General features: G+C 32.7%; 6 protein-coding genes across 7 annotated transcripts; 5 read left to right on the top strand and 1 right to left on the bottom strand.

The window, feature by feature from the left end:
- Positions 1 to 3,087: 3,087 nt before the first annotated feature.
- On the top strand, positions 3,088 to 5,082 carry LOC111910137 (EPIDERMAL PATTERNING FACTOR-like protein 1). Its single transcript, XM_023905919.3, has 3 exons — positions 3,088 to 4,503; positions 4,583 to 4,629; positions 4,713 to 5,082. The coding sequence occupies exons 1-3, from the start codon at positions 4,404 to 4,406 to the stop codon at positions 4,902 to 4,904; spliced, it is 339 nt and encodes a 112-aa protein (XP_023761687.1). The 5' UTR covers positions 3,088 to 4,403; the 3' UTR covers positions 4,905 to 5,082.
- An 8,941-nt stretch (positions 5,083 to 14,023) lies between these two features.
- LOC111910138 (coatomer subunit zeta-1) lies at positions 14,024 to 15,699 on the top strand. The gene is made up of 6 exons (XM_023905920.3): positions 14,024 to 14,137; positions 14,671 to 14,830; positions 14,934 to 15,081; positions 15,175 to 15,252; positions 15,343 to 15,427; positions 15,525 to 15,699. Exons 1-6 carry the CDS (start codon positions 14,060 to 14,062, stop codon positions 15,582 to 15,584), a joined length of 609 nt encoding a protein of 202 aa, XP_023761688.1. The 5' UTR covers positions 14,024 to 14,059; the 3' UTR covers positions 15,585 to 15,699.
- Positions 15,700 to 17,239: 1,540 nt separating this feature from the next.
- Positions 17,240 to 20,449, top strand: LOC111910328 (casein kinase 1-like protein 2). The gene is made up of 14 exons (XM_023906156.3): positions 17,240 to 17,657; positions 17,741 to 17,781; positions 18,004 to 18,073; positions 18,172 to 18,320; positions 18,425 to 18,520; positions 18,619 to 18,689; positions 18,793 to 18,854; positions 18,931 to 18,994; positions 19,198 to 19,282; positions 19,358 to 19,484; positions 19,563 to 19,645; positions 19,742 to 19,799; positions 19,861 to 19,970; positions 20,047 to 20,449. The coding sequence occupies exons 1-14, from the start codon at positions 17,579 to 17,581 to the stop codon at positions 20,245 to 20,247; spliced, it is 1,296 nt and encodes a 431-aa protein (XP_023761924.1). The 5' UTR covers positions 17,240 to 17,578; the 3' UTR covers positions 20,248 to 20,449.
- An 8,349-nt stretch (positions 20,450 to 28,798) lies between these two features.
- On the top strand, positions 28,799 to 33,682 carry LOC111910329 (dihydrolipoyllysine-residue acetyltransferase component 2 of pyruvate dehydrogenase complex, mitochondrial). Its single transcript, XM_023906157.1, has 18 exons — positions 28,799 to 28,988; positions 29,487 to 29,580; positions 29,846 to 29,970; positions 30,053 to 30,126; positions 30,211 to 30,251; positions 30,355 to 30,410; positions 30,500 to 30,574; positions 30,647 to 30,739; positions 30,825 to 31,061; positions 31,144 to 31,216; positions 31,895 to 31,998; positions 32,170 to 32,255; positions 32,330 to 32,405; positions 32,519 to 32,586; positions 32,661 to 32,727; positions 32,841 to 32,936; positions 33,024 to 33,222; positions 33,313 to 33,682. Exons 1-18 carry the CDS (start codon positions 28,950 to 28,952, stop codon positions 33,381 to 33,383), a joined length of 1,674 nt encoding a protein of 557 aa, XP_023761925.1. The 5' UTR covers positions 28,799 to 28,949; the 3' UTR covers positions 33,384 to 33,682.
- Positions 33,683 to 43,274: 9,592 nt separating this feature from the next.
- Positions 43,275 to 44,817, bottom strand: LOC111910330 (mitochondrial import inner membrane translocase subunit TIM23-1). 2 transcript variants are annotated; one of them, XM_023906159.3, is made up of 3 exons: positions 44,041 to 44,817; positions 43,796 to 43,833; positions 43,275 to 43,486 (listed from the first exon to the last, which is right to left on the bottom strand). In XM_023906159.3, the coding sequence occupies exon 1, from the start codon at positions 44,670 to 44,672 to the stop codon at positions 44,100 to 44,102; it is 573 nt and encodes a 190-aa protein (XP_023761927.1). In that variant the 5' UTR covers positions 44,673 to 44,817; the 3' UTR covers positions 43,275 to 43,486; positions 43,796 to 43,833; positions 44,041 to 44,099. The 2 variants fall into 2 exon arrangements, with proteins under 2 accessions (XP_023761927.1, XP_023761926.1); XM_023906158.3 differs by lacking the exon at positions 43,796 to 43,833.
- A 10,690-nt stretch (positions 44,818 to 55,507) lies between these two features.
- On the top strand, positions 55,508 to 58,707 carry LOC111910332 (protein phosphatase 2C 50). Its single transcript, XM_023906161.3, has 4 exons — positions 55,508 to 56,826; positions 57,558 to 57,890; positions 57,992 to 58,097; positions 58,183 to 58,707. The coding sequence occupies exons 1-4, from the start codon at positions 56,215 to 56,217 to the stop codon at positions 58,515 to 58,517; spliced, it is 1,386 nt and encodes a 461-aa protein (XP_023761929.1). The 5' UTR covers positions 55,508 to 56,214; the 3' UTR covers positions 58,518 to 58,707.
- Positions 58,708 to 72,089: the final 13,382 nt, after the last annotated feature.

A 72,089-nucleotide genomic window follows, 5' to 3' on the forward strand; every position in this document is an offset into this window, starting at 1 on the left:
TTAAATATTAAACAGATAGGAAAATCGTAAATTTAACTAATTTAACATACGAATTAAACGAATTTCAGTTGAAAACCACTTTGAAAAAAAAAAACTAGTTTCATTTTTTTACAACGGCAACAATTAAATTAAAGGGCTAGCGGGGAGCTAGGAAAAATACAATAAAACAATACAACAAATTGGAAGCTAGGGAAAGTACAACAAAACAATACAAAGGAGAAGTATAGAAGAAAACAATACAAAGGAAAACATTAGCTAAGTAGAGAACTAATAAGCTACAACCCAGGTGAAAAAGCTAGAGCAATGCATATTTTTTTTATAACAAAAATAACACCAACAATAGCAAAACACTTTAAAAAAGGGGTGTAGAAATAACATTGCACTTACATGAGCCACCAAAGCCTCCAGGTGAGAACTGTCTCATTTGAACTAGTTTTATTCTAATTTGCAAAGCTATATTCACAAATTAAATAGTATTATAGTAAAACCCATTTATATATTAACGGTTCTTTCTATCAAGTAACCCTTAGGAAACATGGGCATGCACCTATTATGTCATACTGACATAGTTACTAACACGACATATAAGTATAACAACATTAAAATAATTATTACAAAATGGTTCTAATGTTACATATTAGTGAGATATTCCCATAGTCCACCCAAATGATTTGTCTACCACCACCAACACATATATTCACTTTTTGGTAGTAAAGATGCATCATAAAGATCATTATTCTTTAACTTCTTCAACATGTGCTTTGTGGATTGAAATGTGCCATGTCAGCATCCAAGGTGAATGATATGTCATATGTGCAGCACACTTTTCCTGCAGCAACACACACATTCCCACGAGATTCACTTGCACAAACACAAATTTGCCATTCACAATCTGTTACGGCATTGGTCCCACAAGACTTCTACTCACCCTTTTGCTTTGAGACTGCAAATGAAAGGGATTTGTACCAATTCCTTCTTATTATATTGATATTTTTAGGTTTATAAAAATGAAAATTGGCAGGTATAATCTACAATTTTGATCTTAAATCTTGTTTTTTAATAATCAATGAGTTTGGAAGAGATATGTCGATTGGTTAATCACAAAATTTTAAATCTATATTTTTATAGAAGTACTGAATAATTCTTATATAACTTATCTATACCTAGCTAATAAGAACGATGCCATTCTACAAAACATGTAGGAAGGAATGATGGAAGAAACAAAAATGCTTAGATTTTTCAAAGCATTATAAAGTTCTTATAATTAGGTGGTTAAAGTAGGAGAACATAACATGATTAAGAAACCTAAGGATGATGACACCAAAACTAAGTTTCTTCAAGTGGCTGAAAATTGTTTGGAGAAGTCCCAAATTTAATTATACTCTACGGTATTTACACATTTAATTACTATAATTGTATGCTAAAGAATCCATTACAGTATATATCTCGAATTGGTTGTCTCAAAATAATCAAAGTGGTTTTCTAAACACTTAATGACTAAATGAGAATACGCCGATCTTAATTTCAGATGAATGTATGACATGTTTATTGAGAAAATACTAATTATACGTACTCATTTTGTAATGCAACTCTACCAAGATAACATGATATAGTTTTTAATCATATACCATGATAAATCTATTTAATTAGCATTTAACATGATAATATTTGATCTTATTTCCTATATGAGAATTCAAATATCCTTCTAATTTTATTTCTTACCCACATTCCTACATATTTAAAATTATAACAAGTGTTAAGTTTTATTTTTCCAATAATATTTTAAGACATTTGTTATAATTTTAAATGGACAGAAACAAAAAGTATAAGGAGATTTTTTTTTTCATATATATATATATGAAAAGCATTAGAAGTTATGAGTGTAACTAGTTTTTAAACATTTATAATTAAAACCCTCATAGAACGAGATGATGATTTACCTATTTAATTAGACCATAAGTTTAACCTAACCTACCCTCGAGATCTTAACTCAAATAGTTGCTAACTAAGAAAAGAATCGAGATGAATTAAGAGATCATGGATATAGTAAAGTTAATGTTACGGTTTAAACCTATATAAGAAATGTAAGTACATCTTTTTAACGGCTAAAACACACCCTCTAACTTATTCCAAAAGTACACATCATCGTCCCAAATAAGACTTAAGCCTTCAACCAACAGGGTGCAGGGAGACCTTTCATATAACTCCTTATATTTAGAACTATACATTCCCAAGTTATTAGTAGCTCTTACATTGGTCATTATCTTCTGTTGGTGCTTGTTCAAGCTCGTGTTAGTGTACGACATGGTTAAAGCCTCTTTCCTTTTAATTTAGGTCAAATAAACTGGGACCATAGATTTAAAACATCATAATAACCATATTTTTGTTGGATACCCTCTTAAAGGTGAATGGAGCTGTGAAAGATGGGGTACAGGATAGAAATGTAAACACCAAAAAAGTTGAAGGTTGAGCAGGTTGATGGACCCGACGATTAGGGGTGGCAAATCGGACGATCGTGTTGTGTTTTTGTCTAACACGACACGATCTCGTGTTTTTTTAACTAACACGAAAACGAACCGATTAAAAAACGACAAACACGACGCGACAAAGATAACTTGAAATAAAAATTAATGTATTTAAATATTTAATTAATATTTATTCATACATAACACGAAAAACACAACAAAAAATGTTAAATCATGTCAATTTCATATCAAATTTGAACACGAACACGACACGACACGACGTCGTGTTTTTTACACCGGACACGAACACGACACGAACACGAATTCGAATTTCAATTTCGTCTCAATTTCGTTTCGTGTATTTTTGTCGTGTCGTGTCATCAATTGCCACCCCTACCGACGATCCATCTCTCCTTTCTCTTCTCTCAATTTGTACAATATGCGTCATAACTTGTACCAAAAATGTGGGTTGGGAGGGTTCCATTTTCAAGTGTTGAGGGTTGAGAGGGTTGGAAGTAATAGGTGAACTGATATGACACCTATATAGCATGTGGCTTAGGAGAGGTTGGAGGGATGGATTCTCTCCGCACTTACCTTTTATTCCCAAATTAACTCTATTTATATGTTACTTCTCAACTATCTTTCCTAACCATTTCAACTTGAAAGTGAAGAGCTAGCAACTAGCATTATCTTGGCTCTTGTTCTACTTTTGTCTACTCTTCAAGAAAATGTTTCATGGTGTAAAGATGATATGGAAGATGCTTGATGATGAAAATGACTATCAAGGCCATGACCATCAACCCATTTCTAAAGATTATGCATGTGATGATGTCATAGATGGCGATGAAAACTGGGGTTATTACCATTGTGTTGATGCATCCATGGATGGTGATGGCGACGACGACGACGATGATGACGATGATAGTGGTATTGCGCCTGCGGCTTGAGTCATTCAGGATTCTTGAATAACCAGGTTTCTTATTATGAAACCCTAGTTTTTAGATATACTAAAGAAGACATACAATCACCAATTTATACATATAGATTTAAACAGTTGTAACATAGTTACAAGGCAGAAAAATATAAGGTATTATTCCAATAAAGCTGCTACCAATGGACTTTTTTGGTTATATATGTTTGCTTTAAAGAAGGGCACCTGTTATTGTATGTTTTTGCGTTACAACTATTGCATGATTTATAATATCATTCATGGATCTTCATGAAGTCATCATAAACTAATTTTAATTCTATGCAAACACTAACACACACGATAATATAATAAAAGAAAAGTATAGTATATATTGATTCTTTCAAAGAGATTTAATTTGAACTCTCATATGGTTTAAAGTGATCATCCGCTTACACGGTTTTTTATTTGCACGCATCAAACATGAAAATTTATAAATAGCCTTCATAGATTTTCACAATTGAGCAATAATATCATTCTTGTTTTGATTATATATAGTCCGCACTCCACACTAACAAACTAAATGTTAAAAATAAAATTAAATAATTTTTTGTTAGACGGGAGAAAAAATAACCGTGCTAGCCCAAAAAGATGATCCTTTTAGCAAAAGGTTTGATCAATCCCTTATTGCAGTAGTAATATATGAAATGGATAGTTATTCAATGATATATGTCTTTCACCTGTCTCATTTTACTGAACAGTTCTTAATATTGTGCCTGATACATAATCTCACTTGTACGAGAAGCAACATATCCAGCTGCATACACTTGATCACTCGCTATCACTAAGCAAATCAAACAATTACTGTCAGATGCAATCCCGATGAAATCTTTGGACTTTTCTAACTTCTTCTCTACGAGTCCTTCTATATATCTCTATATACTAATACAGATCCATCATATATATTTCCAAACTCCATATATATCATCAAGAAACATTCTGCCACCATAATCAATTACCCCCCAAAAGGAATGAAATCAATAATCTTGAGTTTTCTTATGATAATGGTGCATATTCTGAGTGTACTTTGCAGGCCCTTGCCACCAAATGAAGCAATCCCTCCTCACCAAGGTCAGTACCCCACCCCACAACCAAGAAGAATTACCTTTCTTTTACTTTCTTATCATGTTTTATCGTCTTTTTTAACCAGCAAAAGGTCCTCCGTTGGATCAATTGACCATGGATTATGTGAAACAGGTATGTCTTTCTCGCTCCTTTGACCAGTTTGACTAACGGGCACCGTGTTCCAGAAGTTTAATTAATCTTGGTGTGTTGTGAAGGGTGATGATACGAAAAGAATAGGGTCGAATCCACCGAGCTGTGAGCACAAGTGTTATGGGTGCAGTCCTTGTGATGCGACACAGGTGCCAAGCATTAGTGGATATGTGGGTGTAGCCATACATGAACAGGACTCGAACTATAAGCCAGAAAGCTGGAAATGCAAGTGTGGAAGGACTTTATATAGCCCATGATATATGGGTTGGTCGACTGAATCTTGTCTTTCAGCTCTAATTTTGTGTAAAAATGGTACATTTGTTTACTTAATGTAGTAGGAGTTTTGTTTTTTCTTGGGATGATTTATGGTTGTGTAGCTAGTTTGATTAGTAAATTGTTAAAAAAAGTTGTTGAATGTTTTTCTCATTTCAAAAATCCATTCACGCATTCATATTAGACCCAAGTGATAGTGGTGCCAAGGGCCACCTCAACCATCACTTTCTCCAAGTCTTTGCCGAGGAGAGAGAAGTGGCAAGAAAGTGCTCACGAATCACGATAGCACAAAGCCTCGGTATGTCATGCACATCAGCCTCCAATTATCCACATCAGGAGGTGTCTTTAATACATAACCTCTTTGATTATTTAGTTTCTTAACTTCGAAGGTTGTGCGTCTGAGATTTGGTTTGGCCAAAGTTAAATTTTAAAAAACAAAATGATAAGGGGCCTATGTTAATCTGTTCTAAATAACAATATTTCAAACACATGAAATTTTGATCTCAACCACTAAGTTCTTATGATTAGGATAAATTTTTTAGTTATTAAAATAGAAATATTTATGTACATATAGAAAAACTTTTTGCATTTTTGGCATTTTAACTAAAAATCAAGAAATGTTTTTTATTCTAGATAAACTATTGATAACTTGATTGTTTTTTTTATTTATTTAACGTTTATCTACCTATTAAAATCGGTTAGGTGTCTGATGGGTCAAATCCTGTCGAAATTTTTTTTGTACAAAAAAGTACACTCCAAAACATCCCAAAACAATCAAATATTCAAATGTCATATTGGAAATTAATGTAAACATTAGTAAGATGTTAACCGACTTTAGAAAGTAATAATGACAAAAGTAAAAAAATTCATTTAAAAACCTAAATCACCATACCGTATGCGTCATATCACTCTCTTTTTCTGACCACACTTTTTATCAAATAAAAAAATAAAAATTGTCTATATCTTTCGCTAATTTTTTTATTTATATCATTTTAAATTTTAATTTTAAATTAGAAATAAAAACAGTTTTTATTTGCTAAATGAAAATAAAGGACCCATTATGTAATATGGATCCACCTTTGGATTCATCTTCACCATAATTTTAGTTAATTCATCTTGACTTAGTACTTAATATGGATCCATCTTGGGTTCAATTAAAATGGATTCACATATGAATTAGAGACATGTGTTAGATGGATTCATATGACCCATGGATTAGGTTAATGGATTTTTATTTCACCCATGGATTCAATTAAAACTGATTCACCATATAATTGGTTTCTACCAGAGTTGTGCATGGGTCGGTTTTGGTTGGTTTTGGACCCCAACCCAACCCAACCCGTAAATGATCAGTTTTTGGTTTTCGAAACCCAATAGGATCGGTTTCTGGTCGGTTCGATTTTCCAGTTCTGATATCGGTTTAACCGGTTTCTCGGTTTCTTGGGTTCAACCCATTCACTTACACTTTCTGGGTTTAAACGCATGGGTTTGGGGTTTAAACTCATTTTCCATAAATGGAGCAATAAGTTAAATAATTCAAAAAACACCTAATTGAAGTTAAATACTTCAAAAAACATGAGTTTAGATATGTGTCGTTGTAGAGCACTCGGCAGTTTCCTGCCATTCCAAAATCGTGTACTAATTTCATAAATTGAACAAATATTTCAGCAAAGCAACATCAACACTTGGCTGTTTGGGGATGAACATGTAATCTAATAGCAGCAAAGCAACACACAAATTGGCAATTGCAACCAAGAAGTGAGAAACTAAAAAGCTAGAAGGGAGAAATTTGAAAACGAACCTGAGAAGCGAGAAGGAATCGTCGGAGGCGTAGCGGGCTAGCAGCTTTGGAACTCAGAAGGGTGGCATCGGCGGTTCGGGAACGGGGTTGAGCTCGTCAGAGCTCCTGCTACTGGAGTGTACTTGCGTCGCCGGCTTCGATCGGGGGAAGGAAGATGAGCAACGACGCTAAGTGAGAAAATGAGAATTGAATTCGATTTACAGATTACGTGACATTTAGGGTTGTAATATTAAATATTGTTTTTTTAATATTGTGACATCCCCATTTTCACGGCCAGAAAAGACCAATTTTGTTTATGCTTTATAAAATCAGAGTACCTCTTTTAATAAAAATGTTGCGGAATTTATTCCCAGTAAAACATGATAAATACGCTATCAAAGCATTTCCGAAAAAAAATATTTTTATTCAATTGAAAACATTTGGGATGTCATCGTCAATACAGAAACATAAGCATAAACAGAACTTACATTCATCATCACTAGTGATCTATATCTCCTTAATCTCTCAGTATAATGTCACTTCATATCGACACCTGTGATATAAATAAACTGAGTGGGTCAGGTTGGGAAACCTGGTGAGTACATAGGGTTTTCAACCCACAATAATATAATTATTATGTTAAAACAATCAAACAATCAACCCAATTACCCATCTTTATTATCTTCTTTAGTCTTAAGGATCTACCCTAAGAATCAGTTATTCCTCGTTCATTCATTCCTAAAGATCATCCTAAGGAATCGGCACGAAGTCCATCGTTGCCACGGTTTACACAACGGGCACTAAGTCTGCATAGTCGCCAGGGCTTAGGCACTAAGTCTGCATAGTCGCCAGGGTTTAGGCACTAAGTCTGCATAGTCATCAGGGTTTAGGCATCAAGTCTGCATGATCACCAAGGTTTAGGTATCAAGTCTGCATGATCACCAAAGTTTAGGCATCAAGTCTGCATGATCACCAAGGTTTAGGCACCAAGTCTGCATGGACGCCAGGGTTTATAGTACACCGGCTGAACACATCGTTCACAACACCTATAGGTTACGAGCCTGCTAGTGTTCCACTGAACTGTCTAGAATAGTCCGTGGTTGTCATCCATACTCTGCTGAATGACGGGGCCATCATTTGGGAAAGGCTTCTCACATCTTCCACCTCTTACCCTCACCTCGTGGTCTATAACACCTCTCAACTCATCATCCAACTCATATTTCATCTATTACATCTACCCATGTTTTACCCCAACATTATCGTAGATATAAAATACATATACAATTTAAATCATTTAAAACATGTATAAGATCGTTCATCTAGCATAGACAGCAAGTACTCAGATAATATGCACACATAGCACGTAATTTATATAAAATACTTCATATCTATGTGTAAGATGAAAGTAACTATGCACTCACTTGATTAGGTGGTGATTCCGAACTCAGACAACACTTCGTTATCTCAAAACAATTTTCCTCGACAAAACCTACTATCAATACCACTAGGGTTTAGTTTTTAACGTTCACTGCGACTAATTAATAGTCTAACTATTATTACTATTATATAAGCGTTAAATAACACTTAATATAACTCATAATAATAGCCAAAATAATTATTTTAAGGTCCTAATAATGTTACTATAATTAAATAAAAGCTATATTAAATATATTATATGCGTAGCTCACTTACAACGAGTTTTTATTAAAAAACAGGCTTCGCTGGAGCAGCGTTTCTGAGCCGAAAGCTTTTCTTCTCGGAGCCGTCGGGCGCTCCGGGGCTTTCTTCTCGTGCTAGGGAGGTTCCCTAGACTTGGGAGGGGTTTAGGGAGGCTAGAGAGAAGTTAGAGAGAGAAAGAAATGCTTATGGTGTGAAGAAGTAATGAAGGGTTCACCCTTTATTTATAGGGATTTTATAGTAAAGTAGCCGCTAAGTTTCGTCCGTATCTTCCGTATACAAGCTCCGTTTTCTACGTTCTTTATATCCATGCGTTGGTATTTACGAGTACTACAACTTTCTTTTAGACCCCGTCATCTAATTCTCCTTCTATCTCATATTTACAAAAACTGTATCGTATTTATCGCGCACGAAGAGTAGAGACTAAGCTTCATCCATATCTTTCGCATACGAGCCCCGTTTCCGACGTTATTTATATCCATGCGTTGGTATTTACGAGTACTACAACTTTCATTTAGACCTCGTTGGCTAATTCTCAATGTATCTCAGATTTACAAAACTGTATCGAATTTATCGCGCTCGAAGAGTAGAGACTAAGCTTCGTCCATAACTTTCGCATACGAGCTCCGTTTTTTTACTGTCTTTTTATCGTTTAACTCCTATTAACGATATCTTCATTTCTCGTTTAGATTATTTTGGCTGAAAATCGACCGATCTAAAATTCGAATTTTCGGGTTGTGCACTGCTATGCTAAATCTTAGAAAAATCATAACTTTCTCATACGAAGTCAAATTTGGGCATTCTTTTTATGGACACTCTCGGTTTAATGTTTTCTATGACTTTTGTTTAGATCGCTAAGGCTAAATCTCGCTCTATCGTAAATTCACTATTTACGCTTCCCGGTATCGTGTCGGTTCCGTCGCGAAACTTCGACGGGTCATAAGTTCTTCGTTATAACTCGGATTTTGGCGGTCTTTATATGTATGGAAACCTTGTAACATATACTACAATTTGGATAAGATTATTTATTCTAAATAATCTTTTGTCGAAAAGTCATTTTCGACACTTATTGCCTCTATTTTGACTAGCCCGGATCTACGGGCGTTACAAATATGTACATGGTTTGGTTTTATGGGTTTAGTGGGTCGGTTTTATGGGTTTAGATATGGGTCGGTTTTACGGGTTTAGTGGGTCGGTTTCTATGTAAAAACCGAAACCGAACCCGATTTTTTGGTTTTTAAAAAATTTAAACCCTAACCGTTGCTTTTGCTTCGATTTCGGTTTTTTCGGTTTTGGTTTTGTCGGTTTCTCGTTTTCTTGGTTTGATTTTGCTCACCCCTAGTTACTCCTAGAAAATACGGACAAGGTATCGGGGAAGAAAGGAAGGGGGACTGAGACTGGGACTGGGACAGGGACTGAGTGTTCCTCATCTCCATTGCATTTCTTGGTGACCTCCGTGTACCCCTTTTCCTCTTTATACCCATAAACATTTAAACTTTATAAATAAGGCCCACACCTTACTTATTTATATATATATATATATATATATATATATATATATATATATATATAATGGTAAAGGTGAAAACAAAATATATTTATAAAACTAAAAATATAATAATCTTAGTTTTTTTCAGTGTTGTAAAAATCTCGATTAGGTCCCGATTAATCTTCGATTAATCCCTAAGCGCTATCCGACCGATTAGAGGGCGCCTAACGATTAATCTTTGCCTACAATGTGTCTAAAATAGTAGAAAACGGTAAAATTTTAACACTTTTAATAAGTTCTATCTCAATAGAAACCATTTGAAGAATGATTATGTTGTATTAATCATATTAACCTGTTTTAATAAGATATTAATGGTATTTAGGAGCTTTGTTATGATATTAGTCATATTTAATTTTTGAAAATTTAACGAGTCACCAATTAATGGTCCCGATTAATCATTGCCTAAACGATTAATCCCTTAACCACAGTCCACCAACTAGCTAACGTCGAACGTTTTTTACAACTCTGGTTTTTTCTATAAAATAAAGTTAAAGTTTTTTATAAAGAAAAAAGTTTGACAAAAACATATTCAATGTTGGTCTCATTTTGAAAGTAACAATTATCTCTTTTAATATTTTAATTCGTTAAAATTATTTAGTTTTTAGTATGTATTCCTAATAACCTAAGAGGTAAAAAGATAAAAGTTTAATATAAAAATATGACAAAACTGTGAATTTGGTCCTTATGGTTTGCAAAATTTTTTGGATGGGTCTAAAAAGTTTCCAGCTTGCACCAAAGGTCCAAAATCAAGGTTTTCATGGGTTTTTAGTCCATTCCGTCATAGTCCGTTTGTTTGGAGCCATTAGGGCCATCACGTGACCTCCATGTGAGGGCATTTTGTTCATTTTGCTTCCCAACCTCCGTTGTCGCCACTTCAATTAATAAGATTGCAAATTGTACTTCACTCCTTCGTCTTCTCTCATACCTCATTTATCATTCAAGACGCAAAAACCCTAATGATTGTGTGAGAATCGATTTTCGTTCATGCTTTTGAAAATGTGGGGACTTAGAAATGTTGGAGAGAATGTCAACGTTCAAGAAGTTTATGGTAAGATTCAGACTTTGTCAAAACTTTGAAAAACTTTGTATTTGATGATCAAGTTTCAAACTTTGAAAAACTCTAACAATCGTCTCTTTCTGTTTTGAGGATGGTTACCCTAACATATTCTCTTTTAACTTCATCACGGAGGGAGTTTCACAAAGTTTCCAAATATCAGGTATATTAATGGGCAAGTAAGGTACTTTGATGTTGTCGACATTGATGAATTTTTTGTGCATGAACTAGACTTGATGATGAGAGAATTAGGGTATGATGGTACTGAAATCATGTATTACCATTTCCGTTTGCCTAATGAAGGATTTGACTTTGGACTACGAGCATTAAGTAATGATGATGATGTGCGTAATCTCTCACAGTATGTTACCCATAACAAAATGATTAAAGTGTACACATAGCATGGTCAAACGAACTTGCTTACATATTTTATGTCCCCAAATGGTCCAAGAAGGGTTATAATAAAAGACATGGACAATCAGGATCCTCCTAGACCCTCATCACCTGTAGTTGCTCATAAAGTGGTAAATCTAATCCAAATTGATGTTGGTGAGGGTGATTTAGGGTTAGCATTAACCTTATACAAATCAGTAACACCTGAATTTAGTAGGTCTAAAGGTTGGAAACATAGTAAAGGGGCATCGTCTTGTAGTAGAAAACTTAAATTGGATTGGGAAGGTGGTGAAAAAACACTAGCAAATGGTGAAGTTGATAAAGGTAAGGTTGTTGAGCCAATACATCCTGAATTTGTTGTAGTTGGTGCAGAAAAAGAGTTAAACAAAAAGCTTGATGTGAATGAAGAACTTGACATGAACAAATCCAATGGTGAGGATGTAGAAGGATTTATAGATGAGGGGTATAGAGTTGTCATGGATAATGATCCTCAGGGAGTCAATGAATTTTCAACTAACATCAACATAAATGATGAGTTAATGACAAACTTTCAACCTTTTGAAGGGTTTGAAGACCGAGATAGCATCCCATTTAATGGGTATGAAGACCAAGATAATATTCCTTTTAATGATAAGTGGAGACAAGAGGAGCCTGATGACATTGAGTTTGAGAATCAAAATAGTGAAGATGAAGATAGTGACTTTGTCACGCCCCAAAACCGATAACGGCGGAATACGTTCTGGGGTGGAGGACGTCATGTACAGTATCATCACAATTGTATAATAGTAAAAGCAAGAGACAACAACCATTTCATTTACATAGTGAGTTTAATTACAAGCGTGTTCTATAAAGTTTCAAGAGACACCAATAATATATCAAAAAAATAAGAGATGGGTCTTGTGTGCTCCATCTTTGACCTGATGATACAAGTTATTTTGAAAACGAGTATCAGCATAAAGCTGGTGAGTTCATAAGAATTTAGTGTCGTGGTTGTATAAAAGTGTTTACAAACTCATAGTATAAAACTGAAACTTATGTTTATAAGTAGTAGAAGTCCCTAGAAAATCCTATATTTTCCAGAAAAGTACAAGGTAAGATAAATCCTTTGTGTTGTGTGTAAGTATTATCATTGAAAACCTTCCATTTGCAAAAGTAATGTAATAAATCTCATGTGAGTAACATAGATGAAGAAAAGTTATGCCTGTTGACAGTAGTAGTGGTGCCAACTTCCATTAGTAGTAGATACGTACTTACTTCGAGATGTTAACTTAGACTTTAGTCTTAGTGTATTAATTTGAATATGGTGTAACCCTTCATGTGACCAATTGTATAGTAGTAGAGAACCCGATGACCTTCCCGGTCATACGTAGTGTAGTGAAGTAGTGCCACCCTTGGATCGGGTCGGCTCAGACTGTAGTTAACAGTCGGGATGTAGTAGGGTCTGTCCCGTATAGATCTATACGTGTAGTGTTGCCTTCCTTCTGGAAAGCCCTGGTCACATGGTATAAGCGCAGTAGGGTGTCTTATAGAGAGATAGTGTGTTATACTCTGGATTAGCGTATTCTCTTGTATTATAGTGTAGTAATCTTTTGTATAGTTCATAGAGTGTTCTCTTATACGAGTATTAACTTGTAATAATAGCTGTTACAGTGAGTATAGTAGTAGTGGAGATAACGAGTAGTGGTCTTAGCTATACTATTATAGCTAACTAGAGTGTATGATTTCTTGCCTTTGAATAACAAAGGTATTGAGTATGATGAAGACTTTCATATCTAACACAAATATATACGATATATAACTAAGAAATCAATGACAGTCGGACGGATAACTGATACCCTAAGACCACATCAAACAAAAACAAGAAATAAGGCGAGCTATCGGTCCTAAGTCCTTCAAGCCTTACTTATATAAATATATTAGTGTAGATATATTTTTAAAAAAGAAAAGTAAATTTAAACACAGTTTTAAAAGCAATTTAATAACAATTTTTATTTTAAAATGCATTTGACAATCAACATCGAGGAATCATTATCGAGTCAACCTTAATTTCATTTTATAATATTTTCGCCTCCCCCCCCCCCCCCCCCCCCCCCCCCCTAGTTAATTGTTCAAGCTCCGACACTGCTTCATTGAGGAAGAAAATTGACAGCATACACGTAAACAATTCGATGCAAGGTAGAGTAACCCAGTATCAAACTATACCTTTAAAAGTTATTTGTTTCATTTGGAGAGTCGTTCTTGGGCATGCACCATCTGCAATCACACTTCAACATCGAGGAATCATTATCGAGTCAACCTTATGTGGGTCCTGTATCGGCGAGCAAGAATGTGTTGATCAAATTCTTGTGAGATGTCCTTATGCTTCCAAGGTACTAGAACAAATCTTCCTTCATGTGGCTTAAATGGAGGGGCAAAAGAAATAGTTGTAGTTGCGTTTGAATGAAATCACTTCCCCCTTTTTTTTTTGTAATTGACTATGTTGTTCTGTTTTCTTCTTTCGTCTTGGTCCAGTTTAGAAACAAAGTTACAAACCCATTAACCCATACTAAAACCGGTCGGGGTAACTCCGGTTTTCGGTTATACTGTTTTCTATTGGTATCTGCATTCCGACCCGGTTTTAAGCTTATGAAGGCCTCGTTTCGACTTTCGACTATAAAAGCAAACCATACCCTCCCAACGGAAGGAAATGCCTTTTGGTTTCTGCAATCCACTCACTACTCAGTTAACCGATTTCTCTCAATCAATGGGGCATTCTGCTCGTCGAGTATGTCCGCTTTCCATCTCTCTAGATTGTACGCGATTTCTATTAATGATTCATGCCTCCATGTTCTTCTATCTCTAACAATAAGTTGTTAATGTCTTACCGTCATTTCGAATCATTATATATTTATGTTAGCTCTGTAATTTTTTATTGTAATCAGATCATTACTTGTTATTTTCACGTAAATCAAATGTTTGCGATGGATATAATATATATGCATGATATCATGTAGTGATTAAGCATCGAATTGTGTTTTGCTATTACGTTGATCGATCGCTTAAATTTTCTACTGAGTATTGATTTCATGATTGGAGGCCTCGAATGCTGCAATGTAACATTTTACTCGTATCGGTTTGAATAAGCCCTAGGGGATCTTTTTATGTAGAAAACATTGTCGTAGAATCTCATCATTTACCAGATGTAACACTAAATTTGGATGAAAATCGGATCCACATTTCAAACTGAATCATCTCCACAGCTTTTCAGATAGCAGTAAATCGGTAACATATAAAATTTTCCTGACCTGGTTTTTACAGGACGCCAGTCCTATCATAAAAAACGTTCTCCTTCTGGATTCGGAAGGAAAACGGGTAGCAGTCAAATATTTTTCAGATGAATGGCCTGCTAATAGTACAAAATTGGCTTTTGAAAAGCTTGTATTTACTAAAACTCAGAAGACCAATGCTAGGACTGAAGGTTTGGTTTCTAATTTGTATCAATGGCAATTGGCAACTGAAGATATGAACATAATGTTTTTTTTTTTTTTTTTTTTTTTTGTTCTTGATATGTGTATCTGCAGCTGAGATAGCAATGTTTGAGAACAATGTTGTGGTGTATAGATTTATACAAGATTTACACTTCTTTGTAACTGGAGGTGATGATGAAAATGAACTAGCTCTAGCTACAGTCCTGCAGGGTTTCTGTGATTCAGTTACACTTCTCCTCAGGTTGCTACAGATCTCTTTAATCCTTGTCACAAATGTTCAATTTTTTTTTCTTTTTCCATTTCATTGTGTAACCTCCTTGAATTCTTAATGCAGGGGTAATGTTGATCAAAGGGAGGCACTTGAAAACTTGGATTTGATCTATTTGTGCCTTGATGAGATTGTTGATGGAGGGTAGGCACATACATTATTATTGATTCTAATTTCAGCTTGTAGCTTTCTTGCTCTTAGTTTTCATTTCTCAATAAATTGTCACTGTGGCAGGATGATTCTTGAAACAGATGGGAATATGATTGCTGGAAAAGTAGCTACACACAGCATAGATGAAGGGTCTCCCTTGTCAGAACAGGTAAATTCAACTCTAATTTCTTTTTAACTTGCAACAAAAGGGTAAAATGGTCATTTACCTACATTAGAAACATGTTTTTTTTCTTCATATTCCACAGACTATCACTCAAGCTTTGGCTGCAGCTCGTGAACATCTGACAAGATCGCTTCTCAGATAATTGATTTACACTTATATTTAATTTACTTTGGGTGATTTGCTTTCAAATTCTTGTGTACACTCTCATTTTTGTCCTAAACTAAGTCATAATTTAATGACTATGGTTATTTCTTTGATTTCGAATGTGTTTTGTCAGCCTTGAGTTGAGGGTCGCCTGATTATTGTGTTAGAAATTGGGCATACATAGTTTATTTTGATTGATCATGTATATAGTTTCATCTTTTGTAATTGATATTTTGATTGTGTAGAACATCTAATCGCGATCAACATAATCAAATTCCCTGATGCATAACACGTGTGGATCCACTGATACAGGGACGACTTTTAAACTCACAGCTCGATGTAGTTTCTTACTTTGCTCCCAAGTCTGGTTACTGAGAATTGCTTCAAACTTACCATGAAGAGATCATCAATCTTGGGTAGGGATACCGGTTGATGGTGGTCTCTTCTTACCCTGATCGTAGAGAATTGTCATTATCTGAGTCACAATCTTCTTAGGCACACACAAATTACTCCCTTGAATATAACCTTATTTCTTTGGAGCTCCCGATTCCATGGGTGGTAATCCACCCCTTAAAGGGCTTCCTTGTAAAACTTGATTCACAGAAAGTTGTATGATTTCATCAAGTCGCAGTGCATACCATGCATTAGAAATGTTACACGCATCATAACATTGAATACACACTATACGCACGCCGATAAAAGAACTAGAGGCACAAGGTTGACTAGAAGGTTGGTATTTCCATCTCAAGGGAGTTCGCCATTATCTGTCCAAAAATAAATCATGCACAAAAAGACTTAATATAATACTTAAAGAGAGGAATTCAAGGAATTACCCGAATCAGCGTCCAACTCCTTCAACACCATCGACTCGATCTCTTGCTCGCCTTTTGACATTACTACCTTTTTCTTGCCATTCCTCAGCCCTTCATTTCTTTCCTCACATTCGTTCACCAAAATGTTATCTCCAATTCTTGAGGAGCTGCTTTTCTGAATTCCACGATTGATACCTTCTCGAACGATGAATTGAGGTTGATTTGGTATTGATGTTGATTTCGGGGTTGAAATGGATAGTAAACACCACCCTAATGTAGATTTGGTGGGGAATAAATAGGCGATCACGTTGATTTTGAATGAAAGTTGGTGAAGAAGGTGAGATGTTTGGATTTTGAGTGTTTCGTTTGGTATTTTTTGAGTTTTTGGGTTGGAAGAAGAAGTCATTTTTTCAAAAAAACTTGAATTATTTGAGTTATAATACGAAGATTGTGAATTGAGATAAAATATGAGAAACAGTGATATTTATATAAGGTAAAAAGGAGAACTTTTTGAATTTTTATTTAAAGAAAATGGTGAAATACTCCTCCCAACGTTCACATTTTCATAACCCAATACAACCTCTTTCTTCGGTGAAAGCTAGCCAAGCTCGACAAGCCAAGGGGTCGGCACGGTCTTTGCTGAGTTCGCCGAGGTAATTGCCAAGCTATCCGAGATCCGCACCATCTAGGCTTAGAAAGTAGGAAAAAATAAAAAATGTTAGCATGGTTTATTGGTTCACGTTTATATTTTCTTTGTTTTAGCCACGGAGTTGGGCAGCGATCCACACCAATGGGCAATGGGATTGGGTCAAAAAGGCTGTTTCGCGTTAATCAAAGCCCGAAGATCTCTCTCCCCGAAATCCCATTATTATTTCAACCTAAACCTCCATTGAGATTTTGCATAAATTAAGCTCTATTACTTACTTTTTCTTTCTTCTTCTTTATCCTTTTCCTAAATGACAATCAACGCAATTCAAGTTCCAGCTTCCAGTTGATCTATTCCTTTGACCCATTTCTTTCTCCAAGTTAAGTCCACAGACAGTTCCTGCCCGTCGGTGCTGACTCACGTCCACTTCCGTTTCATCTCAATTATCCGATTCGCCGTTTCTCCAATGAGGCGATAATCGGACCTCTACTGTTTTGTCACTAGTTTTTGTGAATTAGGGTTTTAATTTAGGCGATGGAGCAGCCTCGTGTGGGGAATAAATATCGGTTAGGGCGTAAGATCGGTAGCGGTTCATTTGGAGAGATCTACCATGGTTCGTATGTTAATCGTCATTATGATGTTGATCCCTTCAGTTTTATAAGTTTGTATTGCTAATTATTGGAAACTGGTTTACAGGTACTAATATTCAGACGAATGAAGAAGTTGCTATCAAGCTTGTGAGTAAAAGAATAGCAGTTTTTTCATCTATCTATACTGAATTGCTACATAATTGATGCTTTAACTTTCAAATAATATCTACTTCATTTCGATTTTGACATTTAGGAACTGTAAATGGTTAACCTGTGAACTTTCGAATCACATTATGCTATGCGTTTTTTTTTTTTTTTTTTTGAGGCCTTCTATTTTCAATAACCCGGCTATCTTTTTTTCTCGTTCAGGAAAATATCAAAACAAAGCATCCTCAGTTGCTATACGAATCAAAGTTATATAAGATCCTGCAGGGAGGAAGTAATGAACAGTGCCATTCTACTGTTTCGCTTTTCTTTATCTTTTTTTAGAGGTAAATACTGACTATTTTGACTTTCACTTATGTCTTCCGATTATAGCTGGAATCCCAAATGTGAGATGGTTTGGCGTTGAAGCAGACTACAACGTTCTGGTGCTGGATTTATTGGGACCGAGTCTTGAAGATTTGTTTAACTTCTGTAGTAGGAAGATGTCTTTGAAAACTGTTCTTATGCTTGCTGATCAAATGGTATGCCTTTCTTTCCTAATTGACTTATTTTCGCACAAATAGATTCAAAATATCCTTTCATTTTTTATATATTCACTTTTTTTATGTGACTATATATGTTGCAGATCAACCGAGTTGAATTTATTCACTGTAAATCATTTCTGCATAGGGATATAAAGCCAGACAACTTCCTTATGGGTTTAGGGAGGCGTGCTAATCAGGTTCCATAATTTGTTCCATTTTTCCATTATACATTTCTGTTTTTTTTTAATAGTTTTATACATATTTTTTAAAATATATATGAACGTACATGTTACAGGTCTATGCTATTGATTTCGGGTTAGCCAAGAAATATAGAGACTCTTCAACTCATCGGCACATTCCATATAGGTGAGTGATTTTTTTTTTTTTTTTAAACTTTCAGCAGCAATCTTTTTTTTCATAAAAAAAGTGACCCCTAATCAATCCGTACTTTATATCTTATAAAATGCAGAGAGAACAAGAATTTGACAGGGACAGCTAGATATGCAAGCATGAATACTCACCTTGGAATTGGTAAGCTTTTTAATGGTGCCCAAAATTCAAAAATATGAACAAAAATTTATCATTCTTACATGTTTGTGTTGCTTAGAACAAAGCCGAAGAGACGATTTGGAATCACTTGGATATGTACTTATGTACTTCTTAAGAGGAAGGTATAACACCCTTTGTCAGTTTCATCTTATTTGCAATTAATAGCAACGTACTTCCCCTTCAATTCTACCGAATTTTAAAACCATTCAACTTATAAAAAACCATCTTCACAAAAATCATTATGTAAAGTATGTTGTTATTTATTTCAATCTCCTGTTAAATTTTTTGATGCATAAACTGATTAACATGTTTTGGACATTGTTAGTCTCCCATGGCAGGGACTGAAAGCTGGGAACAAGAAACAAAAGTATGAAAAGATTTGTGAGAAGAAAGTTTCCACTTCTATTGAGGTAAGCAGTAAAAGCTAATATTCATTGTATACCATAAAATTCACAAAGTTTATTTATTTATTCATTTTTTTGCAGTCTTTATGTCAGGGATACCCTTCAGAGTTTGCATCTTACTTCCATTATTGTCGATCTTTAAGATTTGATGACAGGCCCGATTATCCATACTTGAAGAGACTCTTCCGTGAGCTTTTCATTCGCGAAGGTCAACTTACCTTTACCTTATCTTATTAGGACATTGAAAAAAAACAAGCAAAAAGAAATTGTTGCATTTATTTTTCAGGTTTTCAGTTTGATTACATCTTTGATTGGACTATTTTGAAGTATCAGCAATCACAGCTTTCGAATCCTCCATCCCGTGCTCTTGTAAGCTGTGTATACTTGAACAACATGATGCTTTTTATTATTTTTTTTTATTTTTTTTATATCCATAATAATATCAATCTACTTTTTGTGAATCAGGGTGCAGGAACAAGTTCTGGTATCCCTCCCATGGCTGCCAACCCGAGTAGGCTAACAGGTCATTATTTTCAGGAAATAGCAACATAATTTATTCTTTTTACCAATATTTATTTTTTTAGGTGGTGAAGAAGGTAGTGGTAGTAGGGGTTGGTCCTCTTCCCGGCCTAGAAATATGTTGAATTCCAGACAAAAAAATCCAGCTTCCACTGATCAATCCACCAGTAGAGAGGTACCTAACTACACACAATCACACAACATATTACATTATTTTCTTACTTTAAATTTTTTTTTTTTTTTTTTTACAGTTAACAAGTAGTAATATTTTGCAAACGAGTGGATCTTCAAGGCGGCCTACTGATGCGGTGCTTGGTAGGGTGGCAAGTAGCAGCGGTCGAAGGAGCTCCCCGGTTGTTTCATCCGATCAAAGACGCACGACTCCCAGTAGAAATGCAAATGCAAACAACTTTGACTCAACTCTCAAAGGTATTGAGGGTTTGCATTTTTAGCATCATATATAAGCCCATTCAAACTACAAACTTGGTTTTTATGTAAGTAAGTAAATTTCACTTTTTTTTTCAAATGTGTAGTTTACTATTACGGTATTACGTCTTTCATTAGAGTGAGTGAGTGTCTGCCTAATAATTATAATTAATTAAATAATCAAAGACTAGAAATAATCGAGATTATAGAGCAAACTGTTCATGAAAACCCGGATGGATATGTTTTTGTTTCTGGAAATACCTACAGTTAACTTTCTTATTTTATTCCTCATTCGACTCTTGTGCTGCTTTCCCTTTTTTTTTAACGATTTGATGTTGAATCATTAAGAGGCATCAACCATTTAATGCTGTTGAATGAAAGAAATTACAATTTTTACCCTTCTAATAAAAACAACTTCAAATGTGCATATATAAAATTTCACAAGTGCTATATTCAAATATTCATCAAATACATTTTTTTTGGGAAAGATGGTACAACCTCTTGACAGTTAATTTTTCATAAAAACCATTTACAAGGAAAGGAAAGAACAATTACAACTTAGAACCAATAAATAAACACACATCTAGAATTCCAATCCAAATATCAAACAAATACCACACAAATATAGTGTGGTGGGGGAGATGGAAGTCGTTGGAATTTAATGATAGTGTGGTGGTGGTGGATGTCGGTGGTGATGTCCTTTGAATGTTCGTTGTCATATGGACATGAAATATTTCATATAGACGACACATTGGCAACAATAGCATGTGGAGAACTTGGTAACCTGTTAAGAAGGTTATCTTCCCTTTCTATCTGGTCATTGTTTAATTTTTAGTTTATATTCTCATAATGCACAAAAACTAGTTCACGGATCTTTTTTTTTTTTACAAAATCTTATTAGATTCTAATGAAATTAACCACGTTGGTTTATTCAAAAATATATAAATTGTTTTTTTACAGTTGTCAATCTATAATAGTTTTTTTTCTAACATCTGTTGTTATTTTTCATTATCACTTTTGTGTTGGTTGTTGGATGCGACACTTCATGTTTATTTGATGTATATGACATATATAACTATTAGAATAGCTATAGGATCGACCATAAAAACGTGATTCATAGAATTGGTTTAAACGGTTGAATTTGTTTATCTGATTATCAAGAAAAGTCAAATAATCGATTTGTGTCATGTCACATTGATAGCAAGAAAAATGAATGTAAAAATCTGAATTAATATCCTTTCATTTACAGTATGCTTATCGTTTTTTATTAAGAATCTCATTTTTAAATAATTTTGTTAAATAATTATAAGTTTATTGACTACTTGTCTTATTATTACATTTACAAATAACAAACTATATTCAAATATAAGGTTTCTTAACTCTTAACTCATTTCATAACTGATTATTTGATTATTATTATTGACATCATATAATTATTTTCAAAACTTAAACGTTTTCATGTTTGTTATATTGAGATCCAAATCTTTTTGGTAAATTATCGTCAATCGTTTAAAGAATCCTCTCAACTACCATGTACCAAACATACACAAATACAACGATTACATGATGAAAAAGAAAATCAAAATCATCAAAGATCAACAGAGATATACATACTTATTGATATTACATCATAAATCTTTGTGAATTAAACCAAGTTATCAGTATTGTATACAATTATACGCTCAAATATTTTCTTTGCTTTTCCAATAATTTTGGAGCAAAATGACGAAAATGCCCAAAGAAATCGATAGATTCATCTATAGCCATAGACAAGTTGGGTGTAAGTCTGTCTGATCCACCCAAAACTTTTCTTGAAAGACCCTTTTACCTTACTCTCTATAGAGTAAACATTATAGGCAGCAACCCTCTTCTTCCGTTGCAACTCTGGATCATCAATGCTCAATTTCTTTAAATTTGAAACATGTTTCTTAATGTTTCGGTTTGAAGTTGAGTAACTCCTCATATTCTTCATATTGCTGGGAAACTCTTCATTGTTGCTCTTAATCTCCATCATGCCACCATCTCGACACGATTGAGATCTATATTTTTCCATCTCTATGTGTATATTTGTTTATGTGAGATAAAGACACATATATTACTTCAAAGATTTGCTACATATTGGCAACGATGAGACGCTATATATGGATGGAAAAAGGTGAAATAATGTAAGCTTGGGTTGTCAAAATAATTTCGAAGTCCTGAATTTTAATAAGATATTACTAAAATTTTAAGAGCCAAGCATGGGTAAACTTTATATGTTTAATTGGTTAATGGAACTTGGCCTTTGCCTTTTGGCTTTTTTGTAGTGCAAAAGGTCTTTCGGAAGTAGGACTTGTATTTTGAATTCCACTTAAAGTTGAATTACACATGGTGATGTCGAATTGTGAGCTTTTGACCTTTCAAGTTGGCATATATATTTGAATATTCAACAATGTTGTTGCTAATGAATTAATAATAGAGTATTTAGAGAAATATTATATTTATATGGAAAGGCCAACTTTAATTAATTGGTGTAATATATATATATATATATATATATATATATATATATATATATATATATATATATATATATATATATATATATATATATATATATATATATATATATATATATATATATATATATACACACTAAATAAACGAACAAAGCAAATATGTCTAATATCATTTACCACTTTCAAAGGAAGTACAAAAATTAGTCCAATCAGCCAAATAGTTGACATCTATGCAGATAACATTTATGAAACGAGCATACCATTTACGAAAACATTAAAACTGTGCTGTTTTGGAGATTTTCACAAATGGACCCGTCCATTTCGCAAATATCATTTGTAAAGCAAAATATTATTCATTTCTAAATGAAGTAGTGATTAAGAAATGTCATTTTTGCAAATGAGATATCCGAAAATGACTTTACCCAATCATTTTTTTTAAATGACATTTTTGCAAATATCATATGCGAAAAAGGTATTCTCAGCAAAATAATAATAATAATAATAATAATAATAATAATAATAATAATAATAATAATAATAATTATAATAATAAATAAATAAATAAATAAAAGTAAAAAATAATTTTTCTTTTTTGAGAAATATCCTTTTCATAGGTTTCATATGTGAAAATGACATTTCTCAATCATTTTTTTTGGTAAGAAATTTCATTTATGCATATGATAAACAACATTTTTTAGTCAAATTTAGTAGCTAGAAAATATCATTTTAGATATGATATTTAAAAAATGTTATTTTCTAGCAAAAAATGAATGAGAAATGTCATTTCGCATAACATCTACAAAATTAGATTTGAGTCAATTTTTCATGATTGCATGAGTTATTTATAGTAATTATATTGCATATAATAAGAATAACATATGAAATCATTTTAATACCATTTAAAACCAAACCATGAAAGTAATTTTTGGGACATTTACTCTCGATATAGATCACCTTAAGTTGTACAACAAAGATTACTTCAATTCTAAGGTTGGATATTGGAGATCACTTCAATTCTAAGCTTGGATATTGGGCTAGTAGTCACATATAGTTGTTTAACCATGTGATTAACTAAGTGATTATCTACTAATCAAACTTGTAATTATAATTAGTGTTTTCATTCTCATTTTATTTCTTAAATATGTCTCCTAAGTCGTTAGAAAGACACTTGAAGTAGTTTAAGATCAAATGAATCAACAAATTAAAAGGTATGTCGTTTCGTTTTATGTCGACTGATTACATGTGTAACGTCCTGTCCCGAATCGTTTTCTATTTCGGGATGGTGACCAAAGATCGGGTATTATCAGGCTTAGGGCCTCTGAGGAAATGAGATCTGGACCCATTTGGATGTGGTGGCATAATTTAGATGATCCATACGTTCAGTTATGATTTGGAGCTAAGGGGTATTTTGGTAAAGTGTCAACTCGGGCTTTTATGGAAATTAGATTTTTTTTTCGGGAAATTGTAAGGAAAGTATGAGTTGATAAAGTGTAGAGCTTCTCGTTACCTTTTCATGGATATAAGGATCATCGAAATCGGATTTATAATGAAGAAGTTATGGCCTTCGGAGGATCGCAGGGTTTAGGGATAACCCTAGTACGCGGGGCGTACTTGTGCGAGGTTTAGTACGCAAGGCGTACACTGGTGTACGCTTAGCATATGAGGAGGGTTGGATCGTGAATGTGAGGCCTCGTACGTTGGGCATACGAAGGTTTGATGAAACCCTAGTTTTGAGATATTGCACCCTTTTTAAACTCATTAAGTCCCTAGGGTTGGCCTCTTTATCAACCTCCATTGCCCCAAAACCCTAAATCTCGACCCTTAACCTCTATTGTTGTGTCTTTGAGCTCTTGAGAAGAATTTAGTGGTTATTTTGTTCTTTTTGAAGGAAGTAAAGAAGATTGAAGGTGCTTGGCTTGGTTTGAAGTTTATAGATCCAGAATCATCACCCTTTTTGCAAGTCTTTTGAGGTATCAAGTCCATACCTTGTCTTCTCCTTGCTTAGATCGATCTCCATATTATGATTTAATATGCTTTTGGTCCCTTTTGTGTTGGTTTGATGGATTAAGTTGTTTGAGGGGCTTATTCTTTTAGATCTGAGTATATTATGAGACTAGGTGTAAGACTCATGTATTATATGGGTTCATTTAAAAGAAAAATAAATATGAAAATTCTAAACATTTGAAAAAGTTTGAATTTATAAGAAAAATTAGAAAAATATTGAATTATTAAAATTAAAGTGTTTTTTTTTCTCTTTTAAATTTAAACAAATAATTTAGATAAATAAACAAATGAAACTAATGCAATTTTAATTTATAAATGTTGAAATTAGAAAGAAAGTAAATTACTGAAATTGATATGCATTTATTATTACATTTATTACAATTATTACATGTAAATATTATGTGAAATTTAATAAAATGAAAAAACCACAAAATGCCATGTGGAAAAAATTTAATTGAAAATAACTACAAAATGACATGTGGTCAAATCAATAAGAGTGAGACATGTGGCAAAAAGGATTTTCATTTATTAGAGTAGATTTATTACAATTATTACATTTAAATATTATGTGAAATTTAATAAAATGAAAAAACCACAAAATGTCATGTGGAATAAATTTAATTGAAAATAACCACAAAATGACATGTTGCCAAATCAATAAGAGTGAAACATGTGACGAAAGGATTTTCATTTATTAGAGTAGATTCTTAAGCCTAAAGGTGCAAAATCTTACCACCAAAAGATGGGTGCTAAACACCTCCTAACAACCCACACAAGGCAAACCCTAAGTCTACCTTCTAAAAATAGGGATTGACCAAAAGTTAACCCATGCCAAAAGTCAACGAAAAAAGTTGACTTTAGCCGACCACCATGTCTTGGCCACGTCGTGGCCTTCACCCAACCAAACATACGGGAAATTCCCAGTCACCACGTCGTGGCAACCTATGGCTACGTCGTGGGCACTGGGTTTCCAACAACTTAATGGATTAAGTTGCTTTCTTCAGTTCTATGAGCTCCAAAGCTCATATCTGATCCATACTATGGTCTAAATGGATAAAGTTTCCAACTTTATCCATTAAGACACCCAAAGAGATCAAGATCTCTAACCCTAGGTCCAAAACCCATGATGTCTTAACCAATAAGCTCTTGATCCGAAAAAAGTCCATAACCTAACCACTCCATCAGGGTTTTTAATGCTAAATCTATCATAAAGGTGGAAGCTTTACAGACATATATGTCCAATACATGCCCAAGATCCATCTTAGGTCAAAATATGAACTCTAAAGGCCAAAACTTAGGCAAATGATAAGAACTTCCATCAAAGACTAGATTTATAACATATAATACTCTTGGGACTCAGAAGAGTCATAAACTTGCCAACTTTATGAGTTCATTTCCTCTAAACTTGCTCACACATGACGAACATGAGATAATATTCAAGATCTGACCACTAAAAGATATAAAGCAATGAACTTGGACACTTAAGGTCCAGATATAATATGGGGCGATGATAATGTTGATTCCTTGCAAGCTCTACTAAAAGATCACATTCTTCTTCTTCTTCTTCTTCTTCTTCTTCTTCTTCTTCTTCTTCTTCTTCTTCTTCTTCTACTCCAAGCCAAGGAATCCCCCAAAAAGACCAAGGATCAAGTAATCGATGAAGGCTAGGGTTTTATGAGGTGAAAAGGGGCTTGGAGGCTGATAATGAACCCTAAAATGGGTTTAGAGGGTTTTAAATACGAAGGGAACCCTAAAAGAGCCATGGGCTTGGGCCTGATCGGCTGCCATGTCGTGGCCTTCCTTGGTCACGCCGTGGAGGCCTAAAAATACACAATTCACTTAACCATTGTCACGTCGTGGCACATGGTCTCTTCCAAAATTTCATATTTGTCCTTTGATAATCGCAAGCTTAATCAATCTAGAACACATGTGTTACATTGTACGTGTTAATGATCATGCTTTTCAAGGAAAGGGAAAGAATGTTCATACATGTACTCCATCCTCATTGCCACGGAATCCCCGAAGCATTATTGTCTACTCATAGTGATCCTTTAGGGTAGATCCATCGAGGTTATCATTTTAGGATCAGAGAGTGAGAATAACAAGAATGGGTAACTGGGTTATTTGTTGAGTGTGGAATATATAAAAGATTATATTATTATGGGTTGAAAACCTTATGTTTTCACCAGGCTTCCTAACCTGACTTACTTTAGTTTCTTTGTATCGCATGTAATAGTACGAAGGTTTAAGGGTATTGATGTTTGAATCTGCTGAGAGATTTAAGGAGTTTTAGGTAATTAAATAAATTGATGTAAGGCCTATAAAGACTAGTTTATGTTTATGTTTCTGTATCAGTTATAACATTCCAAACTTTTTAAATATTAATGAAAAACGTTTCTTCGGGAATGCCTTTAATATTTATACCATTTCACATTAATTAATTTAGGACAAATTCCGAACTAATAAAAGAATACTTTGTTTTAAATAAACATAAAGAAAAAGTTTTTTTATTAGTCGTAAAATTGGGGATGTCATATAATCTGTGTGTTTGGTTATTATTATTATTATTTTTTAACTCAGATCATCCATATTATTTGGTTTTGTTTCGGGTTTAAACCCTACTAGACATGAAATGGATGCTATACTTTTTCTTACTATTTGTGAACTTTTTTTGTTATCATTTATCCGAATGTCAATGTTAAATAAAGATTAAGAGCAATCATAGCGACACCAAACACCTCCAACAACCACCATAACCACCCAACTCACCTCTGACATCCACCCTATTCACCACCGTTGCCATCACCTTACACCAAATTAAACAAAAAAAAAAAAGCAATTCCTAAAATCGAAACCTAGCATGAAATCACTGAAAAATCTCATTTAATTGCCGAAAATTGTAACGTAATAAATTCCTGAAATTGGAAAGTATATAAAATTAAAAAGACTAACGAACTAATGATTTTAGAAAACAAAAATGGATAGATCACCCATTTGATTTCAAACCTAGAAAAGGAAATCGATTTACAAGTTATACTCCTCACCAATTTCATTTAATTGCCGAAAATTGTAACGTAATAAATTCCTGAAATTGGAAAGTATATAAAATTAAAAAGACTAACGAACTAATGATTTTAGAAAACAAAAATGGATAGATCACCCATTTGATTTCAAACCTAGAAAAGGAAATCGATTTACAAGTTATACTCCTCACCAATTTCATAAAAAGAAAAACCACTTGATTTGTAACCCATAAAACGAAAAACAAACATGTCAATTATTTGATTTCAAACCCAAAAAACAAAATATTTTTTGGAGGTTATTATTTCTCAATCGTATTAGAAAATGAAAAAACATTTAGTTTCAAACCAATTAAATGATTTGAGAGTGCATATCATCGGCTGTCATTATTTCCGGATGGTGCAACAGTTAAATAAAGCGTAGATTGACGACGGTCCAACGGTTTCCGCCGGACGATTGTGGCTTTAATGTGCCGAGGGACAAATCTATTGGTTTTGAACAAGACGATGGTGGTCTAAGGTGGAACGACAATTGATGATATGACCAACAAAAATACATGATACACAACGAAATTTGGATGAAATTGAAATTTGAATTCGTGTTCACGTCAAATGTAAAAAGCATAACATCGTGTCGTATTCGTATTCAAAATTCGACTCGAAATGACAAGATTTAACATTTATCTGTCGTGTTATGTATGATTAAATATTAATTAAATAATCTAAATGTCATTTTATGTTATCTTTGTTATATCGTGTCATGTTTATCGTTTTTAAATTGATTCGTTTTCGTGATAGTTAATAAAACAAATGTCACTATTGATCTCAAACCAAACCATATATAATATAATTTACCCTATTATTCAATAAAATTGTTTTATTTACCCTTCCATAAGGGAGAATAAAATTGAAAATTTATGTTATTCAATAAAATTGTTTTAATTACCCTTCCATAACAGAGAATAAAATTGAAAATTTAATACGTATTGAATCACTATTCACCGAGATTGGTGATAAAAAAAGTTCTCTCACTTTATATTTACAGCAGACCCATGTTTTAATCAGGAACACCGATCTAGACCTTCGCTGCCTTCGCAATTTGACTTTTAGCCCTAAACACTACAGATTCCTTTCAACCAATCAATATTCCAACATCGAAGGCGGACGCCATTTCCTCCGGGAAACAATCTCTCTACTGAAACGATCATGACTTTTGCAACTCACATCTTCCGTCACTCCAAGCAGGTTCTTATCAGCCCCCTTTTCATCTAAACTTGCACAATTTATAAGTTCTGTTTAGGTTACATCTATGTGTTTCGATGATTAGATATCGCGTTTGTATGTATGTAGCTATGATTGATTATTACTGAAGAAGTGAATGTATTGATGTTCGATTCGTTAGTTGATTGTACTTGTCTAGTTGTTAGAAGATCTTTTCTCGCCTAGAATGTTACAAAATAACTGCTAAAAAGAAAATCAGTTAGTATATGAAGATTGAATTTCTGTTATCATGCTTTTTAAGTAGACTTTGTCGATTTAGGTTTTGAGTGTGTTCGTTCAAAGCTTCATGTTGGTAAGGCGGCGTTTGTGGCTGTGAACTGTGAATGGGGAGAGGAAGATATTTGAGCCAGAGAATTGAGATGTAGGATGCCTAAAGATGATAGAGTACATCTAATAAATTGGATGCATTTGTGCTTGCGACTAAGTTTGTTTCTTATGTTGATTAATTTTGTTTTATTTCAGTTGAGAAATGCTTCTGGGGCAATACGGCAGGATCATGCCATTCTGGTTCGGTGGTTTACTAATAGTACACGTTCCATCACTAACAAAGGGGATGGTAAGTAGCTGAGTTGCTTCCTATTTTACCTGCGTTAATATAAAATTTCATTGACCATAGTTTAGTGCTTTTATTTTGTGGTTTTTGATGTATGTATATGGAGGAGGATAGAACTTCACCTGTATTTTGTATAATTCACACTTGTGTGTGAATTGGATGCATCTTGGTTTATTGTATAATTCACACTTGTGTGTTGATATCAGTGTCTCAATATTACAACTATTGTGATTATCATATTGTCAAAGATTTACATTCACATTTACAGATGTGTCAAAGCTCCGCCATATTAACAATGTTTCTGGAGAGAATATTTGTGGATGTAAGTCTTGCAGTGGATCCATATCAAGTACACCCATGTTCACTCGAAGTTATAGAGTGAATCCCACAAAGGTATGTCAAATCCTTGTTTCATCATCTTGTAAATTGGACATGAAGTTATATAGAATCTCATCTTCTTTTTTTTTAATCATAGGGGCAAAATGGACTTGCTGTTAGAGCAGAAGGAACTTCAGTTAGTGGAATGATGTTCAGCAGAGCAATTTCATGGTAATTTTCAAAGCATCCTCAAGATCATTGCATTTATCAATGTTTCCTGATTCATGCTTTTAATAATTGATTAACGTTTAACAGCTCTGATGTTCAAGTTAAGAGAAGCTTTTCATCGAGCTCTGGTACTTCTCATACATAATAATATCAGTATCTTTCATGAAAAATCTTTGAGCTTTACCACTATTTTAATCTTTGTAAAAGAAATTCATATGCTTTGACTTGCAGGCCTTCCCCCACACCAAGAGATTGGGATGCCTTCTCTTTCACCCACAATGACAGAGGTCCATGTTATTCTAAATACAAGGGTATCTCAATACAGTTCTTTACATCACTATGTTTACTGAAATTTTCCTTTTATTCCTTCATCCAGGGTAACATAGCAAGATGGTTAAAGAAAGAAGGAGATCAAGTTGCACCTGGTGAAGTACTCTGTGAAGTTGAAACAGTATGTCTTCTTTATCTTCAATTCTGTCTTCACTCTCTAAGTTTAGCTTTATTGACTCAATATTCTTTACAGGATAAAGCCACTGTAGAAATGGAATGTATGGAAGAAGGGTATCTAGCTAAGATTGTACATGGAGATGGAGCAAAAGAAATCCAAGTTGGCGAGGTAACATTTCATATCTTACTTTGATGTCAAATTTATTTTTGAGTGATGAGATTATAGTCTAAAAGTAAGTTTATATTTGCTACAGGTGATTGCTATAACTGTTGAGGATAAGGCTGATCTTGATAAATTTAAAGATTACAAACCCCAAGCATCAGATGCTGCAGCCCCAGAAGCCCCTCCTGCACCTACCCCACCCAAAGAGGATGTAGTTGAGAAGCCAGTCAGCACACCAGAACCCAAAACTGTGAAGCCCACTGCAGCTTCTGAATCAGATCGTGTTTTTGCTAGTCCTCTTGCAAGAAAATTGGCTGAAGATAACAAAGTAATTGATCTTATTTTTTTTATTATTATGTATTGTAGTAATAGATTTTGTACCTTGTGTGCTAATGTTTTTCTTTGATCAGGTGAATCTGTCAAGTATTAAAGGTACAGGTCCTGATGGAAGCATTGTGAAGGCTGATGTTGAGGAATATTTAGGTATCTCACAACTCACAATTCTTTGGTTTTGTTTGGTATGACGGAATCGGAATGGTTCATTCCATTATAATGAAAAACAAATTGTTTTTGCTTTGTTTGTTGGAATGGAATGGACCATTTGTGAAGGAATCTGATTCCTTTCCTTTTGTTGATAATCATTCCTTGGCACGATGTGGCTTTTTTAATTCCATCGTGGAATGGAATGAAATATTCTAATATAACCTTTTTTTTTTTTTTTTTTTTTTGTAATAAAGTTTATAGTGACACAAATATTTTTAAGAATTTCTTGATTTTAATTAAGTTGTAGTTTTTTTTTATTTGAAGTTAGCTAGAAAAGATTCCTTTACTATAAAATCTTATTTGGGTTTTAATTAACTTCTATCATGTGAAGTTTTTTAGTTTTGTAATTAATAATGTCTGTTATCATAGTCAATTAATATACCGAATTGTGCTAATACTAGAGCCTGTTTTACATATAATACACATAAATATAAAATTCATTCAACTCAATTTTCATTCATGCAAACCAAACAAGATCGTGAAATCTAATGACTCATTCCATTCCTTTTGTCATTCTATTCAATTGAACCAAACAAACCCTTATTATATTCTACAATTCAGCTGAAGCTGAATATTGTTAAGCTTTTAATTTATATTTGGGTACCCCTGTTTGTGTAGCATCTGGTAAGAAAGATGTTCCAGCTGCTCCAGCCTCAAAGGGTGACAAATCAACGGTTTCTGCCATAAATTACACCGATATTCCACATACTCAGATAAGAAAGGTATATTATTATTATTATTTATCATACATATTGATATACTCTTCTTATCAAAACAACTTTAACCAAGCCATTGCCACCTCATCTCTTTAGTTTTTGTATCAAGATAAATAAATAAAACGATTCAGTTTCTTTTAAAAAATCTGAAACTAATTCATCATATAATCTTAACAGGTCACTGCTTCACGCTTGTTGCTTGCAAAGCAAACCATTCCTCATTATTATCTCACTGTAGATACATGTGTCGACAAACTTACAAAGTAAGCATTGTTTCAAATTTACATTTTTAACCCTAACCAGCCTTTCAAGACCTTTTCTGATGATTTCTTTGCAGATTGCGTGGAGAACTCAATTCATTACAAGAAGCTTCAGGAGGAAAGAAGATATCCATCAATGACCTTGTAATTAAGGTATCTTTTAGTCTCTTCTCTTGTATGAACAAAGTTAATCTCACAATTTAAAAAAAAAAAAGAATGAAAAAGATATCATTTAATGGTTATTATTATAATCTTGTTGTTTACAGGCTGCAGCATTGGCTCTTCGGAAAGTTCCTAAATGTAACAGTTCATGGACCAATGACTATATTCGTCAGTAAGTATATAAAACAAGTTAAATATTCTTGAAATAAATTATAAGAAAATATAACGAACTTGTTAAATAAATAGGTTCCATGACGTGCACATCAATGTAGCTGTGCAAACAGATAACGGGCTTTACGTACCTGTCATTAGGGTTTGTCATTACACCTTTTTAACTTGCTGTCATGTTAATATATTATAACAGGAAATAGCAATATGCTTTACTCTTTTTAAATAGTTTTGCTTATAAAATCAATAAATTTGCAGAATGCAGACAAGAAAGGTTTGTCTACAATCTCGGAAGACGTAAAGACTTTAGCCCAGAAAGCTAGAGAAAACATGTTAAAACCATCCGATTATGAGGTCTGTCTGATTAGCTCTGCTCAATTTCACCTTCTTATTTTGTTATATATTGTAAAGTGTGAATTATGAATTGAATTGAATTGGCAGGGGGGTACTTTTACTGTTTCGAATCTTGGAGGGCCGTTTGGGATAAAGCAATTTTGTGCGATTATAAACCCTCCACAGGCAGGGATTTTAGCAGTTGGGTCGGCTGAAAGGAGGGTGGTACCTGGTTCAGGGACTGCAGAGTTTAAGTTTGCTTCTTACATGTCTGTCACATTGAGTTGTGATCATCGTGTCATTGATGGTATGTCACATGCAAATGCTCATTTAATCATTTGAGATTTAAAAAAAATATATATATAGTTTGCTAATTATGGTTTGTATATGGTGTTAGGTGCGATTGGGGCTGAATGGCTAAAGGCATTCAAAGGTTACATTGAGAATCCGGAGACAATGCTGCTTTAAAGATGATATGGTTTATTTTATTTTTCATTGGTTGTGTTCCAATTATCGATTGATTTCTTGTTACAACGGGTTTGGTTGATAACATGATGTGATCTTGTTTTGGAAATTGGAATAAGATAAAAAGGGAGGGTAAGGAGTATGAGGCATGTAAACATGAACTCGGTTTTGGTGATATTGTTTGTAGAGTTAAATATTTGATACCTTTGTAATGTGCGGGAGAGAATTTGAAAATTGAGATATGGTCCTCGTGCTGTGCTGTGCTGACATTTGTAACTTAAATAAACCTTTCTTTTGGTTTCCTTTGGCTCTTTTGAATTGAATCTATTAGATATTGTTTGGTATGCTGAAATAGAATAGAGCGTTACATGGGGGAATGAAAAAAGCTCTCTTAGAATGAATGGAATACGATTCCATCTCTTGGTTATTTTGCTCTTCCATGGCGAGGCCAAGTGTTTTTTTTTCTTTACTTTTGTTCCTTTAGAGAATTGAATGATATTTTATGCTTACATTTGGTTTTTCTTTATATAATCTAATCTTTCAACAAAAAATTAATTTAATACTTCAGTAAAATAATTATTTAAAATTTCCATAAATAACTAAAATTGGTTTTATCATAACGTTATTTTAAGATTGCATTGTATTTAGCTTGGACACCACTTTCGTTCTCTTTCTTTGGCAAGTGAAGAAAGTGACGTGGAGAGGGGTGGTGACCTTGGCAACCATCCTCAACATCACTCCTTCAAGCATTATAGCTTAAAAATAGCATGACATAATGATAGAACAACGTAATGTCAATACACACCGTACACACACACACACACACACATATATATATATATATATATATATATATATATATATATATATATATATATATATATATATATATATATATATATATATATATATATATGTGTGTGTGTGAAAACAATAAGGGGATTTGATCATTTTGATAACTTAAACATCAAAACTAGGGGTGAGTGTGGTGCGGTTCAGAATGATTATTGGTTAAAACCTCACCACTAACCGCAAATGCAGTTAATCCATTTTCAAAACCGCTTGGTGCAGTTATTTTTGCGGTGCGTTTTTTTTTTTTTTTTTTTTTTTTTTTTTTTTTTTTTTTTTGTGTTTCGGTTATTAACCGCATGGTTTGGTACGGTTATTTTGTGTGGTTTTTAACCATAGTTTAAAGTTTAAACATATTACGTGTAATAATAAAAAAAATCATAAGATATAAGACAATTAACTTCAATCACAAAAAACTAATATCTTAAAAACATCAAATCAATAGCAATTAACAATAAATATCTTAAAATTGTCAAATTTCACTATTTTCCAAAGTTAAATATAACAAAAAACTAACACTTTTATCTTTTAGAATTTTATCCTTATTTTATCTGTAAAACTTATCTTATTTTTAATAGTTAATATTTAATATATTAATAATTAATAAAAAAATGTATATAATATATGCGGTGCGATGTGGTTTTTGAAAACTAATAACCACACCGCACCGTAAATTTGCAGTTTTTGAAAAACAGAAAACCTTATCATCGGTTTTTATTACGGTTTATGTTGTTTTTGCGGTGCGGTTTTGCTCACCCCTAAATTCAAAACCACTTATATATGTCTTAGATTATATATGATCCTTAAGAAATCAAATTCTCAAATTCTCTTAAACTCTCTGAAGCTCTCTCACCAAACTTGAAAAACACAGAAACCTTGCCACCAGTTGCCACCAACCACCACCATACCGTCAGTATGCCACCGCACCCTCCTTCTACCGACAAACCACCTTCATCAAATCCAAATGCTCCGACCGATTCCAAATCCACGATTCAGTCTCATATATATGAATTTGGCCTTTAGATCTACAATATTCTCTTTTAGATCTACGAGCTTCGACAAGTGGCGGCGAGGATCCACCACCATCATCAACCACTGCTACCTTGCCTTCGTCGTTGCTCCGGTGAAACACAACATGCTCTATCATTTTCTCTATGATCTATGATGAAAATTTTGCATCAAATCTGATGTGTGTGATTCATTTCAAGTATAGATCTGGTGGTTGTGGTGCATTTCATGGTGGTTCTATCATCGTGTTCTCCTCCTTATTTTGTTTCTCTCGATATGGTCTCTCGTGATGGTGTTTAGATGAAGAAATTATGTACACAAACGCATACAAGTTGTTTGGTGAAATGTCTAAATGAGGTATGCATGTGTTTAAACTACTAATACTTATGTTTCTTTTAAACCGTTAATTCAGGAATTAAACTGTAACTAGTGTCTCAAATCTAAAGATTGTGGTGCATATGGATTTGATGTGTGGGGTGTACCCAAGGTGTTTGGTGTATGTGAATTTTGCCTATTAAACTGTGAATGAACTATTTTCAATTTTCAATTGTGAATGCATTGTTTTAAAGGTGTTTTGTGTATGTGAATTTTGTGTATTAAATTGTGAATGAATTGTATGAAGTTGTGAATGTATTGTTTTAAGTTTTAAATTTTATATGAATTTTGTGTTAAAATATGAATGATTTATATATGAATGTTTGTATTATTTTTTGAATATTTTTAGTTGTGAATACTATATTAATTTGTAAATGGTTTATAAATTGTTATATTATATGTTATGTGAATCTATTAAGTTGTGAATAAGAGTAAGACTATAAAAAAAAAAACTGAATCTGGTGTTAGTTCGGTGGCGTTGCGACGACAATACGACAATGGTACGAAGGCGATTGGTGTCATCGGTGCTAAAAGGAATGAAGGGGAGAATTAGCTTCCTGTAATATTAATATTTGATTAGTCCAAAATGCCCTTATTTTATAATGAGTAAATTACACGAATGGTCTCTATGGTTTGGGTTAATTTGCACATTTGGTCCCTAACTTATTTTTTTAACTCGGAAAGTCTCTACTATTTGTTTTTGTTACATCATTGGTCCCTATTTTTGTTTTTGTTATGCGCTTGGTCTCTATCTTCCCTAAAAATACTATTATTTAAATAGGGAAAAATGGTGAGGTATGTAAGGTATGGTGAGGGATGAAATTGGAGATATGTTTATTTAAATAAATTATAAATCAAGGGCAAAATATGTTTTTTAGGTAAGACAGGGACCAAACGCGTAACAAAAAACAAACAGTAGGGACCTTCCGAGTTAAAAAAATAAGTTATGGACCAAACATGCAAATTACCCTAAACCATAGGGATCATTCGTGTAATTTACTCTTTTATAATTAACACACAGTCTTGCCAAAATATTATTTTCTTCTTGGGTAAATGGCACAAAAAACATTCTTTTTACACAGAAATTCGATTTTGACACCGTGTTTTTTTTTGTGTCAATTTTGACACTGTGTTTTTCAATTTGTTACAATTCTGATCACTTGACCGGTTAACTAGGTTAATGCTGACGTGGCATGATGACGTGTCAGTTTTGATGACGTGTCAAAATTGAATTTTTTTTCTCACAAAAAACACTAAGTTTTTATTTTTTTTTCGATTTTGACACTAAGTTTAATTTTTTTCTTTCAAATTTGACACTATGTTTTTTTATTCCAAATCGAACATCATTTTTTCCAATTTTGTTCAATATTGACAATTTTGTATTTGAAACCGTATAAATATTTTTTAATACATTTAAAGCGTATAAATATGTTTTTTTTTCATTTAAAAACCATAGTTCTATACAAATACAAATTTTTTTTACACTCAAAGGCCATATTTTTATATATAAATATGTATTAGTTATATAAAAATTATATTTTATATTAAATATGCAACTTTAAAATGTGTTTGGAGGTTTGGAGGCGTGTAGTCGATCAAAACTCGGATATCAAGTTTGCAACCTATCAAATTTTTACATCTTATTAGATGTTTATTGTTAGTTTGATTCTCATGATATATAACTAATGCTTTGAATGTAGAAAAAAAAAACACCTTGTATTTAAATAAAAATGTGGTTTTTAAACGAAAAAAAATATGTTGATACGGTTTAAAATGTAATAAAAAATATATTTATACGGTTTCAAATGGAAAATAGAAAAATTGAACAAAATTTGATAAATGATGTTCGATTGGAACAAAAAAACATAGTGTCAAAATTGAAATAAAAAATTAAACTTAGTGTCAAAATCGAAAAAAAGTGAAAACTTAGTGTTTTATGTGGAAAAAAAATCAATTTTGACACGTCAGCATATCATGTTAGCATGCAACGTCATTAAAACTGACACGTCATCATGTCACGTCAGCATGTAACCTGGTTAACCGGTCAAGTGGTCAGAATTGTAACAAATTGAAAAACACAGTGTCAAAATTGACACAAAAAAAAACACGGTGTCAAAATCAAATTTCTGTGTAAAAATAGTGTTTTTTTGTGTCATTTACTCTTTCTTCTTCTAGCTCATTCCTATACAAATCAATCAATGTAACACCACCATCTTCTACTCTTTTCTCTGGTGCACATATACACATATTATCCACGTTCTAGAATCCCTTGTCTGTCATTCAGTTTTGGTTGAACAATAAGCGATCAGAGTGGCTTTAGCAGTATCCTTAAGTTTATGAGAGAGAGAGAGAGAGAGAGAGAGAGAGAGAGATTTTGACAAAATAAAGGGATTAGGAATAGTAATCGTATATATATTGTGTTAGCTAGCATTATGGAATCAATGAAAATTAAAATTACCCTTATATCCTTTTATCCATTTAAATGTTACATATTCTTCTCAACAATTTTATAATTTATATAAATGGACCGTTTAATAATAACCATAGATTTAAATATTTAGAAGTTAGGATCTATTCTCGTGTTCTCAACCTTTTATATGTTCTCAATTTAACCTCTCTCTCTCTCTCATAAAACATGCATAAACAAAGAGTGCATATGTGCATTTTTTACGAATATTTGCATTTTTGACATTTGTGCATATATGCACTCTTTGTATATGCATCTTTTTATGCTTTTATATATATATATATATATATATATATATATATATATAATGTGTTATGTAAATAATCTAAAAATGCATTAGAATCAGATTTAAAGAATTAAACAGTAGAAGTGAAATCTATCACTAAATTTAATTTGATTAATACATTCTAAGACTAAAGAGTATTTGATTTGATTAAAATACATTGTAAGACTGAAGAGTAGAGAGTGTACCCTTGTTTTTCTTTTCCCTCAAAACCTCAAAGTATTTCATTTTCTCCTCACTCAACCTTTATTATTCAAAACCTAAGAAATAGTGAAACTTCATTTTCCTTATTTATTTATTATTTTGTTATAATAAAATTACTATAATTTAATAAATAAATAAAAAGATTAATAAACTTAAAAATAATAAAACATAAATATTTGATTATTCGCAAATAAAAGTTACATAATGAACATAAGAAAACATAATTAAAAATTAAAATACATCACACCAAATTTTCTTCTGAATCTTCGACTGTATGAATTATCTGACATAAGTCTGCTCTCATGTAGTAGCATCTGACGAATTGTGGTTGTGTAATTTTGTATTGGAGAAAAACCTGTTTCAACTTTGGTATCTGATTTCAATTGAAAATATGGAAACCGATCTTTCAAGTCATCAACAATATGTAGGAATAACTTTTCTTCAAACTGTCGTCTACACTTTTAATCGTATACGATGTCATCGGCAAAGTAATTTTCTATAAGACGATTGTGTCTGTGTTCAGGATTTCTCTTCAAATGAACTCTTCTCATTCTAATAGGTGAACTCGTTCTTGATAATGCGTAATTGTTTTGGTCATATCTTTCCCGATAAATGTTGTTTCCCCAACATATCCGACAAATTTGATGATGATGACGATATTGTGGATGAATTAAGGCTCATCACACACGGATATTCCCTTTACATTCACCGCACAAGCAATATGGTGTTCACTAACGCGGTGAAAACTCCAGATGTTAGTGTTAACACTTCAATCCTTATTAGCACCAACGATCAAACCCACATCACCATCCTTATAAACTAAGAGGCTATGCTCTACCAATTGGGCTATTCCCAATTGACATGTGGTGTTGGTACTTCTTCCGGCTTAAATAGTATAATACTATACTTGGTATTTAACCACGCAGGTCAACAATATTTTTTTCTAAAAAATTGTGTTGCAATGGCGCATTTTTTTCCATAGAATATGGGGAAAATGACTCTTGAGGGTAATTAACTTTTGCGTTTGTACTCATTTGGTCCCTTTTCTTTTTTTTTTTGTATTCAATATACCATCGAACTTGTTGTTGGTGTTTACCATAGCCCTTTTGACCGGCTTTTGACCTGTGATAGTCGGTCAAAGGGCTATGGTAAACACCAACAACAAGTTCGATGGTATATTGAATACAAAAAAAAGAAAAGGGACCAAATGAGAACAAACGCAACAGTTGGTTACCTTCCTGATTTATTTCCCTTTACTCATTTACAACAAATCCCACATCATCTCCTACTGATATTAATAACTTTTATGAAATGTAAATGTAGTCATGAAATGCGCCTGCTTAGTCAAGATTCCCCTAATAAATATTCAAGTGCATTACAAAGTTGTACATGTATGAATAATGTCCTTTCGTAGGTTATGTTTTGAAGAGAAGCAAGAATGAATCTCATAAAAGTTATTAATATCAGTAGGAGATGATGTGGGATTTGTTGTAAATGAGTAAAGGGAAAATGAATCAGGAGGGTAACCAACTGTTGCGTTTGTTCTCATTTGGTCCCTTTTCTTTTTTTTGTATTCAATATACCATCGAACTTGTTGTTGGTGTTTACCATAGCCCTTTGACCGGCTATCACAGGTCAAAAGCCGGTCAAAAGGGCTATGGTAAACACCGACAACAAGTTCGATGGTATATTGAATACAAAAAAAAGAAAAGGGACCAAATGAGTACAAACGCAAAAGTTAATTACCCTCAAGAGTCATTTTCCCTACTCCTAAACCTAAACTACTCATTTTGTTTCTAGCAAGACTTGACCCTCAATTTTTGGTAAAAACATCATTCCAAAAATACTTGATATCACTAGGCTACAAGCCCTTTGATAAATACATATCAATTAGGGCTCTAAATTTCAGTGGGGAGGCTAGCGGGTGTTTTGTCTCCCCCTAACATTTTTTATTTGATTAGCCAAAAAAATTTGTTTCCTTTTCATAGCATTGAATTTCATCACTTAAACCCATGAATTATCATCATTTAGCCCACTTGCCCCATGACCCAGTTGTTTAATTTGTCTAATGCTTTAAGAAATTCGGCAATCACACAAACATAATCCTTTTTATAATAATCATCAGCGGACACAAACGGCATCGCTTTTACCCTCTACTTTACAAACATCAATTTCAATAACAAGTCATTTAAATTCTTATTAATTATTGCACACTTAAGTTTTCTGTAACCTGTAATTATTTTATTTAGCAATATAATTTGTAAATGATGTATTATGATTAGTTTTTTATAATCTTAGGCTAAATGATAAAATCATAGAGTATATAAAACAAGAACAAGAAAGAACCATTAATTCATTTTTCAAATGAAAATAAGATATTTATTACCTAAAATTGCATATTATTAGTAATAATAATATGGAAGATGTTCATAATACACACCACAACATGAAATGAATAGTAATATTGAAAAACCAACTAATATTGAACTTGAAAAAAAATCGATTTTAAGAGAGGTAAATTTTTATTAATTATTACTACATAAAGCTTATATTGAAGCTATTAAATGACTCATGTTTGGAGCATGTGCTTTTAAATTTGCTTGCTTTTAATAGCAAGAATATTAAAGATCTTGTGCTTGAAAATGCTTATTAGACAATTTTTCCTTGTCAAATTCATCATTTCTATTAAGTTATTGAAATATAAAATACACTTTAACATCTTATTAATATAAAAATACATTTTAATAGCTTATTATAATTCAAACCCCTCTTATTTTAAAATTCTAGCTCCGCCCCTAATTATCACATCAATATTATCGCATTAAATCCAGTTGTCTTATGTCCACATTTCACGAGTTCCATAGCAACACTTCAATTTCTATTATCAAATGTATGTCTTTTGTGTTTGGTGTGGGATTTGTATGTTATGTTTGGTTTGGAACGTTGGTTTTTATATTTAAAACTTGGGAAAATGACTCTTGAGGGTAATTAACTTTTGCGTTTGTACTCATTTGGTCCCTTTTCTTTTTTTTTGTATTCAATATACCATCGAACTTGTTGTCGGTGTTTACCATAGCCCTTTTGACCGGCTTTTGACCTGTGATAGCCGGTCAAAGGGCTATGGTAAACACCAACAACAAGTTCGATGGTATATTGAATACAAAAAAAAGAAAAGGGACCAAATGAGAACAAACGCAACAGTTGGTTACCCTCCTGATTCATTTTCCCTTTACTCATTTACAACAAATCCCACATCATCTCCTACTGATATTAATAACTTTTATGAGATTCATTCTTGCTTCTCTTCAAAACATAACCTACGAAAGGACATTATTCATACATGTACAACTTTGTAATGCACTTGAATATTTATTAGGGGAATCTTGACTAAGCAGGCGCATTTCATGACTACATTTACATTTCAATCAAATGATTTATCGTATCATGGATTCTAGACAAGTCTACAAACGAGTGGAATCATAAGTGCTATGATTTTTGAGTTTACTTAGCTTTAAGATCGAACTCATGGGATAAGATACAACATCAATATGTACAATACACCATAATATTGTACATATTGATGTTGTATCTTATCCCATGAGTTCGATCTTAAAGCTAAGTAAACTCAAAAATCATAGCACTTATGATTCCACTCGTTTGTAGACTTGTCTAGAATCCATGATACGATAAATCATTTGATTGAAATGTAAATGTAGTCATGAAATGCGCCTGCTTAGTCAAGATTCCCCTAATAAATATTCAAGTGCATTACAAAGTTGTACATGTATGAATAATGTCCTTTCGTAGGTTATGTTTTGAAGAGAAGCAAGAATGAATCTCATAAAAGTTATTAATATCAGTAGGAGATGATGTGGGATTTGTTGTAAATGAGTAAAGGGAAAATGAATCAGGAGGGTAACCAACTGTTGCGTTTGTTCTCATTTGGTCCCTTTTCTTTTTTTTGTATTCAATATACCATCGAACTTGTTGTTGGTGTTTACCATAGCCCTTTGACCGGCTATCACAGGTCAAAAGCCGGTCAAAAGGGCTATGGTAAACACCAACAACAAGTTCGATGGTATATTGAATACAAAAAAAAGAAAAGGGACCAAATGAGTACAAACGCAAAAGTTAATTACCCTCAAGAGTCATTTTCCCTAGAATATGATGTTAAAAAACTAGATTTGCTGTCACGTTGTAGATTGCTTGATGGACAAAAGAAATCCAGAATGACCAGATGTAGACATTATCGAATTACTGATTATTTATATAGTTTTATTCTCATTATATAAAAGTATAGTAGTATACTTTTATTTGTTTGTTTATTACTTCATCAATTTCTGTTTACTCTTACTCTTATAAGATGCTATAAAATACAAACAAATATAAATATAATACTATTTCTTGCATTTGACCTTTTGTTATTTTAACAGACACATGACACAAATTATATAGTAATGAGTATACAAAAAATTGTCTATATCATAACTCAAACATACATGATAAAATTTTATATTCATAACCAACTATTCATTCACATTTGATCACTTGGGATTTCTTTTGACCATAAGGGTTCCTAAACTTTTTTTTGTTGTATTGGTTACATCATTATAATTGATCAAGAACATGCAGTAGCTGATTTGCCTGATCATAACAATGTATTTTGATAAAGTTCAAAAAAATTACGATCTTGTATATACAAAAAATCTGAAATAAGCAAAACATGAATACAAAAAATAATTGAATGATAACCATCTTTATCACAAATCACCATACACTACACAATATAGGGAGTAGTTTTATGATTGTATCTATAACAACATTACCCAAGTCCCATAGGAGATAAGATGCAAGCAGACTCGAAGAGACTGCTTCCATTGACGACAATCCAATGTATTTTCTCAGCATAAAACTTGTTCTCTATAAACATAAACAAAGCCAAATCAAAAGAAACATAAGCAAACAAACACTGTCTGCTATCCTAATTCAAATAGAAAAACGCTACAATCTCAAAATCAAAACTGGACTTTAGTCCTATTCATCGGAAGCAAGAATCAACATACAGTGAGATATCAAATTCTACACAAAAAAAGAGCATTGAATCCTCAAAAGTCAAAACAGTGGATATATCAATATAAACATAAAGATTAAAAGGGCAAACAGACAATAATCAAAAGATTACTTTATCATCAATAGCAAGCTAAAACAATATTCAATCTGTGTTCTCACCTGAACAAATATTCATCAACCAATCAAGCCACAGAAACCTGTGTCGATACAATTCCCATATCAAGGTCTACAATGATTTATTTGTGGCTAAACCCTTCCAGACACTTATAAAGTACACAACAGAAAGGGTTTCAACCATCAAGTGCACAAAACAAAATCACGCATTTCATTCCATGCCAAATTATGTCAATCATCTAAAATATTGTAAAATACTAAAATATTGTAAAAGACTACAGATGAATCACCTTTGGAAATCTCAAAAGACCAAAACTTGTAGTAAGATGAAATTGAATACAGATCGAGCTCAGATTGGTACGTATCTCTTCAAAACCTGCTTCCCCGTCACGGCTAATCCCACCGCTATTCCACCAATAGCTCCGGCAACAGCCGCCGACCTAGGCCCCGCCGCCGCCTTGTAAAGCGCTCCAGTCGCTAATCCAGCCACCACACTGTTAATAATATCATCTGCATCCCTAGCCTTAACCATCCCGCTCTCCATACCAGCGTACAACAGTCCGATTACACCCGCACGGTTGCCGATCGTCCGACCTGCATGTCCAGAAGCATTTAAGATCCGATTAACCCTAAGTTTCATGGTGTCTCCAGCCTCAGAAGCCTTCACGCCCTCTACTAAACCCTTCCCGGCGCCAACTACAGCGCCGCTGAGGTAACCGATGCCGGTGTAGTATGTCAGGTTCTCGCCCCATGAACGCCGTTGAGCGATGGATTCCTCTTGAAAGAGGTATTCAGGAGATGTCGGAAGTTTGTACAGGGTTTGTGCGGGGACTCTAAGATCTTGGTAAGGGTTGTATAGCCGACGGTTGTCGTGGTGGTCGTCGTTTTCGCTGTGATTTGAAGATCTCGGTTGGTAAGACATGTCGTAGTTAGGGCTACGATTAGGGTTTCGATCTTTCAAGAATCTGATTCCAAAAGAGAGAGAGAGAGAGAGAGAGAGAGAAGAGAGAGGCGGTGGTCAAAAACCAGTGAGGCTTTCGGTTCACGCGATGGTTCTCTGGTTTTCCAATTGGTTAAATGCCAATATGTACTTTGCTATTGTTTACAAATTACAACCCTTTCCTTTTTATTTTTTTATTTTGAGCAACCTATTTTTTTTTTTTTTTGGAAACTTTAGATTGGTAAAAGATGTTTTGGATTTATTCAAAAATACATTATTTATTGTTTTTACTTGCTTAGTATATCTTTAAATTTTCAAACTTCAAGGAAAAAAAAAACATCACATTTGTTGAAAAAAATCGCTGTTAGACCTTTTGCCAACTTGGATATCTGTGTGTGTTTTCAAGACATGCATTACATATGGAACATATATTATAAACAAGAAAACTTTATACATTACGTGATATAACAAAAAAAAACATTGAACTTTTTTTATGCATATCAACATAAATGTAATACCCGTTTTATATAACTTATATATTAATAAGGGTGTGATATTTTTGTTAGATGAATAAAAGAGTTAAGACATGTAATTTGCTAAAGTATAAAAAGGCAAATGTAAAACATACTTTTGTGTATAGTCTTGAAGACGAATAACATATACTCTTTTGGTATATGGGAGTAAATATAAAAATATAATAATTTTTAGCAAAAGTAATGTAAAACAAAGTTATAGTTGACTCAGATACGAACATGTGAATATAAATAGCGTTGAAACCCAAGTTCAGATGCAAAAGTTGTGGTTGTCCGAAGTTGAGATAAAAATGTAACGAAACCGCGACGTGACATAATTAAAGAAAAGGGTTTTAAGAGCCAAAATCGATCCTTTTTAGCCCATATTTCGTCTTACGGTTCCTAAGGGCAGGGGATGTGATTTTTGGAGCTCTGAAGTTCAAACATGAAGTGGATGATGTGGTTCCAAACCCATAGATCAAGGATTGATTATTACACACTCGGATTGAGAGTAAGCTTCTAACTCTCTTTGTTAATTTCATCGTTTAATTGTTGAATTTCGAAGAGTGATGAACCGTGAAATTGTTATATGATCATGTGTTAGGAATTTTGATGAATAAGGAAGAACGTGAAATTGTTATATGATCATGTGTTAGGAATTTCGATGAATAAGGAAGAATAACGTGGTAGATAACATATTTACAAGCTTGATATGTCAAAATAATGGTTGATTTAAGGAGGGAGAAGATGATGAATAGTGAACCATAAAAAGTGGAAGTTGTGATTTTGGTAAAATCATTTCATAATTTGTTTATATGAGTCTATCGGACAAAATTGCGAACATGGTCATTGTGGTTGTCAAAATTATGTGGTTTTGGTCCAAAAATGTTTTGTGGTGCAAAAGTAGTCCAATTTTTGATACATTGTGCACTTTTAGTCCAAAAATGTTAGCTTTAACAACTTGGTTATAACTTTTTCAAAATGATAATTTTACCTCAAGTACTATTTCTGCAACCAAAATACAAGGACCATTTATGCATCTCTTCTTTTTAATTTTATTCAATTATTAAAATTAAATATTTTTTAATTTCATTCTATTAGATTTCTTTTTTATAGTAATATTGATAAAAATCATTTTTAATATATAATATTTATATATTAATAAATATTATTTCATTGGATCTAGTTAATTATTTTTTAATTACTTTTTTAATAGATTATTTATTTTTATTGGATTGTTATATATTAATTAATATTATTTAAATATATAATATTAATATATTAAAAAATATTACTTTATTGGATTATTGATTTTTTATTAGATTAATTCTTTCTTTATTAGGTTATGATTTACTAATAAATATTATTTTTAATGTATAATATTTATATATTAGTAAATATTATTTTATTGGATTACTATTTTTAATTGTTTTTAATTATTTTTTTCATTATTTTAAATAAAAAAACCCAAAGAAAATCATACCCAACAACATCTCCTATTCTATTATAAATATTTGGAAGATAACATATTTTTTACAACACCACCATCATCACTTAGTTCAGCAATGGTGGGATGAGTGAGATTTTTTTTAAATAAACTAGGATGGTGGTGGTGGTGTTCAAAAATAGAAAAGAAATTGATCCAAATAATATGGTGAGGGTCGTGTGATCAATAACTTAGGAGTATGTGTGGTGGGGGAGACGTATAATGCTAAAAAAGAGTCGGACTACTAGTCATATTACAAGAGATCTTAGAGATTGGGTATTAGTACAGCAGACCCTCGACTGTTATACTATTTAATTATATATGGTTTGATAACAAAGACAGTATAATACTCAAAAGCAACTTGATTGATGTCAAACCCAACTCTCGACTTCAAATTGACGACCTTTTTTATTTGTCATCACAGAACAAGTGTTTATACACCATACCCTTCAGTGAAAAATGAGACGGAAGATAAACCAACGGTTATCAAGATAAAACCAAGAGGGGTATTTAAAGCCACCGAAGCTGAAATGGAAGCAGATGAAATCTTTTAGATTGAATAGCAATTTGAGTCACCCTTTACTATAACTCGTGCGGAACGACTGCGCCTAGCCTCAACTACAAAAACATATGATCAAATAATATATAATGATGAAAATGAGGGATCCGCGGAGGAAGAGGAAGAAGAGGAATATTTTGAAGGCAAAGATGATGGAAATGAGTAGTTTTATTTAAACTCTTAATTTCTTTTAGTTATTTTTTTAATTTCGTTTTTTATTGGATTAATTCTTTTTTTTTGGATAACACCACCATCATCCTAATTTATTTTAAAAAAAAAATCTCACATATCCCACCATTGTCAAATTAAGTGATGGTGGTGGTGTTGTCCAAAATATATTATCTTCCAAAAATTTAAAATAAATTAGGAGACGTGTGGTGAGTGAGATTTTTTTGGGAGTTTTTTTTAATAATAAAGAAAACAATGAAAAGAAATAAAAAAAAATAGTAATACAATAAAATAATAATATTTATTAATATATAAATAATATATATCAAAAATAATTGTTAATAAATTATAATCCAATAAAAAAACTAATCTAATAAAAAAGAAATTATAACTCAATAAAGTAATATTTTTTAATATATAAATATTATATCTTTAAAATAATATTTATCAATAAATAACTAGAAAGGTTTCCCGCACGTTGTGCTGGGCGGAAAGTGTTAGTTTTTTGTGTATGTTCATGTGTTTCATACATTAATATTATCCGAAGTACATTGCCCGAATGGTATCCACAATAAAGTACGTTGCTATTCTATATAATTTGTCATGAATCGGATGAAACAAACTTGTCGTTAGTGCCTACCAAAACAACATCAATAGTTCAATACCACCATCAACCTTCTTAGCATACAAAAAAATGACCTGTTTCCATAATTGTATGCTTCCTATTATATATAAAGAGCATATCAAACCCACACTAAACACATACACATCAATATGTAGAATCATGAAATTGATTTTCACATATCAGAACAACGAAAAATCTAAAGTCACGTGAGGAGAAAAAATACAGTAAAAAGGAAAGAGGTAAAAACCAACCTTTTTTTATTCATATCATCACATCAAACAAAAAAATGAGGCACCAATTTGAAAGGTCAAAATTATTCTTTTTTTTTTCAAATTCAAACTCGATAAAAGTTATGTTACTAATTTACTAATCTTTATATGCTTGTATTGTCGGACCTAATGAGTAGGAAGGGAGAGTAAATTTTAAATGACCCTACTTAATAGATGAAAGAAAACTTGTCATCATAATCTAAGAGTTCATTAAGAGATGTTGCTGTTAAACAAAGATAAATAGATGTCGTAATTGCGCGTCGTAAATGCGCGTCGTCTCTCTTTATGATAGGGTCTTCCTTGACACGTATTTGCGCGTCGTCTGATCCTTTTACAACGCGCAATGAGCGTCGTAAATGCGCGTCGTCTCTCTTTATGATAGGGCCTTCGTTGACACGCATTTGCGTGTCGTCTGAGCCTTTTACGACGCACAATGAGAGTCGTAAAAGGCTGTTTTCTAGTAGCGAAAACATGTGATTTTGAAACGCGTGATGTTGATTTTGAGGTTGTGAAAATGATTTTGATTGTGGTTTCGAAATTGGAGAAGAATTCGTATTTTGATTTGAAACTCTTTCTAAAATAACATAACTTTGATTTGAATTCTTATTTTTTCAAAAATGTTTTCTTTCATTAATATTCTTCCTATATCTTGCATTTAACTGCCTTTTCTTTTCAATTAATCAGCAACAGATTTGTGAATGTTAGACTTTGGTTTTTTCCTTTCAAATTGGCGTATCATTCTGTTCTGAAGAGGTTTCACTTGGAACACCTTTGGCTCCACTAGGACCAACCTTATCGTAACAAAGGTCAACACGATTCAAAGGTTCTGAAATGTATTTTCCTTTTGTTTTCCACAAGGTCATATCGGAAAGACCTCTCGTTTCATCTGCATTGTCAATTGGTCCTGGCCAGAAGAATTCGTTGCAACCTTTGGCATTATCATTATCAACCAAGGATGTTAGTTCTGAAATATCATTTTTTTAAGTCCTATTTTTACAAAAACTTGGTTCGAAACTGTTTGCACTTTCGGAAAACTTGTTGCTTTTTTTTATGTAAAACACTTGAACCTTTATTTTCTATAATTCGAACGAATTCAACCGAATTTTCTGAAATCAGATTTTTCTTTGGTTCATCATCATTTTATACAAATTCAGAGCAATTAACTTCGTCCTCTGCATAAATCTCACTCATTTCACTTTCATCGAATTCAGAAAAATTCTCATGATCAAGAGTATTTTCCGAACTCAACTTCTTGCACAACGAGTCATACTTCTGCATAGAAGTTAGTTTGATTTATTCTTTATCCTTATCATTTATCATTTGTTTCAAGATATTTTTGTTGCTTTTTTTCATGTAAAACACTTGAACCTTTATTTTCTATAATTCGAACGAATTCAACCGAATTTTCTGAAATCAGATTTTCTTTGGTTCATCATCATTTTATACAAATTCAGAGCAATTAACTTCGTCCTCTGCATAAATCTCACTCATTTCACTTTCATCGAATTCAGAAAAATTCTCATGATCAAGAGTATTTTCCGAACTCAACTTCTTGCACAACGAGTCATACTTCTGCATAGAAGTTAGTTTGATTTATTCTTTATCCTTATCATTTATCATTTGTTTCAAGATATTTTTGTGTTCTTGGACTGAATGTATTCTTCTATTTTCTCAAGTCCAACTTTGTATGAATCAGAAACATCATCAGAACAAACAATAGATTCGCACTTATAACAATCTGCATCGATTTCATAATCTTTTAATTCAAGAAAGGGTAAAATCATTTTGTGCAATCCTTTTCCTATTTCACAATCCAAATGCAATTGAGTGATATTGAAATTTAGATGCTTAGCAATTAAAAAAATATTTCATTGTTTAACAAAGCAAGACTATCTATTTTAAGATAAATAATGTCATCTTTTGATCTATTGAGCTCTACTTACAACTTCTCTATCCTTAATCTCTTCTCTTCACTTTTAAACGTTACCCTTTTAATTTGATCATTTAGACTATAATTACTAAGAAGAGTTCCTTTTAAACTATCACTAAAATTAGAAATAGTATAATTCAAATCGTCTAGTTCTTAATCATAACGAGACACACGAATGTTAGCAGATTTGAGTATAAAGTGTACCTTATCGATGACCGTTTCATATTCCTTCATCTGCTCTGAAACAGTCTTCGCAGCAAAACAGCTTTCGGAAGCTTAACCACCGTTAGTAGCATACCCTCTTGATTCCGAAACACCGTTCTAAACCATTAAGCTTTTACCTTCGTAAACCTTCTTTTTAGAGTTCGCCACAAAGCACTCACCATGTGTGGGTTTTCTGACCTCTTCATCTTCTGAGTCTGTCGACCACACCTCTACTCGTCCATTATCATCACTTCCTTCTTGAACAATCAATTCCGGCTTCGCATTTGACACATTATTTTTCTGAAGCTCCTCTATCTTTTGAAGATAGTAGGCTTCATCTTTCTCAGTTTCTTTCTTCTCATTCATCTTCCTAAGCTTGCATTCTTTCGCAGAGTGGTTTTTACCATGACAGTAACTGCAATCATAACCTGAATCACCCATAACCTTTTTCTCCTTTTTCTCTTCATCATTTTGAGAGTTCTTGAAACTCTCATCTCTGGTCTTTTTGGAACTGGAATTACCACCCTGCATGTATTTGTTCTCGTAACGAGATAAATTTTTCTTGAAGAACTTTTTAGGGTTGGAGCCTTATCTTCGTTAGAGATTGCATTATCTGAAAGGTCAGATTCCGAATCATCTTCTGTTGCCTTCTTTCCCTTCGCCACCAATGCCAAAGATCCCATGCCATAAACAAGCTTTACCTCCTTAGTTACTTCTTCTTCGTGGTATCTCAGAATGCTTACAAGTTTGGCTAAGGAATAAGATTTAAATTGTTCATGTGCTTTCACAGTGGACACAACAACTTTCCATTCTGACATAAGACCATTCATGAACGTCACTTTCTGTTCAATGTCTCGTCGCTCAAGATTATATTTGAGCATTTTACTCAGCAAGTGGTTGAAGAGATTGAAAGTTTGATCCAACTTCTCATCAAGTTTTTGGACAAATGAACCAAACTCAGACAAAAGAGTTGTTTGTAAAGAGTGTTCTAGATCAGCGTCTCCAGAATACAGTTCCTTAAACCTATCCTATATTTCGTTAGCATTAGTACATGCACTTATGTGACAAAAAGTGTCTGGAAGGAGAGTAATCCATATAATTCTCATTGCCTTTATGTTGCTCAATAGCTTATCTTTTTCATCCTGAGGAACTATAGTGTGTTCAACAACAAGTGCATTGTAATCAACCCGAATCTTAATTACCCTCCTGGTTGTTGTATGCGAGAATGTATCCTGTGTCATTGCTTGCCATATGGTTGACCCATGTTCTTCAATTCCAAGAACATAGTCTTCAAAGTGCAACGCCCAAACTTTATAGTCTTGCGGGAAGAGGATTGGAATCCTTGTTGTGGATCCAATTATACTAGAGAGATTGAATGATAGAGAATGGGGATCTTCGTTCAACATTATGTCTAAATTCACAGAAGCGGATATAGAATCAGATGTGTAAAACGGCAATTGAGTTTAGGGTAAAAACCAAAGATCTAGATCTAGAACAGATCCAAGAAACACGTAAAACCCTAATAGAACTCGACAGAAGAGTAACGATTAATCACACTATCTCCTGTTTTGATACCAAATGTAGAAACAATAAATAAGACCGAAAGATTCTATAATAATGGAGTGAATTAAAGACAAGAACAATGAAGATCAAACGTGTGCCGAATTCTTTGATTAAACAACTCTAGAAGAGTTCTCAAGAACTTCTCTGTAAGAGTGTACAAACGGCTGTTAGGGTTGCTAAAGCGTAAAAAGCATTAACCCTAATGTTACATGCATGCACTATATATATATATATATATATATATATATATATATATATATATATATAGGCTAAGATTAGAAAGACCAAAACGAGAATGGACAAGCCCATCTCGGAATAAATAAACCTATATAAGACATATTTGACACAACACTAATAAACCCAACACCACCTTTATGATTTTCTATGGCTAGAAAAAAAATCCAAAAAGCTAAAACCCTAACTTATTAATCCATTAAGACATCATGACTCTTGCATGGAAGGGATATAAGGACCAAGATCACATTTTTATGGTTCTTAATTGCTCCATAATGGATAAAGTTTCCAACTTTATCCATTAGAATGATCCAAACAACCAAGATCTAGTCTTTAAGTCTCAAAGGGACCAAATGTGCATCTCTCTCAACTTAATCCATTAAGTCCAAGTCTTCAACCTTCAAATCTGAATCAATATGATGTTTAGATGGATAAAGTTTCTAAATTTATCTGTAACAATGTCACAAACATTAAAGATTTAAACTTTATGCACTAAAGTTACCAAAAGCTCATAACACCTAAAACTAGCTAGATCTAACAAATGTATTATCAAGATTCACGCTTTATACCTCCAGAAGAAAGATCAAGGTGAACAAGGTCTGGATCTACAAGCTCCTTCTTCTCCAAGATGCACCAAGAACACTCCAAAGCACTTAAAAACACATTCTTTTGCTCACAAGGCTCAAACTAGGGTTAGGGTTTAAAGGGATGACATTGGAGAGGTGGAGGCTAAGAATGGAAAAGGGTTTAGTGAAGTTAGGAAACTTAAATAGGGCTCAAAACCTCGAAATTAGGGTTTGAGTTCTTATCGCGTACGCCCAGCGTACTCCTGGTACCCCCAACATACCAGGTTGAACTTTCACGAGTCACGACCAACAATGCCTAGTACGCCCAACATACACTCTGTACGCCTAAAGTACTAGACTAAACCCAAAACCTTCCTAACTTATTCGTTCCATCTTCGTTTTCGACAATCTTTATATCCATGGAAAGGTATTGAAGAGCCCACAATATTATCTAAATATCTTGGACTAAAAAATTTTCGAACAAAAATCCATATTTCATGCAAGAACCCGACCTATAACTTTTCTCTTTCTACCATTTGACCCAAAACACAAATCAAGGGTTCAATCTCTTAACCATCATTACCTCCTTCCACAAGGACTAAATTTTGCCTCCTTAAGGCCCAAAACCTTTACACAATCGACTTCCAGACCACGACCTGAAATAAGAAACGACAGAAAACAAGATGTTACAAAATCTTCTTCCCATTTTTTAGGCCAATAAACCCTCTCCATGCTAGCAATTCCATAATCACACAACACTACTGCATCTGCCGAGAGGATTAGGTTAGGGTTGCTTGAGCTTCCGTGAGCCGGATGAAGATGTCATGGACGAAATCGCTTTTTGTAGGGTTTCAGTGTAGTTTTTTCATCTTAAAAAGGGAAGAAGGAAGACGAAGTTGTTTTCATTTGGGGATTATCGATTTTGTTATTAAAGAAACTGATGACCAAAAGTTCATGTTGGTATCTATATGGACATAGATAAGCCACGTAGACAAGCCCATGGTAGATGTCACCGGTTACAAAGGGTAAAAATGTGGATCATTACCTTCATTAGCATATGTTGATATAGGTAAGCCATGCAGACCGGCCATGATAGATGTCATCGTTTACAAAGGGTAAAAAACATGGCTCATTACCTTCATTAACATGCTAAATAAGAGTTTATGGGCACTTAAAAGCACAAAAAAGTGACATATTAAAACCAAATTAAAAGCTTATAGGGTTTTTATGACTTTAACCTTTAATAAATTCAACAAAAATATATAATATTCATTTAAAACTATTATGGTAGGTTTTCCACTTAACAACGTCAACCTTCAAATTTGGATTTTATTATGACAGTTGTCTCGATAACATATATCTACTAAATCTAATTCAAAAAGAGTAAGCACGGTTGAGTATCACAAGTGAAAAATAGTCGTACGTTATGGGTCTATATTTTATAATGGGAAAACGTGTCTTATTGTTGAGACAAAAAAGTCAAAGGCGACTCCATGCTCTATGGCTCTCATTGGCGATTGCGTAAGGGACGCCAGACTTGTTTACGTACAGACAATTAATTCAACCTAGTTGATCATAATACATAGATGTCAAGACCGATTAATCTAATATATATATATATATATATATATATATATATATATATATATATATATATATATATATATATATATATATATATATATATATATATAAAAGTGATTAGTCTATTTTGGATTAAAAGAGATACCATTGATAATGAATTATTAATTTAAATACGTTAAGTTCAAAGTATTATTTTATGGATGTATTCGTAAAACCTAAACAAAAAGACTAATTCATTTATTATTTTCGAATTAATTAACCAATTTAAAGGAAATATAATGTTTGGACTTTATTAGGTTCACTATGTTGATAGGTTAACATGAAATTACGTGTTTGTATAATTGAAATTTAGATACGTAGTCATTAACTACAAATAGTTTAATAGATTTTGGTTTCAATTCAATAAATTACTCAAACAATGCCTATGGTTAACCTACCCAAACTATATTTAAATTCACTAAACCTATCGTGGAACCCCCTTAATTTCGGGCTTCATACACTTTAATATAAGCAACATATTGAACATTTTTTTTGAAAAGATAGAAATATATTAGCACCAACTTTTAAAGAAACAAGACTAAACAGAAAACAAATTACAAAGTATGTATCATTGAACATTATAATCCTCATGGAATCATATTGAACATTTGGATGAATTATATAATAAATCAATTGTAATAATACATGTCAAAATTGATTCTTTTAGATAGGGTTGACCAATAACATTTTTAAGAAAACTTATTTATTTATGTTACCTTTGATTTAAAAAAAATGTTAATTATGAAAATGATATAATTTATAAAACAAAAGTATAATCTTTTGAAATTGACTTTTTGGAAAATACATTTTATGCTACTTATGAGATTTGATCCAACCTTTTAACCCTTTGCAATTTCCACTTTTTTTTAATCACCCTTTAAAAATAACATAACCCTAATCGGAACTTCTAGAAATAAATTTTAAACCCAGTCACCACCCCACCTGTTATAAAATTTACAACAGAAAATAAACAAGTTAAATAAATCCAAAAAAATCCCATCTTCTTATCAACAAAAAACATGCACTGATTGAGTTGGATTATTAAATTAATATACGTGTCATCTAAGCAGTAAATCATTCCCAAAAAACTCTTTCTTCTTCTTTCCCATCACATCTTAAATAAAGATACAACACAAAAAGAAAAAGATCTTGTATGAGCCAGAAATTCACTGGCCAAGAAAATAGAAGCTTAAGCACTCGATCGTTTCCCCTTTTTTGCATTCTTCAATTGGTAAGCAGCTTTAGCTTGTTTTAATCAAACTAGAAAACCCAAATCTTGCGGTTTAGCTTCTTGAAAAACCCATTTTGTTTGTAGTTTGTATACCAATTGTTATCAGCAGTTAGTATTCCTGAAGTGATGAGACGAAAACCCAAGTTATCTTGAAAAACCGAGGTGGGTTGCATCAGATCCATGAAACCCAGGTTCCATGTGTTAAAATCTTAAACAAAATTTCTATCTTTTTGGGGGTTTCTCTTCGATTTATGGTGGATTCGAATTTTTATCGTCATAGATTGATGAGTGAAATTTATTCTTGGTGTTCCGTAGTAAATCTGTGAAATTAGGACTTGAAGTTCTTATTTCGTTCTTTCATGCGATTTGAAGGATCGTGAATCCTCAAGATAGATGTTAAAGAATCCCAAAAGTTCTCTTTAGGGTTATCAGATCCAGTATTTCACACCACCAGATCTGTTAACCAATTTGTAATTGGTCAACTCTAGGGTGTTTTGCTCCTTATATTATTGATGAAGTAATTAAGAGGTTAGCTAGTGTCAAAAGTAAAAAAGATGGGTTTGATAGAAGAGAAAGCACCTTCATCCGTTTCAGTTGCAATTAGCTTAACAAGTCCGATATCCAAAAACCCAATGGAATTCAGTCGTATCACACTACTAACTGGGACCTGTGATGGATCAACAAGTAATCTGAATATCAAAATCCAAGAAAGTGGAAGCAAACATGATGATATGATGCTTCAAGAAAGCAATCCAGATGAAATCATGTCAATTGGGGATGCAAGTTCAATTAGTCTGCCGATTACAGTTGCATTCAAGGGTATAGATAAGGGACAGATAGTTGCAGAAGTAATAAGTGTGGGGAAAGAATCGATAGAGAATGCAATTGGGCATACTTTAAAAGCATCAATGGTGGTTCTTGCTGATAAGAATCATAGAAAAAGCGTAAGAAGTGTTTTTGAATTGGAATATGTGCCATTTTATGGTTTTCACTCTGTTTGTGGTAAAAGGCCAGAAATGGAAGATGCTGTTGCTACTGTTCCTCAGTTTATGAAAATTCCTGTTAGAATGTTGGCTGGTGATCGTATGATTAATGGAGTGAATCCGAATTTGAATGATTTGACTGCTCATTTCTTTGGAGTTTATGATGGTCATGGAGGCTACCAGGTATTTTCTTTTTTCCCATTTTTTTTTACGTAATAATATCGTCATGTTTCCTGATTCATTTAGATCTCCAATATTGATTCGTTATTTATTTAGCATAATAAATGTGATGGTCTTTTATAACGTTTGTTTGTGGATTCTGACGAAATCACCGGAATTGGAATTCGAGATTCCATTCCGTTACGTGTTTCGTTACCAAATGAATGTAACTTAATTTCATCGTTATTTCTTCAAATTTCATGTTTGATGGATTTTGCGATTCTAGACATGAGTGGAAGTTCATTCTTCCTTTTTTTTAAAAGACCAAAATACCCCCCTATATATATATATATATATATATATATATATATATATATATATATATATATATAATGAAAAAATATATATATACAATTTAGTTACTAGTGAAATTTTAAAAATTATTCAATCTTTATTATTGAATTACATTCTATTTCCTGCCAACGAAACACATGACAGATTCCAATTCTTTCATATTCCAAATTCTTTGAAAGATTCCATTCCTTTTTAGAAACATTTTACGAACCAAACACCCCTCTGAATACATGGGTAAAGTAATTATGATTATGAGTTATGACTATGATTTTCTTGTTATTCACAGTCAAAATAATCATTATTTTCATGCCATATTCTTTTGGATTACATGATTTTCGTGATTTCTTTGGGTTACATTTTTATATTGGGATGTAAAAATTAGATCATATTTATTGACATAGGTGGCCAATTACTGTCGTGATCGTGTCCATATTGCATTAGAAGAAGAGATCAAAGTGATGAAGCAAGAACTGGTTAAAGGAACCATGAATGACACAGTACAAGCTCAATGGGAGAAAATCTTCACTAATTGCTTTCAGAAGGTTGATGATGAAGTTGGTGGAAAAACAACCGGAATCATGGATTCCTCTGATCCCATAGCCCCAGAAACTGTGGGGTCCACTGCTGTTGTGTCGTTGATCTGTTCATCACACATTATAGTTGCAAATTGTGGTGATTCAAGAGCTGTACTTTATCGTGGCAAAGAAGCCATCCCTCTGTCAACTGATCATAAGGTAAAGACCATATCCTCCATGTTGTCATATATAAATAAATAAAAACAGTTTGTTGTTGTTTTTTTTTTAATATATAAAATTATAATTTTTTCTTACATCAGCCGAATCGGGAAGATGAGTATGCAAGAATCGAGGCTGCAGGTGGGAAAGTCATACAATGGAACGGACACCGTGTTTTTGGCGTTCTTGCAATGTCAAGATCTATTGGTGAGTTGATTTTTATAGTGAAATGTCTAAAATACCCTTTAGAAACGACATTGTAGTGAATCTTATAAAAGCATATGTTTTGCAGGTGACGGGTATTTGAAGCCATGGATAATACCCGAACCAGAAGTCACGTTTACTCCACGGGCTAAAGAAGATGAGTGTCTTATTTTAGCAAGTGATGGATTGTGGGATGTAATGTCAAATGAGGAAGCATGCCAAGTGGCAAAAAGAAGGATTCTTATTTGGCACAAGAAGAATGGTGGGGCCCCATTTGAAAGGGGTGTAGGGGGAGTGGACCCCGCAGCACAAGCAGCAGCCGATTACCTATCGGTGCTTGCTCTTCAGAAAGGAAGTAAAGACAACATATCTGTGGTTGTGGTGGACCTCAAACCACAAAGGAGGTTGAAACCAAAACCTTGAGAATATGTTTATGTGTTCACCCATAGTTATTAAGTGATATAGGGTTTGTACAATTTTAAAGAAAGAAGTGGTCATCTCTCTTTGTTTACATAACACTTGGTCCTAATGTTTGTATGAGAAATGCTTTACTTATTTGCATGATCTCTCACACATAAATAAGACAGGTGGATCTACTAAGTTGCCTTGATAAGTATGTATTATCTTAATGTGTTGAGAGGGTATGTATGTTTATATCGACATACCCGTGTGTGATGGTTTTCCTTAACAAAGATACTTGGTATATCTTCACCAAATCTTAGATGCTATGATGCTATGGATCAAAGATTGTATAAAAAATGTTTCTATGTTTTTGTATATCATGACCATCTACTTTTTTGTACACAATGGTTCGAAGTCTCCATGAAGCGTTAAGTATGATATTAATTGAAGACAAAATTACATAAATGGTCATTGTGGTTAACAAAATTGATCAACTTTAGCCCTTATCACAATTTGCTTGTATAGATGGTTCCCCCGCTTTCAAAAACCTATAAAGACGATCATTTTGATTAACGATGTTAACTTTTTCAATTCCATTTAAATGACAATTTGTTCTTTTCCAACATAGGGACCATTTATGTAGTTTGTTCCTATCGTAGAGACCACTTATGTAAGTTTGTTATTATTTATTAGGCTGGAGGGAGTGGCTCACTAGCCATGCTCGCCTCCAACTTGCTAAAACCCACTCCCTACAAATGTGTTAAGAGTGCTCGCCAAAACAAAGTCGCCAACTTCCTAGCGTGAGGAAAGAGAAAGATGTTGGAAGATGCAGACCCTTGATTGGTTAATTTTTGTTTCTTTTCTTTTTTTCTTTTTTTTTAAATAAAAGTTACACAATATTAGATGCTACCACTCCCTCCCTTTTTGTTACCACTCTCTTTATCATCTTTATCATACATGGCTCAAAAAAATCTTATGTGCCTTAAAAAGTCATATATGACAACATACTAAAGATGTTACCACTCATTTTAACCTTAGCATTTTTATTAAATTATTTATATTTTTTGGATTTTAGATTGTTTTGCCATTTTGTTTGAATATATTTTTTAATTTTTTTCAGTTACATTATCTTGCTTACATGACATTATATATATATATATATATATATATATATATATATATATATATATATATATATATATATATATATATATATATATATATATATATATATATATATATAGAAAAGGAATATACCCTTAAGGTATATAAGCTTAGGTACCTAAACTCATCATATTATGTCTGTTTTGTTTGATATATTCATTATAACGTTCTTAAACTTCAACCCTAACTTGATTTACTTTTAAGATTTTTGAAATTTCACTATTCTTTTCCTCTTACATCATATCTTTTTGTTGAGCATCTATTTGGCTATATATATTATAGTTGAAAATGAAAATTACGTAAGAGGAAGATAAATGTGAAATTTATAAAAATTTTGGAAATAAATCAAGTTAAAAATTGAATTATAAGAACATTGGACTATTACAATGTATATATGATACAAAACGACGTATTATGGTGAGTTTGGGTACCTAAGCTTATATACCTTAAATGTATATTCACTTTTCTCATATATATATATATATATATATATATATATATATATATATATATATATATATATATATATATAATATACCCTTAAGGGTATATAAGCTTAGGAAACTTATAAATTTCCTATATATATATACTAGTGGTGTACCCGCGCGATTCAGCGGCGGCGATTTGTTTTATTCCGGCAATAAGTTTGTGGTCAAAAATTTGTTTCATTTCGGGGTCATCAATTTTTTATTTTATTTTGGTGTAGATTATTATTTGGATTGAAAATAAAAATATGTTATTTTGTTTTAAAAAGTTGGTGATTTTTACTTGAAAAGTTGTTTTTTACACTAAACTACGCAATCATGACCTTATAACAAACTTAGAGTATCTTTGCAATCAAAATTTGAATTTTATTTTTCTAATACGACTATTAGCAACAGTTAAAAAATGAGTATTGTGAGTCATTTTAACGATTCATTTTTATTTGTCATCGATTGAAAAAAAAAATATTATATGTCATCTAAAAATTGTTAAATTATTTAACACTACAACACTGATAAATACAATCGCGCACGATGTTGTATATATTTTTGTACGTCTTAAATACCAATGACTATATACAAATATTTTGATGAAATCCAAATTCCATATGTTTGTGCTCAGTTGACATATATTGTGGAATCTTTTATCGGCTTTTCCATGACGTTATCGACATATACGTACATGGTCCTTTTTAAATTGTTTATTTTTATGTCAATTAAATGTATTTGTAGTTTTTTCTTAAATGCCATCAAAATTGACAGTAAAATTTAATCCACTGATATAATATATTCGTTTTGATCATAGTTTCTTATTAATTAAAATTAAAAGTTGTTATTTGCAATTATAAAGAGTTATAAATGTTAATAATATTCGATATATGTATTATTTCATAAATATTGACAGTATATTTTCAACATCGTTTATTATAGTAAAAATGACTCGCTTTGAATCATTAATAAGAGTAAAGAGTACTAAAATCAAAAAATCAAATTAAGAGAAAACTCATTATGACTATAGTCTATAGATGTGATAGTTGCGTGTGACTTTTTAACTTTTATGTTATATATTTTATTGTTTAATTTATTTATCTGAATATATATATATATATATATATATATATATATATATATATATATATATATATATATATATATATATATATATATATATATATATATATATATATATATATATATATATATCAAAATTTAAATACTTGATAAACATAGATTTGATTTAATATATACTTTTTAATATTTAAAATTAATATCATATCGTCAAATTTATGTAAATTAATCTTTCTTAAATAAGCTTATTTAACAAAATTTTGGTAAATATCATAACAATGAGGTAAAATAAAATTACAAAAGAAGTTCTGATAAAATTTCTTTAGACAAAATTGCAAGAATGGTCCTTCTGGTATGTCTATGTCAAAACTAGCAACTTTTGTCCAAAATGGGTTTGGCTCGCAAAGATAGTCTAATAGTTTCGTTTTGTTGCGAGTTTTGTCCAATTTCCTATGAACTTATTTATAATGATGGATTTGTCCCTTATTATTTTATTTTATATTTTTCTTTTATTACAAAAATTAAAAAACAATTAAAAATAAAACAAAAATAAAATACTCTCTCTCTTATAAAGTACCCACCGTACACCACCAGTCTCCTTCCGTTATTCCGACCTCCACCTTCACAACCCCCTTCACAGCCACTATCGACCATCACTGCATCACATACTACTCATCGACTCTAACGATGACACCACCTCCTAGAAACCCTAGCGCGATTGATTTGGATTACATCTCCTGACCACTGTCGGCTGCTTATTGCCAGCATCGACTTGTGGACGCGATAATCACCGCCCTTCCCCATCAACTCCCCCTTCTGCCCAGTTCTCCGGCAACAAACCCCACCCTGAACCGGTGCTCCGTTTTTCTTTATCCCTATCAACATCACACCATATTCCAGTCTTTTCCTTATCCTATAATTGTCTATGTCTCTCTACACAACCACCACCACCCACCAAAACGAAACAAAAATGATGTAGGCAATAGTTACTAGATCGGAGTCGAATCGGCCTGGAAATGCCACAAGTTGTGTCGATGATCGGAGTCGAATCGGCCTGGGAACTGCCTGGGTCAGATCTATTCTTTTTCTCTACCTTCTTTCTCGATTTAGTGTTGATGATTCCACCGTTGATTCTAGTTGTGTTGGCTTCCAGTCAAGGTAGAAGCAAAACGGGGAAGAGAATGGGGATAGGTGGGATGGGGTGTGGTTAATGGTATTTATTTCTTTGGGGTGTCGCCGGATCTTTGGGGAGGAAAGGGTGGGATAGGTTTAGTGGTGGTTGAACGACAGAGTGAAGAGAGGCGATAGATAGATGAAATCATCGAGCCTTTTGAAGACCACTATTGTCGTCTTCACTTTTCTTCTCCAACAGTACCCTCTCTTTGTTACGGTGGTCACCGATTTAGATCCAAGTTGTATTATATGTTTGATTTGCTGGTTTACAATTTGATTGATTTGTTTATTTAATTTTCGTGTTTGATTTGGTTTCGATAACTCGGTTGAAAGGAATTATGGGCTATGTTATTTTTTATCGATTTGAACATGAATCGGTGCTTTTTCGTCTTGAGAGAGTTGTCGAATGTGGCCTTCATCCGACAAGTGAGATGATGGTTAAAGAAAGTGGAGGTGGTGTTGGTAAATGGTGATACGGAGGGGAGAGATAGAGGAACGGAAGGTGAGAAAGCGGTGGGTAGACAAAAACAATGGCCACCAGCAAGTGGTGGTAGTGACATTGTTTTTTTCAGTGTAAAAATCAGGTGCTTGGCGATGGTTTCAAGATTTTCCAGGTCTGGTGAATTTTCCATGTCTGATGTGTTTTTATGTGTTTGGTGAATAACACCATCAAATGTAGGTGGGGGAGAAGGTGGTAGGCGACGGTAGTGGTGGTGGCGTACGGTGGTGTCGGTGGCGGCTGATGGTTGTTGTTGTGGCAGCAGGCATGTTCTTCTGAATGTGTTCTTGAGTGTTCCAGAAGAGAGAGAGAGGGAGAGAGAGAGAGAGAGAGAGAGAGAGAGAGAGGATGAGAGAGATGTAATTTGTTTTTGTTTTATTTTTAACAGTTTTATAATTATTGTAATAAAAGAAAACAATAAATAAAATAATAAGGGACAAATCCATCATTTTAAAAAGTTTCAAATTTTTTGGACCAAAGTCGCAACAAAATTAACTTTTGGACCAACCTTACGAGCCAAACTCATTTTGGACCAAACCTGTTAGTTTTGACATACCACATGGACCATTCTTGCAATTTTGTCATTTCTTTATTTTTCCTAATATTTCACATTTTCATATTAACAATATAACTTTATATTTATATCTATAGATACTTTTTAGTTTTCTTATTCTCATTTGATTTTGTCGACGTTATTATATATATTAAATCTAAAGGGGCTTAGCAATAGTAATTTTTTGACCTTTAGGTTCTTGCAACAAGTATTTAGTGGGTTTGACATTTTTAGTCCCTAAAGTTAAAACTTTTACATTTTTATGTTTTGATTAAGTTTTTGTGACTTTAGGTTTTTTTCACAACTCTTTAGTGACTTTGACACTTTTAGTCGTTGTAGACAAAACTTTTACATTGTCGTGTTTTTGCCACAAATCTTTAATGAATTTGACACTTTTCGTTCTTGTAGTTAAAACTTTTACATTTTGACATAAAAAACACAAAAAACCTCCTTTAGAATTTTGCCACCATATTTTCCGAACTTTGACAACTTTAACATTATTGTCACAACATTTTTAGATTTTCTCCACCAGTGTCCCTTCTTTTAGCTGTATACTTTTGACATCTAATTTTAATGGTTGTCGATTTTCTCCCTTATTTGTGGTGATTTACAATTTTAGCACATATCTTTTAAAGTTTGCCCATTTATTCCATATTACCTTAAAAGCGGTGTAGCCGCGAGTAGATTGCTAGTTATATTTAAAGTAGGTAGTTTTATTTTATATTTATTTCAAGTGAAAATAAATAAAAAATATCATGTTATATATATATATATATATATATATATATATATATATATATATATATATATATATATATATATATATATATATGATAACTATTTTTTATCATCATTTGATAATCGACAATTTTAAAGAAGCTAATAAATTATTTATTTAGACTAACAAAATAATTAAATCGTAAATTCTTATATTTATTAAACAAATCTTAATAAGAAAAAGAAATTGGATTTGAAAAAAAAATCTATAGATAAACATAAAAACAAAAGTTTATTATTTTATACACTTGAAAAGATGATGGTCCATTAATTGCTCTATTATAAACTTTTCTCCATAGCCATAATTATTTTACTATTTACTTTTTCAGATATTAGGTAATGATTATTTTTACTTTTAATTGTATTTTATCAACATCAGGTAACCAACCTTACCTAATTAACTACTCTACCATATTATACATTTTTACATTTATAGTTACTTAATATTATCATATATATTTATAAAGTTAGTATTTTTTTTAAATCTCATGCATTTGAAATCCTTTTTCATAACTTTCTCAAACCATATTCATTTGAAATCCTATTTCTTAACTAATGCAACTCAAAAGTTTTTTTAATTATGATTTAACACTCAAAAGTTTTATAATTTATATTATGTTTAATTAGCATTTAGTGAAAAGTTACTATAAAAAAGCCAATCTTTTGTGTCTTTTGTGTTATATAAAATCTTACATGTAAGAAAGATTTGAAGATATTGTGATTCAAAAGTTTTCATATAGTTCAAACATTCACGATCCAAATATGATCATTTGAAGAAATTGGTATGTCGCATCGATGGTAATTGTAATATTATTTTTTCTTTCAACCAAAACAAATGAAACTTTTCTATTCTTTCTTTATATCCAGTTTCTTATTTAATCTTTATATGTGATTTGTGTGTATTACTCAATCTTGAATGTGACTCTCCAAACATCAATGTTTTGCTTGGAATATCTTTATGATTCTTTTTTTTTAAGAAAAATATTTTGATTGCAGGTTAGTGAAGAATTGTCATCAAGTTTCTGTGGTTGAATGGTGTTAAATGAAGAAAGAAGATTCATAAAATGGATATAGGTTTTTTTGTTTGAGCAAAGTTAACGAATGTTAGTTTTTTCTTTTGATTTAAATGTATGTTTACGTAACATCTTTATTTATATATTCAACCACCCAATGCTCTTATTTATTTGATTGTAGTTTTTTATTTTGATTATGTTTATTTTATATTATTTTTTGTTGGGTTATCCTACACAACATATTTAAAAGATAACCTAATTTTGAACATTTGATATGTAATTATGATAGACTTATCATTATATGTTCTTCATATGAAGATAATTTATCCATATTACTACCATAAGAATTACATATGACATTTACAAAAATATATATATATATTATATGTGATTTGTTTAACATGTATACGCACCTATGTATTTTATAAATTTATAATTAAATATCTTTATGTTTAATAATGGAAGAGATTAAAATGATGCATCAAAACCAATTATTTAGAATAATAATAATAATAATAATAATAATAATAATAATAATAATAATACATTTCAAAGTACCGCATTCATTTGAAACTCACACTACAACTCAAGAGTTTTCTAATTTATGTATATTTATTAGTTAAAACTCAAGAGTTGTTAACTTTTTATTTTCCTTCTTTTATAAGGTTGTAAAGTTTTGCTCATTAAAAAGATTAATGTATTTGAAGAGATTTATGATTTAAATATGAAGACTTAATATAAATGTTATAATAGATGTTTTAGTGTTTTTATGTTATTAAAAGTTATAGTGTTTATTTTTCATATTTTTTATTATTCGTTGTATATATATATTTTTTAATACAAATGTTATAACAGATGTTTTTCTATTTTTATGTTACTAAAAGTTGCAATTCATATTTTTGTTCATACGTTTTGTTACCCGTTATATTATCATTCATTTGATATATAATTTACACAATTTTAAACGGTTTATAAAATTATCAAATAATTGTATATATCATAATAACTTAAAAGTTAAATTATAATGTTTAATAAAACTAACATGTTAACTATATGTTTGTTTTACTACTAACATTTTGTTTCAAAATAGAAATATTAAATACTAATTTGATAAAAGTTATTATTTTAACTATATAATTTTATTTTCGCGCAACGTGCGAGATTCTCTTAGTTAGATAATATGAACCATATTTCTTTCATATGAAAAATATATAAACAACAACACTCCTTAATGCTTAAAAAACAAACAACTATTAATGATCAAAACATTAAAATGTGTCGATTTTTACAAGTTTCATTAGTATAGAAAATTAAGTTGGTGATTTTATTATATTATTTAAGTAGTTGTTTGTATATAATAAGATAAGAATGAAATTCTTTTATAATAACATATAAACATATCTTATTAAAAACCAGGACTAAAAAAAACAAAACATAATCACTGTAATATTTGTTGTTTATTATGAACCAATAAACTCATTCTGAATCTCCAATCCACACATATCAAATTAAGTACAGTTTTCGAAAACAACAGCAAATGAATATCTCTCTTTTCTATGAACGACAAATGAATATCTCCCACATAATTGTCTTTCATCAACTATAATAAATAAAGATCTATTTTGGTACATGTCAATTTCTAATGAGTTTTGACACTTGTCATTTTGTGATATTTTTGAAATAAATAATATCCACATGTCAATTCATAGGTTTTTCAATCTTTAAAATTAAAAAACCACATAGTATTTATATATTTATATATGTAAAGTATTAAATATAATAAATATGATACTAAATTGCAATTAATACATTCCTTTATTTTGTTATTTCAAAATTTTATTTTAAAAAATATTTATTGTTTACATTTTAATATTTAATCTCTTTTTTAATCAACCCGTGTAACACACGGGTTTTACCCCTAATATTTAAATATACAACGATACAAATATTCAACTATTTGAACATAAATAAACAAAATAATAGTTAATTAAAAAGGAAATCTAAATGTAGTTGAAAACTTACTTACAAATCATCTTAAATAAAAACATAAACACAATTCTTTTCAAAATTATCACAAACACATCTATAGAAATTTGGGTTTCCTAAACTAAAATCTCACAAAGACAATGCATAAATACATATGTAGCTAAATAGAAACACATATCCTTTTCAAGATAAGAACTTCGTGATAGGATGATTTTTTACTAAAAAAAATAAACATGAGTCTTTAGGATCTGAAAAGCAACAAAAAAGAAAAAGCTAACTAACCATGACTGGTTAACCTCAAATAAGATGGATTGATGGATAAGTGCTTTACTTAAACTCATATACAAAAACTAAAATCAATATACACCCAATCTAACGAAATACCAACCCCACAACATACACATAGATATGTAGGATCGAGAAAATAAAGTAAAATGAAAAATAATTGTGATGTGTATCTATTTCTTTCGTCTCAAGCCAAAGAGAGATAGAGACCTCCTTGGTTTCTACGACTCTTTACAAAATACACATGGCGATGTATATAACTTTTGAAAAAAGAGTATTGGTGGAGGTGTTCACGTTTTGGTGATGGCGCTTAGAGCCCTTGGCCAATGCACCTGGCATGAACCCATCTCATATCAAACCATGTCTTTTAAGGGTTTTTACAGGAAGGTTTTCAGTAGAAAGATTTTCAAATCTAGGGTTTTCAATAGTAGTTGTAAGGGAGAAGAAGATGGGGTGGCACAGAATGGCGGCAACGGCAGATGGTGGTGGCGTTGTAGAGCGTACATGGCATATGGTCATGTTGTGGAATGGTTGTGATGGTGACAACATGAGTTAATTTTAGGGTTTTTGGATTGCTAAAAAAGAATATGAAAAAATCCTTTTAATCCGAGAAATAGATATATAGCCTTTAGTGGGGTGCATATGTTTTTATAGGGTATTGTATACGAGTCTTTATTGTACACTGAGTTTTGATTGGTTTGTTTTAAATCACATGGATCATCCCAATATAATTTACACCATCCATCATAAATTCAATATTGGTCAATATATCTCCTTGTTTTTAAGACAATTGTCTTAAAAATAAGATGGCCCACAAAGATGTATCTTTTGGTTTTGGTGGTGCATTTGGCCTTATAGCCTCTTCTCTTCTTGGGCAGTTTTGCTTGAAGTGCCCTTCTTCGCCACACTTAAAGCAGACTTCTCTTTTGGTTGGGCATTTGCTGGCGTAATGACCAGTCTTCCCGCATTTAAAGCAGGTCATTTCTTTAGAGCATTCCCCAATGTGCTTCCTTTTGCACTTGTCACAACATTGTGCTCCTTCTTCGAGCTTCTTCGAATCAGACTTCGAAAATTTTCTCTTCTCATCGGACCTTGAAGATCCTTCCATCTTTCTTTTCTCGCCCACCTCGTTTCTCTCCAGACCCCTTTCCTTTAACTGGGTCTCCACATTTTTAGCTGCTCGGACTGCTGTCTTCAAAGTAGTTGCCATCTTGACCGTTGGGCCAAAGTCGGCAGGCAGTCCATTTGCGAACCTCTCGATTTTTGAGAGTTCAGATGACACTAAGTATGGAAATAACTTCATCTTTTCGGTAAATGTAGTAGCATAATCATCAATGCTCAATTTACCTTTCTTCATGTTCTGGAATTCATTGTTCAGATCAATCAGATCTATCTCTGAGTAGTACTGCATCTTTAACTGCTCCAGGAATGATTCCCAAGACATCTTCAGGGCTTCCCATCGAGGCATCATATCTGCCAGTAACTTCCACCAGCTCAAGACTCCGGTATTCAGTTGTCTAACTGCAAAGACAGTCTTCTATTTGTTGCTACAGTCGCAACTCTCAAACACCATCTCCATTTCGGAGATCCAGTCCATAATCTCAACAGGCTTTGGGCTTCCAGAAAGACTTGGCGGTTTGGCGCCCAAAATTTTTTTATACATACGCCCATCCTTGTTTCTTTCCCTCTCTGGGTCATTCCTTTCTACTACTGGGGGTTCTGCTCGTCCAACCGTCCCACTGTAGTTACCTCCCTCTGAATGTCCTCCATTCACTTCAGGCTCTTCCACTTGAAGTGACACTTCCTCATGATTCTGTTGGAGTAATCGCCTTGTCTCCTCCATTTAGCGATCCAACATCATCTGTATCATCGCTTGCACCCCAGCCATTATCATCGGCTCTGGTGCTGTTGCTACAACAGGTGCTTGCTCAACCACAGGTGGTTGATTCCTGTTTTCATCAGCATTTCCAACCCCACTTCTTGTTCTCACAATTTTTGATCTACACACCCAATAAGGTGAAATTAGATCCTTATTCACGATAGATATTCAAATCATCTTTATCACTCCGAAACGTTTACATGCTAGTTCTAATATCGTAGACGTACGCTTAGAATCCTATACACATAAGGTTTCCAGATCCGGTCGGCAACAGACCATAGATCCGAACAAATAATAGCACCAATATAGCTATCACACAAAACATTTAGCACAGAAAAACATTTTAGGCATCATTCCTAAAATAAACTAGTGCTTGTGTCAATTTAGGTGTACTACCTAACATATTTTAGACACACTCCTCACAATCATTACTTAGCATTCTAAGTTTAAGTCTAGAAATTTCCTACAAATTCCTAGTTCGCTTAAACTAATACTCTGATACCAACTGTGACATCCCCATTTTCACGGCCAGAAAAGACCGATTTTGTTTATGCTTTGTTTTATAAAATCAGAGTAATCTTTTAAAGATAACGGTTGCGGAATTTGTTACCAAAACAAGACATGATAATAACTTATCAAAACATTTTTCAAAGGGAATGTATTTTTCATTTAATAATAAAACCTCGGGATGTCATGTTCCGATACAGACATATAAGCATAAACAAAACTTACATTTAATTACACAATTGATTTATATATCCTTTAAATCTCTCTGTGAAATATGTCTTCGTATTAATACCTGTGATACAAAGAAAACTGAGTGGGTCAGGCTTGGGAGCCTGGTGAGCATATAGGGTTTTCATCCCACAATGTTATATCATATATTTATAAATATAGAACATTCAAACTTGCACAATTTTACCATATAAAGGCAACTCTTAACCCACCCCATCGATCCTCACAATGACACAATCTAAACTCTCGTATCTAAAATTTTCCTTTTTACCTGATCCTTACTCATGGATCTAAAACTATCCTCTTCACCGATCCATACTCACGGATCTAAAACTACTTGATCCATACTCACGGATCTAAAACTAACCTCCTGATCTGATCCATACTCCCGGATCAATAATTGTACCCAATCCATACTCCCGGAATAAGTATAATTAACTATACCCTAACCCTTATCTGATCCATACTCCCGGATCAATAACTGTGCCCAATCCATACTCCCGGACTAGGGACAATTAACTTAGTCTTAATCCATACTCCCGGACTAATAACAAGTTTTATCTCTTTACCTGATCCATACTCTCGGATCTAAAATTAACCTCTTGTTCTAACTCATACTCGCTGAATAACTAGATCAACAACAACAACATCAGGGCCTCTCATCTGTTTCTCACACATCAACTATCTACCCATGTTCCACTCAACATATTAGTAGATAAAAATATATATTTTGATACATAGTTTAAAACCTGTATAACATTCTCATTCAATACCTATTCCACATAACAGATGAGGCACACTCACATAACACGTATTTCATAGAGAATAAATCAGATCTATGAGATAGAAGAAAGTGAATATACATTCACACACATAACAACAAAAATTATACACATAACACGTATTTCGTATAAAATACTTCATAATTGTGCGTTAGAAGAAAGTAACCACATACTCACACATATAAACAACAATATACTTAATACACTCGAACCATACTTGTATTATTATCGTGTTTATGAAAGGTAGTATACACTCACTTGATCAGAAGATGATCGGACAGCACTACGACTTGCAGAAGAGTATTCTTCGGTAGATCTGGAGGATCTCCACAAAAATCGAACTTCTCGTGGGCAGAGCTTCGGCTCGGGAATTTCACTTCTCGGGATCTTTGGGGCCTCGGGACTTGCTTCGGGGCTCGAGAATGATACCGGGGCTTTGGGATAATTCTTGCACGAAAAACGATGCAAAAACGCGAGAGAAAGAAGAGAAATGAGCAATTGAATCGGCTGCACTCGACTCCCTTTTATAGGGTCTGGATCTGCGATTTACACGGGGCGTACTCTTAAGTTATGCGGGGCGTAACCTGGATAAGCCCGGTGACCCCCCCCCCCCCCTCTTGGATAATATCGAAAATTTATATTTAAATTTAATTTCGAAAATATTAAATAAACTTCAAAAATTCATATCTTTCTCATACGAACTCCGTTTTCGACGTTCTTTATATCCACACGTAGGTGAGACTACAATCTACAACTTTCGTTTAGACTCCGTCGGCTAATTTTGACTTTATTTTTATTATTTATTTTTAGTAGGCCGGGACAGGAAAACTCCGTTATAAAATCATAACTTCTTCATCCGACGTCCGTTTTCGCCTATCTTTTTATCGTTTTACTACAATTAATGAGATCTTCAATTCTCATTTAGATTGTTTTGGCTAAAAACCGCTCGGTCTCAAATCGAGTATTCGGACTGCATACCGCTAAGTCGAAACTTCGAAAAATCATAACTTCCTCATACGAAGTCAGATTTGGGCGTTCTTTTTATGCACGCTCATGGTTTAACGTATTCTACGACTTTCATTTAGATTGCTAAGGCTAAATATTGCTCTAACGTAAATTCACTTTTTACGTCGCGCTGTGTCGTGCCGGTTCTGTCGCGAAACTTCGACAGGTCATAACTTCTTCGTTATAACTCGG

Source organism: Lactuca sativa, chromosome 5 (genome assembly GCF_002870075.4).
Source record: "Lactuca sativa cultivar Salinas chromosome 5, Lsat_Salinas_v11, whole genome shotgun sequence".
Classification (NCBI taxonomy): Eukaryota; Viridiplantae; Streptophyta; class Magnoliopsida; order Asterales; family Asteraceae; genus Lactuca; species Lactuca sativa.

Coding starts and splice junctions, on each gene's coding strand:
- LOC111910137 (XM_023905919.3), top strand. CDS start 4,404: ATGAAATCAATAATCTTGAGTTTTCTTATGATAATGGTGCATATTCTG. Junction 4,504..4,582: donor AGCAATCCCTCCTCACCAAG/GTCAGTACCCCA, acceptor TTTTTTAACCAG/CAAAAGGTCCTCCGTTGGAT. Junction 4,630..4,712: donor CCATGGATTATGTGAAACAG/GTATGTCTTTCT, acceptor TGTGTTGTGAAG/GGTGATGATACGAAAAGAAT.
- LOC111910138 (XM_023905920.3), top strand. CDS start 14,060: ATGCCTTTTGGTTTCTGCAATCCACTCACTACTCAGTTAACCGATTTC. Junction 15,082..15,174: donor TCAGTTACACTTCTCCTCAG/GTTGCTACAGAT, acceptor TTCTTAATGCAG/GGGTAATGTTGATCAAAGGG. Junction 15,428..15,524: donor GGTCTCCCTTGTCAGAACAG/GTAAATTCAACT, acceptor CATATTCCACAG/ACTATCACTCAAGCTTTGGC.
- LOC111910328 (XM_023906156.3), top strand. CDS start 17,579: ATGGAGCAGCCTCGTGTGGGGAATAAATATCGGTTAGGGCGTAAGATC. Junction 18,855..18,930: donor GAATACTCACCTTGGAATTG/GTAAGCTTTTTA, acceptor TGTGTTGCTTAG/AACAAAGCCGAAGAGACGAT. Junction 19,646..19,741: donor ATCCTCCATCCCGTGCTCTT/GTAAGCTGTGTA, acceptor TTTGTGAATCAG/GGTGCAGGAACAAGTTCTGG.
- LOC111910329 (XM_023906157.1), top strand. CDS start 28,950: ATGACTTTTGCAACTCACATCTTCCGTCACTCCAAGCAG. Junction 30,127..30,210: donor TTCAGCAGAGCAATTTCATG/GTAATTTTCAAA, acceptor AACGTTTAACAG/CTCTGATGTTCAAGTTAAGA. Junction 32,256..32,329: donor TGTGTCGACAAACTTACAAA/GTAAGCATTGTT, acceptor ATTTCTTTGCAG/ATTGCGTGGAGAACTCAATT.
- LOC111910330 (XM_023906158.3), bottom strand. CDS start 44,672: ATGTCTTACCAACCGAGATCTTCAAATCACAGCGAAAACGACGACCAC.
- LOC111910332 (XM_023906161.3), top strand. CDS start 56,215: ATGGGTTTGATAGAAGAGAAAGCACCTTCATCCGTTTCAGTTGCAATT. Junction 57,891..57,991: donor CTCTGTCAACTGATCATAAG/GTAAAGACCATA, acceptor TTCTTACATCAG/CCGAATCGGGAAGATGAGTA. Junction 58,098..58,182: donor TGCAATGTCAAGATCTATTG/GTGAGTTGATTT, acceptor TATGTTTTGCAG/GTGACGGGTATTTGAAGCCA.